Here is a 72089-nt window from a genome sequence, read left to right on the forward strand (position 1 = left end):
AATCTTAATTCTAACCAATATAGAAATGATCTATTAGATTACATTAGTCTTGATACAGCCTCTGCCACCACATCAGATCAATTGCTCTGGGCTCCGGAGGCATCTTCCTTGGGGGGCTCAACCCGGGGTAGCGGTCATGTCCGGTTAGAGGTTCTGTTGGCTCTCAGGTGACTGTTTCCTCGCGGCTGCGTGCAGCGGGGCTAGGGGAGGGTCTGTGCTGACGGACGTGGGTTACTGACCTGGTAGCCTGGCTGCCCCTGGGTGGGTCCGGGATGGGCGTGAGGTTCTGGGGGCGCTCCGTCTCTGGGCTGGGGCCCAGGCCGGGCCTCGGGGGCTTGGGTCCTGGTTGGTGTGTTGCCGGGGTTGTGAGCGGGTGGGTGCATGGGGGCCCAGCCCTGGAGCAGTGTGCCGCCGGTGCATCGAGCCACCTGGGGGGCTCTTCAACTGGTGGGGGAGATTGTCACATCTTGCAGGAGCTTTCCTCTCCTCGGGAGCTCTCTCTGCAGGAGGGGGAGATACAGGAGAGGTGGAGGAAGATCTCAGCCTGGGTGTTTATTGTCTTATGTAGTCTGGAAGATGAGTGGATGGTGGGGTGGGTGCAGTTTTCTCTGTGGTGGGGTTGGGTGGACTGTCCCGGGCTCTGTGGGGCCGGGAGGCGCTGCTGCACTGGGCCCCGGTCTGGATGGGCCTGGGCCCCCTTTCCCTGGCGGGTCGCGGAGTATGGGGGTGCCTACTGGGGTCAGCGGGGGAGCTGGCCCCAGGGAGGGGTCACTTGCCGCTCCCTTCCTTCCCTCCCCATCTCCAGCTGCCTCCCTCTTCCCGCTCCACCACAACCACCCACACATGCAGGACCTTGGAGTAGGGGTATGTCACCAGGGTGCAGAGGAGGCTGCCCCCCCCCCCCCCCTCTCTGTCCCCTTCTGGCTGCCTCTGCCTCAATTTTATCCCACAACTTAGACATTCACATTACTCCCACTCTCATTACACATACATATAGGATCTTGGGGGTGGGCACGATACACGGAATCCAAAGTACCATCAGGGTGTACACCCCACCCCTGGCGTCGTTGCCCACCTCTCAAGGTTAAATACACGTAGACATTGTGGGCTAGCAGGAGGGACCATGCGCTTACCTGCTGCTCTCTGGCAGGTAGCTCCATGCCCTTCTGGGTTTTAAATGCACCTTAGAACACACATGCATCAACACTACAATGAGCGGGTGGAGGGAGGTTTGGAGTCTTCTCTCACCCCCATTCTCTGCGACCTGCTGGAGCGGGGGGGCTAGGAGGAGGAGTTGGCCATCCGACTGCGGTCTGGAGTGTGGGGCCTCCCTGCTGCTGCGGAGTCGGGGCGGTCTGCCTCCCCCCACCGCAGGGAAAAGGGTAACACCACCTGGGTCTGGGTGCAGTTCCCCCTCCAGGGGCAAGGGTACCTAGACCCGGTTTGTAGAGTACGCTTGGGGAGTGTGATCGTGTGTACAGCGTCTCTTTATGTCTGTCTCCACGTTGGTTGAGTGTGGAGTAAGTGCATATGAGAGCATGAGGGTGGGAATGGATGTTTGTATATGTGTGTGCCTGTATTTCTGTGTCTATATGTCAGGTTGGGTGTCAGGCGCCACCTCTCTGGGGACATCTTAGGCCCTCCAAGGTTTGGAGGCCTATCTCCCCCTACCACCACTTCCCCTGCCAGTGGCGGACTCCCTCAGACATCGGTGCGTTGGTGGTTCTTTGTGTCCGGGGATGGGCGTCCAGGTACACACCGGCTCACTCCTTGGCGGCCGCTTATCGGGGCCTGGAGCCTGGGGCTTGCTCGGGCCACTTCGGAGGTGGGGTGCCCCCGGCCTCTTGGCCTGGGGCTCGGTCACTCAGGCACGGCTGGCTGCCGGCGGAGCTCACGGGCGCGTCACTGCAACTCCCCCTGGCTTCTGCTCCGCGGCTGCTGAGTGAGCCCTCATCTGGGACTCTCCTCAGCTCTTTCTGGGACAGTGGCGCGGCTCCCCCTCTGTTGGTCTTCCTTGGTCTCTTGTGTTCTGGGGGCCTCTGGATGTCTGGAGTTTTGATCTCCTCCATACCTGCTTCATGCACTGGAGGATGGGGCTGTGGCCCCCCCACACCCTCTAGCAGATCATTACATGAAGGAACCTTTTAAAAAAACTGTCCATGCTCACAGGTGTACACACGGGTGATCACACCCACAAACTACACCCTTTTTGGCTCCTACCTCAAAGCACACTGTGTTCTGTTGATCTTATGTGCTGCACAATAATGTTTAATATTTAGTATTTACTGTCATATTCCCATATATCATTGTGATGTTGTTTATTCTATTACTCTTGTTCTCTTCTGCTTGTTTTCTTTTTTCTTTCTCAACTGGTGATCCAGGTGATTGATATATGCATTTTTTTTCTGCTCATTCTGTTGGTTTTTGTTTTTTGTCCTTCTCCCCCGTCCCTCTTCTCAGCTGTTTCTCTTTCCCTCTTTCTTTCTCCCCTTCTTTCCCCCAGTCAAGTCTGTCCCGTATTCAGTAAGTGAAAATAAAATAAACAATAAAAGGTGAATCAAATGGACCATTACGGCAAGGCTGGGATGGTCAATTTGGTAAAGTAAATCCGTTGGGCATCTTTCTTTGCCTTTAGACAACAATTCTGATGGCAAAAGAGCCAAATGGGACAGGCAAAAAAAAAAAAAAAAAAAGAGAGTGGGCGTCACAGGCCAAGCTTCAGCCCCTTGCTCTCCCGCTGCTCTGCTCCTCGCACGCCCGCCAGCCATTTTACTCACCGGACCTTCAACCTCGCCACCGCACAGTGGCTCCGCCTCCCACCTCGGCTCAATGGAGGCTCCCGCGCCAGAGGCTCGGCTGTGTACCCCGCCCGCTTCCTCTTCCCGGGGAAAGCGGCGCTTACGCCGCCATAATATGGACCATTTTGAGCAACTCCCGGTGGTGAGTTCTAGTGACTGTTTTTCGCAGTTGTTTTGAGCGACTGATTCCTCGCTCAAAACAAATAACGGACTCATCTCCCATTCATGGGGAGTTGACGATGTAGACTGGAAAGAATTTTTCTGCTCTGCTCCCCCAAAGACTGTAAATAGTGGTGGCAGAAAGACCAGAACAAGCCCTGATAAACCCGCCAGTATCACACACCCAGTCACTATTTCCACACCCATCACTCAGCCGTTTCCTGCCAGCATGGTGGCCCAGATTCGGCCTTCCTCTTCCACCATTTCACCTTCTCAGGTGAAGACAGCTAAGGCTCAGCCTGTCCCTAGAACACCACCTCAGATGGCTAGGGCCCAGCCAGCAACCACTCCTGTTCCAGCTCCCAAGACGAGGGAAGCTGTGACCCAGTCTACCTCCACACCCGCTCCCATTTCTCGGGTGGGGGTGACTGGTGTCCAGCCACCTCCCGTGCCTGTCCCAGCACCCAGGCTGAGGGCAGCCAGAACCCAGCCAGACCTCCCTAGAGGCGCGGAAGAGCTAGCCTCTCGGCCTGTCAGTCCACCACTTTATCCACCTCCTGATCCAGCTTTTCACGCCCTCGCACTATCCCTTGTTAGGCTAGCTGACCTGTCCCCTGCTCAGGCACCAGCCTTACTAGCCCAGGCGGTAGGTTTATGTCCTTCACTAGCTCAGTCTGTAGCTCAGCCATTAGCCACACCAACCGCAGCTCCGTCGTCAGCCTCACCTACCTCAGTTCATCCCTTAGCATCTCTACTCCAGTCAGTTCCCTCGCCTGCTGTTCAGCTTCCACTCCAGTCAGTTCCCTCGCCTGCTGTTCAGCTTCCACTCCAGTCAGTTCCCTCACCTGCTGTTCAGCCTCCACTCCAGTCAGTTCTCTCACCTGCTGTTCAGTCTCCTCCTGCCCTCCAGTCCCCTGTAGTTCAGTCTCCTCCTGCCCTCCAGTCTCCTGTCCGCCAGTCAGTCCAGTCGTCCCCTGTAGCCCAGTGTCCTGTTCCCCAGTTGCCCCCTGTCCAGTCAGTCCAGTCGCCCCTTGTCCAGTCGCCCCCTGTCCAGTCAGTCCAGTCGCCTCCCGTCCGGTCGCTTCCCGTCTGGTCAGTCCAGTCGCCTCCCATCCGGCCGCCTGTAGCTCAGTCACCCGTTCTCCCACCGTCTGTAGCTCAGTCACCCGTTCTCCCACCGTCTGTAGTCCAGTCTTCTGTAGTTCGGTCACTCATCCACCATCCTGTTCAGTTCCTGGAGCTGCAGCCACAGCATCCAGAGCCAGCTGTGAACTCTCCCGCTCCTCAGCCAGGGGTTTCTGCACCCACTGGCCCGGCCGCTCCTCAGCCAGGGGTTTCCGCACCCGCTGGCCCGGCCGCTCCTCAGCCAGGGGTTTCCGCACCCGCTGGTCCGGCCGCACCTCAGCCAGAGGCTTCCGCGCCTGCTGGCTCTACAGCTGTTGCTCTGTCTCCACCGGCTCCCACGCCGCCTCCTGCAGCTGCTCCTCAGTCTCCGCCGGCTCCCACGCCACCTCCCATGCCGCCACCCACGCTGCCTCCTGCAGCTGCTCCTCAGTCTCCGCCGGCTCCCATGCCGCCTCCCATGCCGCCTCCTGCAGCTGCTCCTCAGTCTCCGCCGGCTCCCACGCCGCCTCCCACGCCGCCTCCTGCAGCTGCTCTTCAGTCACCGCCGGCTCCCACGCCGCCTCCTGCAGCTGCTCCTCAGTCACCGCTGGCTCCCACGCCGCTTCCTGCAGCTGCTCCTCAGCCACCTTCTCCTCGTCGTGGTTGACCACCGGACCGGCTCAGTGGCCGCCGCCGTCTTCCTCGCGGCCGTCCACCGGACCGGCTCAGTGGCCGCCGCCGTCTTCCTCGCGGCCGCCCACCGGACCGGCTCAGTGGCCGCCGCCGTCTTCCTCGCGGCCGCCCACCGGATCGACTGCCGGCCACTTGGCCACCCACCCGAACTGTTTGGGCTCAGCCACTGGCCGCGTGGCCGCCCACCTGAACTGTCTCTGTTTGAACTCCGTCCCTCCGTCCTGGGCACCCTCCGCCCACCCTGGTCTGGTTTTCCTTTCTTTTAGCCGTCAGGTGCCGGCCTTTGAAGGGGGGGGTACTGTCAGGGTTCCTGGGTCGTTGACCCAGTGTTTTCAGTTTTGTTCATGTTCAGTTTATTTTGCCACTTCCATGTTCTCACTTCCTGCTTTTCCTGTGTCAGCTTGTCTCGTGTCATTAGCCAGATTATGTTCAGTTGTGTACTCACCGATCTCTCATTATCATCCTCATCAGTCTGTGTATTTAAGCCCTCTGTTTATAGTCGTTCACTGTCGTGTCAATGATGTTGATGTCGTTTCTCCGTATGTATGTTCAGTTCAGTCAGTCAGCCAGCCATCCATCCAGTCTTTCAGCCAGTCAGTCCTTCATTCCTGCCATGTTCATCCACGATTCATAATAAACCATCTTCAGTTCTTCACTATCCACGAGTCCTGCGTTTGGGTCACTTCCTCGGCTCCACACACGACACTCCTGACAGGTTGAGATTCACGAGTTTGGAGCGGAATTAAAAACATGACATTCATTTAAGGTTATCGTGTGTTTTGTGAGCAAATGCTTTTGCATATTCGTAATGTTCCCTCCCTTAAATGAAATCTCTACTTTGCAAGTATTGCAAGTTGCCCTATTGTCATCTGTTCTCGTAAAGTATAATCACACTTTTGAGCGTTTGAGCCGCTTAGGCGCCATGTTTCCTGCCAGGTAAATGACGCTCCGCAACGTGGTGACGTCATTCGGGGCGACTGGAATCGATAAGGGAATTGTTTGCAAAAATGGCAAACAATTCCAAGGAACTGAAACAGTGGGAACCGGTTCTCAACAAGAACCGGTTTTCGATACCCATCCCTACTCTCGGAACATCAGCTTCTTTTCTATGGGAAGCAGGGAAAGCTGTGATGAGAGGTAAAATAATTGATTTCTCATCACATAAAAAGAAAGAAGAAAACAAAAATATTCAGGAACTAGAAAAAACCATCAAATCCTTAGAAGAAGCCTACGTGTGCGACCAAAATCAAGAAATAATGAACAAAATATGCAAAACAAAACTAGAATTAAATGAAATTATTAATAAAAAAAAACACTATTCCTAGTATAAAGACATCGCTTGCAGAATTTTGAACACAGTAACAAATCAGGTCGATTTCTAGCTAACCAGTTAAAAATAAAGAAAGAAAAAAAACTATATGTGCTGTTAAAGATTTCTCTGGAAACACAATATATGGCCCTGGAAGAATAAATAACATTTTTAGGGATTTCTATGAAACTCTATATTCCCCACAAATAAACCCATCTAAAATGAAATTGAACAGTTTCTTGACAATGTAACTCTTCCAAAATTACTAGACAGTCAAGCAATGGCACTGGATTCGCCACTGACGCCAGGTGAACTCCAGGAAGCCCTGATAAGTATGCCCAATAATAAGGCTCCAGGTCCAGACGGCTACCCTGCAGAATTCTAGTAGATTACTTAATTTAATAGACTACTCATACAGTAAAAACATTGAAACCACAATATTATCTCTAGATGCAGAAAAAGCATTTAACTGGAAATTTTTATTTGCAACTTTACACAAATTTGGTTTTGAAAACTCTTTCATAAACTGGCTAAGAATATTATATAATTCCCCAACAGCTTGTGTCAGAACAAATGACCAGACATCCTCCAGCTTCTGTCTTCTGAGGGGCACCAAACAGGGATGCCCACTCTCCCCTTTCACTTTTTATCGAACCACTAGCTGCAGCATTTAGACAGGCTACAACAATTAAGGGCATAAAATGTAAGAACGTAGAACATAAAATCAGTCTCTATGCGGATTATCCCATATGGAAAAGAAATAGTAAAAACTTATATGTGATTACTCATGAAAGTGGCCACTTTCTCATTACTTTCATACATTGTTTTAGTAAGTATCCAAAACATACAAGTTTCATTATATAATTTTTCAAGGGATCTTATATCTGTTTTCACTCTTATATGCTTTTCATACAAGTTTCACACAAGACAGATACAAACTTTATAAGATTTATATATATCTTTTCCATATGGGCACACTGTCAAGGCAATACACCAGACAATTACATCCACGCTCTTTTGTTCTGTCCACCAGTGCAGAAGTTTTGGCGTGGGATATGTGAAGACTTATCAAAGTGTCTGAAATGTAAAATTCCAACCTCCCCTTTAGTGTGCTTGTTGAGCAAATTGGATGATGTCACTACAGAAACGAATACAGTCCACATGGTTTTTACTGCCCTATGCATTGCCAAGAAAACGGTCCTCATGAACTGGAAAAATAAAAATAATCTTAATTCTAGCCAATAGAGAAGGGTGATATGACCAAAAATATTTATCACGATATACATTTGAAAATTTGCGATAACGATATAACTGGCGATATAATTGACACTAGACAAAATACTTTACAACTCCACAACTTTATTAGTGCAAAAAACCCCATCAATGTATTTTCACTCAAACAAGCAGCTGTTTTTTATGTGCATTAAAGTTATACAAAAATGTAACAGTCCAAATTCCTTGCTGACAGTTGAACCAAAAGGCATTTCCAGTGGAAATTGGCCGACATATCCTCAGCATAACCATGTATAATATCCACAAAACTTAAAAAGAGGTTATACACACACAATATGGTAATATTATGTTGAAGCGCAGTACATATCACTCCGCGAGGCTCCTGCCTACGATAGCTCTGACAATCCATCAAGCGGTGCGGGTTCGTAGCTTAGCAAAGTCATACTAAAACATTTGACAGATTTTTGAGCGCCATGTACGACATAAAATCGTTTCGAGGTCAGTAAACACAACCAGAATTCATACATAAGGCACACGGGATTATAAGGGGCACTGTCGATTTTCAGTGAAATCAAAGCATTGATTTTAAGTGTGCCGTATTTTCCAAACAACACGGTAATAACGACGGCCCGCTAGCATGCTCTTAAAAAAATAGTGCGTTGTTGTGTATCTGATGGACGAAAGCTAAACCAGTTCCACACTGGGCATGTTAACGGCGTCCAGTGGACGGTCTGTGTATTCAACCCCACCTCTGGCGCCGGTGCCAATTTTAAATCCATGTAGACATTGAGGATTCTCGGGAGGGGCCGTGCTAACACGTGCTGCTCTCTGGCAGCAGCACCATGCTCTCCAGTGTTTTAAATGCACCTTAGAACAACACGCAGCAACACTACACATGAGCGAGAGGAGGGAGGTTTGGGGTCTTCACACACCCCTGTTCTCTGCTGGCCATCGGGGCGGGGGGGCTGGGAGGAGGTGTTGGCCGTCCGATTGGGATGCGGGGCCTCCCTGCTGCTGCGGAGCCTGGGGCGGTCTGCTTGCCTCGGGGGAAAGGGTAACATCTCCTGGGTCTAGGTGCTGTTTCCCCCTCCAGGGGTGAGGGTACCTGGAACTGGGGTATAGAGTTTGTTTGGGGAGTGTGATTGCGTGTACATTGTCCTTGTATGTCTATCCCTACGTTGGGTGAGTGCTGAGTATTTGTGTATGTGTGCATGAGGGTGGGAATGCAAGTTTGTCTCTGTGTGTGCCTTTTTGTCTGTGTCTATATGTCATGTCGGGTCTTACACTTCACCTCTCTGGGAACTCCCAGGCCCTCCAAAGGCCTATCTCCCCTCACCACACTCCATGCCGGTAACTGATGCCCTCAGGGGTCGGTGCGTTGGTGGTTCTTGGTGTCCGGGGCTGGCTCTTCCATGCCTGCTTCATGCCCTGGGGGACGGGGCTATGGCTCTCTAGATCCTCTAGCAGACTGTTACATGGAGAAACCTTTTGAATACAAGCGCGCTGATCCACACAGGTGTGCACACGGGTGTTCACTGTTCATAGAATAAACTACACCTTTATTGGCTGCTACTTCCAAGCACATTGTGCGCTGTCGGTCCTGCTTGCTGCACAACATCATTCAATATTTAGTATTTACTGCTGTTTACACTTAGCTAGATTAACGTGATGGTGTTGTGTTTAGTATGTTGCTCTGTTTTTTTTGTTTTTTTTGCTTGTTTTCTCTTCTTTTTCTCTCAACAGGTGATCCAGGAGATTTTTTTTCTCTTCTTTCTCTTTTTAAGTGTCTTCCTCACTGTCCCTCTTCCCTTCTGTTTTTCTTTTCCTTCATCTTTCTTTCTCCCTTTCCTTTCCCTCAGTCATGTCTGTCCCGTCTGTAACAACTGAAAATAAAATAAAATAAAATAAATAATAACAACAAAGGTCGATCAAATGGACCAATACGGCAAGGCAGTGATGAGCCATTTGGTCTTCAGACAACAATTCTGACGGCTAAAGAACCAAAAAAAAAGGCAAAAAAAAAAAGGAGTATCGGAGCAGCTGAGACGCATTTTTTCTAAACACGACATCTCTGTGGCTTTTAAACCCCAAAACATGCTGCGCTAAACATCAGTCCGCCCTGACACAAACAGAGTAACATAGTGTACGCTGTTAAGTGCCAGGAGGATTGCCAGGATTTATACATCGGGGCGAAGATGTATAAACAACCTCTGGCGAAGAGGATGGTACAACACAGAAGAGCTACCTCGTCAGACCAGGACTCTGCAGTCTATTTACCTACAGGCCAGTGGACACTCTTTCAATGATGAGGATATACACATCCTGTCATGAACCGAAGTTCCACGCACAAGTTGGACCCAGGAGCAGAACACACACACAGCGGTACGAGAGAACAAAAATAAACTTTATTATAACTGAGGGTGTCCCGGGAGGGTAGAAGGAAAAAACGCACGGAACCAGAAAAATCGAGGGACCGGGAGGTGAATCACGCAGGAACGCCGAGAGCGGGACTGTGGGAGGCTGAAACAGAAAAAGGAAAAAAGGATTATTGGGGTGCGGGGAAAACGGCAGTATACGAGGGGAAGTAGAGTACGCGTCTTACGATGATAGCGGGGCCGAGGGAACCGGAGGGAGGGGTGAGGGTCCGTGGGGAGAAGTTTCAGAAAGGTCGAGGCGGCTGGGGCTGATCGTGATCCAAATTCCGGACAGGCAGGTGGACAGGCTGGTGGCTCAAACACGCCGAGCTGTGATCGCTGAAGGACGACTACGGACTGGCGTGGAGCAGCAGGCTGGGCAGGATTAAATAGTCCACCTGGTGATCGCCTGGGATGGGATGCAGGTGTGGAGTTAGCAGCCGCGCCCACGGGAGTGGGCATCCCATCAGCACCTCGGACGCCGGGCCGCGGACCATGACACATCCTGGACAAGGAGGAACACTGGTTTCGCTGGTACTCATGGCCATCAATGGTCTCTGATCAATAAGGTTTGATCAGTGGCTGTTGATCAATGGTCATGAGAATTTGCAATGATCAAGGAACTGACCTCCCAGCCCATTGTTCCTTCACTGGGCTGGTTTCAGTCATTGTGCAAATGTACTGTTTATAAGATTGGGGAAAACACTGCAAACCTCTGTTGTTTAAGTGGAAGAGATGGATGCCTCAAAGTACAAGAACTGCTTCATGAATACGTGTCTGCAGGAACCCACTGGTTTTTTTAAGTTGGTCTGTCATCCAGATGGTTGAAGACAGCAAGTTATGAACGGAACCAGTGAGTTTGGTTGAGTGCTTCCTGCTAAGAGTTTACGAGTTTATAATCTAAGAAGAAAAATCCCATCAGACAACAATACCCTGCTGTCTGAACTTGGCACACATTATTTATTGGAAGCTGAAGCGCAAAGCTGCCCGTTATGTTCCATACTGATTTTGAAGTTATATCAATCTAGACTATTAAGGCTTAGATTCCCCAGTCGACACGGCTCTGACCATCTTGACTAGTGACCAAAAGTAAACCAAGGCTCACAGAGCCCCAGACTGTTGAGCGTCTCCATCCTGAGCACCTTTTAAAGCTCTTCTTTTATAGGAAGTGGTTCATAAATATTTAACATGTAGCTGGGTTTTATCCTTCCACTCCAGCTATTTTACATTTTTACTTTATCCTCAGATGTTTTATGATCTCTGTGTCTTTTATTTCTCCAAAGCAAGAAAACTGCTGTACAAATAAAGTTGATTACTTACTTTTTGAATTATCTGCCCTGCTCCTGTAACAGCCATAAAGACCGGTTGCAAGTCATTCTCTTCACCTTTCTCTTGAGGCTGGATTTGAACTTGCAGCTGTGGTTACAGTAGCCAATCTGAATTGGAGCCAAATTGTCATTATCTGTGATGTCTTCCGACCCCACCCTGCCCTTACCCCGGATCCTCACTGAGATGGCAGTGGAAAGCTCGATAATCTGACAATCTCTGGACATTACTCTTTCTGGCCAGAAGGCAGGTGACTTAATTTCCAGTAATGGGCGGTTATTGCTGCAGAGATCTTCTTCTTAAAATGGAGCAGGTAATGGCCCGTGGTGCTTTGGGTGCTCATCTAAGCTGCCTATTAGACCTTAATGTGATTTAAACTGTGGAGAGACAGTGAAAGAAGGTACAGTAGAAGAAAGAAGAGCTAAAGAGGAGAAGGGGCTGTTATGTGTTGGCTGCTTGTGTGTGTATTCAAACTTGTTTGAAATGTGTACAAGACTGAAACCATGAATGAATTTAAGTTGAACATGATCTGCTTTCAGAAATCCTGCTAGAAAGAAGGAATGATGCACAGTGTAGGAATGAAATGAAAGAGAAGAGGTAAGCAGAAATTCTTTATTGTGCATTAATCCTGTGGCAGAGACTGAGGAAAAATTACACCACAAAAAAAGGATATATTGTGCTATGTGGGTGAAACTCTGTTTAAATATTTAGTAGTGCCCCCTGCTTGAAAACAGTGCTAAGAACAGAATCTCCTAAAATTAGCAGAGGTTTTATGTCTTATTTATGTGTCATTTCCCCCTACTGCTATTCCTTGTTGGTGGTCGTATCGTAACAAATTGAATGAATGTTTGGGGGGTTAACCTTTCTTTGGAGTGGCACAAAGAAAGGTTAACCCCAGCTGCTCTACCTGCTGAGTTACAGCAGGTTGGCAGTTTGATCCCTGGCTGTGCCAGTCGGCATGCCAAACATCCTTGGGCAAGATACTAACGAATGTTAGAAAGCGTAGTAAAAAAAAAAGTATATGGGTGAATGAGGCATATTGGATATATATACATTGTGTCCACACAAAGAACATCTTAGCCTGCTCCTGTTCTCTGGTATTTTGGCTCTACAGCTTCGGCCTGTGCAGTGCATAGATATGATGTTGTGGTAAACATCTTGCATTTCATTTAGGTGCCAAATGTAAGAGCTCAGACTAGCCACACAGTTCTGAACAGAACTCAAGTGTAGCTGCAATAGCGCATCATAGTGTGCACATTGTTTTCAGGGACATTGCTTTCACTAACAATGATCGGGTAATGATACCAGCAGCACTACATAACTGACACCTTTTGCTATAATTTCAGTCTGGGAGATAAATATACACAGCAGACATGAAAATGTGATTATTATTATTGACAATTTTAGTGCATTTCTCAGTGTTAATGTAGGTTAAGCTTAGGTTTGCACACATTCTGCTCTTAGTTGTAAGCTGGACAGAATTATGCATTGAAAATTGATGTTACTTCTTAAAGGATTTGATCCTAATAGTTGTAATAGTAATAGTTTACAAGGAGTGCAGAATTATTAGGCAAATGAGTATTTTGTCCACATCATCCTCTTCATGCATGTTGTCTTACTCCAAGCTGTATAGGCTCGAAAGCCTACTACCAATTAAGCATATTAGGTGATGTGCATCGCTGTAATGAGAAGGGGTGTGGTCTAATGACATCAACACCCTATATCAGGTGTGCATAATTATTAGGCAACTTCCTTTCCTTTGGCAAAATGGGTCAAAAGAAGGACTTGACAGGCTCAGAAAAGTCAAAAATAGTGAGATATCTTGCAGAGGGATGCAGCAGTCTCAAAATTGCAAAGCTTCTAAAGCGTGAACATCGAACAATCAAGCGTTTCATTCAAAATAGTCAACAAGGTCGCAAGAAGCGTGTGGAAAAACCAAGGCGCAAAATAACTACCCATGAACTGAGAAAAGTCAAGCGTGCAGCTGCCAAGATGCCACTTGCCACCAGTTTGGCCATATTTCAGAGCTGCAACATCACTGGAGTGCCCAAAAGCACAAGGTGTGCAATACTCGGAGACATGGCCAAGGTAAGAAAGGCTGAAAGACGACCACCACTGAACAAGACACACAAGCTGAAACGTCAAGACTGGGCCAAGAAATATCTCAAGACTGGTTTTTCTAAGGTTTTATGGACTGATGAAATGAGAGTGAGTCTTGATGGGCCAGATGGATGGGCCCGTGGCTGGATTGGTAAAGGGCAGAGAGCTCCAGTCCGACTCAGACGCCAGCAAGGTGGAGGTGGAGTACTGGTTTGGGCTGGTATCATCAAAGATGAGCTTGTGGGGCCTTTTCGGGTTGAGGATGGAGTCAAGCTCAACTCCCAGTCCTACTGCCAGTTTCTGGAAGACACCTTCTTCAAGCAGTGGTACAGGAAGAAGTCTGCATCCTTCAAGAAAAACATGATTTTCATGCAGGACAATGCTCCATCACACGCGTCCAAGTACTCCACAGCATGGCTGCAAGAAAGGGTATAAAAGAAGAAAAACTAATGACATGGCCACCTTGTTCACCTGATCTGAACCCCATTGAGAACCTGTGGTCCATCATCAAATGTGAGATTTACAAGGAGGGAAAACAGTACACCTCTCTGAACAGTGTCTGGGAGGCTGTGGTTGCTGCTGCACGCAATGTTGATGGTGAACAGATCAAAACACTGACAGAATCCATGGATGGCAGGCTTTTGAGTGTCCTTGCAAAGAAAGGTGGCTATATTGGTCGCTGATTTGTTTTTGTTTTGTTTTTGAATGTCAGAAATGTATATTTGTGAATGTGGAGATGTTATATTGATTTCACTGGTAAAAATATATAATTGAAATGGGTATATATTTGTTTTTTGTTAAGTTGCCTAATAATTATGCACAGTAATAGTCACCTGCACACACAGATATCCCCCTAAAATAGCTAAAACTAAAAACAAACTAAAAACTACTTCCAAAAACATTCAGCTTTGATATTAATGAGTTTTTTGGGTTCATTGAGAACATGGTTGTTGTTCAATAATAAACTTATTCCTCAAAAATACAACTTGCCTAATAATTCTGCACTCCCTGTATGTGCAGCAGCGCTTTCACATTTAAGGCAGAAAAAACACGCATCTCAAAACCTCTACTGAAAGCGGTTTGAGCAGTCCTTGCTCCAGTTATACTCGCAGCTTAGAACCCACTGACAGAGTTAAATAAATGATACACAACTTGAACACATGTTCATAAATATAAAAAAATAAAATAGAATTCAATTCAATTTTAATTATATAGTGCCAAATCACAACAAAAGTCGTCTCAAGGCGCTTCATAGATACAGAGAAAAACCCAACAATCATATGACCGCCTATGAGCAAGCACTTTGGCGACAGTGGGAAGGAAAAACTCCCTTTTAACAGGAAGAAACCTCCGACAGAACCAGGCTCAGGGAGGGGCGGGGCTATCTGCTGCAACCGGTTGGTGTGAGAGAAGGAAGACAGGATAAAAGACATGCTGTGGAAGAGAGACAGAGGTTAATAACAGATATGATTGTAAGAATTGTAAGAAACAGATAAATAAGAGAAAAGACTAAAAGAAAAAAGACAAGTCTAACATGCATGTAAACCACACAAAGGTCAAACTGTAAAGTGTCTGTTACAAATCGTGCAAATGGGACTGGAGCCATCTGTGGCACCAGCTTGATCTTCACTTGCACCATCTGTGTGTGTTCTTGTCATTTTTTACGGTGTGAAAAGGTTTTTTATGATGTGAAGCTATTCGGATGTCCTGTCTGTATTTACACTCTCTATTCATTTATGAATAAATGAAGAAGCCTGTAAATATTTTAAATTATCATTATCATTAGTCAGCAGTTTATTTTAACAGTAAAGCCTCAAATACAGACAACAATAAATCCAAATACTTTTGAAAACTGTATAAGAAAATGAATGATTATGTGATGACTCTGGGCTGGTTAGCACTGCTGCCTGACAGCATAAAGATCGTGTGTCTGAATCCACCATCTGGTCTCTCTACGTAGAGTTTCCATGTTCTACTCATGTTTATGTGGATCATCTCTGGCTTCCTACTACAGTCCAAAGACATGCAATTAGTGGAGTTAGATTCATTGATCATTCTAATTTGGCCATAGGCATAAATGGCTGTCTGTGCCTCTATGTTGGCCCTGCGACAGACAGCTGGGAAGGCCTCCAGCCTCCATGCAACCATGAACGGGATAAGCGAAGAAGATGGGTGATGATAATAAAGCAAATCTTGGTGATTCTTTTGTTTGCAGAATTTTAGCAAAGCTTAGACAATGTAGACATAACAGGATTCTGCTAGAGAAGGAAACAGGACATGTAAGTGGTTTCCTTCTCTTCCCTCCTCCTTGCTCAGGATATCTACTCTCACTGACATTATACTAAAAACTGTGACAGTACATAATGTATATGACATCATTAAATGATTTAAAATGTTCAAATTTAAAAGCTGCCCTTTATGTTTGGGGTACCGTATTAATAAATAACATTATTGATAAATTGTATTCATCAATTTTCCTGTAACCATGCTCTCATCTTTGGCATCACCAGCACGCGTCACAGCAGAAAATTATTCCAGTCTTAACTCAAAGTCCATTTGCCAAGCCCGGCTGTCACAGCGATGGAGTGTCCCGGTAAAGGTGGAGGTAACCTTGAGTCACAGCTTGCAGCTTTTCCTCAGTGCTGCCAATAAGATTTAAGATATCATGTTGAAGAAGACACTGCTGATCGGCTCTTACCTGACATGTTTGGGTGAAAAGCAGTGTCCTTTCTTTCTCCCCTAATTATTCATTTCAGATGAAGTTACGTATTCTCAGACTATAAACATATTGTAATTTTTATTTCACCGTGCTAATCCGATGGCTGGATTTGCCCATCATCGTAAACATTATCACCGCTTAATAATTACGTTTCCAGTCACATTCGTCGTGGGAAGTTTTGTTCCTTTTTTGGCTCCTCTTTTCCAGCTGCGTCTCCTCCACCTGAACGTTCCCACTGTGTGGAAATGGATTTCTCTCACTTTTGGTGGAAGCAGCAGGTTATTTGCATTTCCAGCCATAGTGCTCATTTCACAAAATTTCATGGGACAGGGTCTGGGAATCAGCAGTGGGAGGCAGAAATCATCACAAAGCTCATTTCTTTAAGGATTCTCAAAGTGGGGAGTGAGTCGAGGAGCTGCTGAACTTTTTGCGAGCTGATTTTATTATGCTTGTAGTCAGCATGTTATTGCTTGAAAGGTCGAAGCATCTCAGCTGCATGTGTGCATGTTAATACACCAAATGAGCTCATTTATCCACATAAAAGAAAATACGAAGCCTGTGAGAGAGAAGAACCTTCTTTAAAAAAAATCAAGGTTCCAAGGTGGGTGCATTTCACCTTGAACAGGCAGTGCTGATCCAACCTTTTGAACCTCTCGTCTTCAGACAGACCGCCACGAGCGAGGGCGCTGCCAATCACCAGAACAAGCATCTGTGAATCTGCTCCGTCTGCCTTTTTTCTTCCCATCCTGCCAAAAAGCCCAATTGGGGGAATCAGGCAGTGATTAGTTTCCCTTGAGCCACATATGAAGGACGATCCACCAAGCTTGTCCTCATTAAGCCTCCATTAGCACAAGTGTAATGGATTTTTAATGAAGAGGGGGAGACACAAACACAACGATGAGCTTGACTTGACCCCGGCATCAGCGGGGAGCCGTGTCAATCAGCGCCCCCCGAATCCTCCTCCTCGTTTTCCTCTGTCACTGTCCTCAGGGACTTAAGTACACAACAATTCAAGCTTTCAAGTAATCCAACTCTTTTTTTTGTTTTTAACATGTCTTTGTATCTAATAAGTCACATTTAAAAAACTGCAAATTTATTTCCTGTTAATCTTAAAAGAAGAAAACACAGCCCCACTGACGCATGTCGTCTCTCGTGAGAAAGCCGTGTTTCTTCCATTTAATCCCTCATTAGCTGTTTTGTTTTCTCACTCTTCCCCAGTGAGTCAATTGTTTTCATGTGGATCAGACGACACTGATGAGAAGTCTTGAGGACCCAAACAGAAGCAATCATCCTCTTTTTACCAGGCGCGTGATTTCTCCTCCGACTGTGTTGACTCCCATTTCACAACTCCGACAAACACCATTGAGTTCCTTTTGTGATTCGTAGCGTTGAGTTAGGCCTTCGTGGAAAGCCATTAGAGCTGCAGCAATCAGACGATGGAGAGTTTACAGTTAAGCACAATCACACAAGTCCTGCAATGTCCTATTGCCACTTCAATTAAAATAAATAAATAAACTAATCTTCCTTCATCCCAATAAACCAAAGGAGAAAAAAAAAGGATGTTGGATGATGTGGCCTGTTTTCCTGCTCCAGAATAATGTTTGGGCCAATGAGATGCCTTCTTCATCCCTCCCACATTTTGCCAGTCTCTGTACTGGGAGTCCTACACCCTTTAGATCTCCTGGACTCTAAGTGTTACGGGAGTGATGAGTAAGAGAACCCAGACGCGGATCGCTCGTTAAGATTGAACAGTGTCTTTATTTACAGTGAAGCAAATCCAAAGTAATCCATAGTGCTAAGTCCCTTCCGTGCTCCCCTCGTGTGTCCATACAACTTTCGTAAACAGTGACGTCTCTCCTCTCGTATCTCCGTCTCACTCGTAGCCCGGCTTGGTGGAATACTCCAGCGCTGTCTGTCACTCAGCCACATCATTAAATAGTTCTGTCACAATGGTGGATGATTGGCAGCAGCTGGCGAGGAATCAGTTGCAGGTGGGACCACTCAGAGTGGCGGAACTTCCGGGTCGGACATCTCCCGTTGCTACGCAACCGCGTAACAACTACAATGGAGACAAAAACAGAGCGGGAGAACAAACACACACACAGGTCGCCGGTCGGGGCACCGTCGAACCTGACAGTACCCCCCCTCTAATGGGAGCCTCCCGGCGACCCAGCAAACTTATCAGGGTGCCTGCGGCGGAAGTCTCTCACCATGGCAGCATCGAGAACCGCGGACCGCGGCACCCAAGAACGCTCTTCCGGACCGTACCCCTCCCAGTCCGCCAAAAACTGAAAGCCCCTACCGCGGCGCCGGGCATCCAATATCCGCGATACGGAATACGCCGGCGAGCCGTCGATAATCCGGGCGGGTGGCGGGGGCCCGGAGGGCGGGCACAAAGGGCTGGTCCGGACAGGCCTCACCTGGGACACATGAAAGACATTGTGAATTCTCATGGAACGGGGAAGAGACAAATGTACAGTCACAGGATTCAACACGGCCAGGATGGGGAAGGGCCCGATAAAGCGTGGAGCCAGTTTCCTAGACTCGACCCTCAGAGGAACATATTTCGCAGACAGCCATACCTGTTGCCCGACCTGGTATGCAGGGGCCGGAGCACGGCGGCGATCCGCAAGTCTCTTGTTCTGCTCAGCGGTCCTCAAGAGGGCGGCCCGGGTGGCGCGCCATGCCCGCCGGCAGCGCCGCAGGTGGTGCTGGACTGAAGGAACCGACAATTCCCCCTCCGACACAGAGAGAAGCGGGGGCTGATACCCCAGGGAGGCCTCAAACGGGGAAACCCCAGTAGCTGCCGACGTGCTAGCATTATGGGCATATTCGACCCACGCCAGTTGATCGCTCCATGATGACTGGTTCGAAGAGACCACACAACGCAGCATCGCTTCGAGCTCTTGATTAGCCCGTTCCGCTTGCCCGTTGGTTTGAGGGTGGAAGCCGGACGACAAGCTGGCCTGGGCCCCCAGTTCCTTACAAAACTCCTTCCACACTCGCGACGTGAATTGGGGACCCCGATCGGACACGATATCTTGGGGAACCCCATGGAGACAGAACACCTGCTGCGTGAGAATCTTGGCAGTATCCAGGGCCGAAGGGAGTTTCGGCAGAGCAACGAAATGAACAGCCTTTGAGAAGCGATCGATCACGGTCAAGATGACTGTGTGACCCGAGGAGGAGGGAAGACCGGTAACAAAGTCCAGTGCAATATGAGACCACGGGCGGCTGGGCACAGGCAATGGACGAAGGAGGCCAGCAGGGGGTGAACAGGAGACCTTGTTTCGGGCACAAACGGGGCAAGCGGCCACATACTCCCGAGCGTCCTTCCCTAGAGTCGGCCACCAAAACAAACGTTGCAGAAAGGCGATAGTGCGGTTTTTACCCGGGTGGCAGGCAAACTTGGCCGTATGGACCCAGTGAAGGACCTTACTTCGGACCGCCGCGGGAACAAACATCCTCCCATCGGGCCCAGTGCCCGGATCAGGTTCCGACCGCTGGGCAGCCTTAATAACCCGCTCTATGTCCCAGGTCAGAGCCCTGCCACGAGGATGGCAGAATGGGTCTCTCCTTCTCGTCTGGGTCGAGATCCGGGGAAAATTGGCGCGATAAAGCATCTGCTTTAAGATTGCGGGAGCCAGGTCTGTAAGAGATGGTCAAGTTAAACCGAGTGAAAAACAGAGCCCACCTGGCCTGCCGGGCATTCAGTCTTTTGGCCGCTTGGAGGTAGGTCAAGTTCTTGTGGTCTGTCCAGATAACCACCGGATGCTCGCTGCCTTCGAGCCAATGTCGCCACTCTTCAAGCGCCAACTTAATGGCGAGGAGCTCCCGGTCTCCAACGTCGTAATTGCACTCCGCAGGAGATAAGCGACGTGAGAAAAAGGCACATGGGTGTAATGAGAAAAAGGCACATGGGTGTAATTTTGCATTCACTCGTTGGGATAGTATTGCCCCCACACCTGCGTCTGAAGCATCCACCTCCACAAAAAAAGGTTGACTGATGTCTGCCTGTACCAACACCGGAGCTGAGGAAAAGAGGTGCTTGAGTCTCACAAAAGCCCGTTCAGCGCCGGGAGACCACTGGAATGGCAGCTTAGGAGAGGTTAGGTTGGTGAGAGGCAAGGCGACCTGACTGAAATTGCGGATAAACCGTCGATAGAAGTTGGCAAATCCCAGAAACTTCTGCAGCTGCTTACGGTTCTTGGGTTCAGGCCATTCCACCACTGCCCTCACTTTGGCCGGATCTGCCCGCAGCCGTCCCTCCTCGATGATGAACCCCAAAAAGGAGACTGTCTGCACGTGAAACTCACACTTCTCTGCCTTTACAAACAGCCGGTTCTCCAACAGGCGCTGCAACACCATTCTCACGTGCTTGACATGGTCAGCTGGGTTCCGAGAAAACACAAGGATGTCGTCTAGATAAACGAAAACACAATGATTAATGAAGTCCTGTAAAACATCATTTATCATGGCTTGGAAGACCGCCGGAGCATTCGTGAGCCCGAAAGGCATCACCAAATATTCAAAGTGCCCACGATGCGTGTTGAACGCCGTCTTCCACTCATCCCCCTGGCGGATTCTCACCAGATGATAAGCACTGCGGAGGTCCAGTTTAGAAAAGATGGCAGCCCCCTGAAGGAGTTCAAAAGCAGAGGTGAGTAAAGGAAGCGGGTATTTGTTCTTAATGGTTATCTTGTTAAGACCTCGAAAGTCAATGCAGGGGCGGAGCGTTTTGTCTTTCTTCTCAACGAAGAAGAAACCTGCCGCGAGAGGAGAGGTGGACTGCCGAATTATCCCGGCCGCCAGCGAGTCGGTGATGTAGCCCTCCATTACCTCTCGCTCTGATTTCGAAATACTGTATAGACGGCTTGTGGGCAAGGGAGCGCCGGGTAGCAAGTCTATCCCACAATCGTACGGACGATGGGGGGGAAGAGACTGGGCCTTTTCTTTACTGAACACCTGGGCTAGGTCATGATATTCAGCTGGAACTGCAGTCAAATCGGGAGGAGCGTCAGGTGAAGATGGGCTAGTGGACGTCTGGCTAACTGTAGCAGAACGTAAACACTGTTCATGACACTTAGGACTCCACCCAGTTATCCTGCTGTTCTCCCAATCGATCTGCGGGTTATGGCGTTCGAGCCAGGGGTAGCCCAAAACTAGCGGAGTGTGAGGAGCCTTGAACAGAAACAGGCTGATTTGTTCAACATGGTTTCCGGAAAGAGAAAGAGTCAAATCAGTAGTGCGATGTGTTATACTGGCCAAGGGGGCACCATTCAGCGCCGCCACCTGGAGGACCTCAGGTAAGGGTTCAACAGGTATGCCCAACGTCTGGGCCAGGGCTTCGTCAATAAAACTTTGTTCGGCCCCCGAATCGATTAAAGCACTACATGGGTGAATACAGGACTGGAAAATCAATTTGGCAGGACAGCTGAGGTGGGGCAAGATGTTTGCGGTAACGCCCGTCAGTATGCCCACGGCTACTGACGAGCAGCGTCTTTTCCCGACTCTGGGCATTTATCAGAAAAGTGTCCTCTCTTTCCGCAAGTGAAACACTCACCCCCCTGAGGTCTTCTCCGTCGGACCACAGACCTAAAGCTGGCTCGACCGATCTGCATGGGCTGCTCCTCCTCCAACGGCTGTTCCTCCCACTCCCATCTCCACTCGAGAGAGGGCCCTGCCGAGGTTTTGCTGCCGCCCGCTGGTCGCCGTCCAAACTCACGCCTATGCTCATCCAACTGAATGCACACATTCACCAAAGCACTGAGCGACTTAGGCAGTTCTCTTGAGGCCAACTCACGTTTTAGATTTTCGTTCAGGCCGTTTATGAAAGCCCCTCGTAGTGCATTTTCTTGCCAGCCGGTCTCCTCGGCCAAAATCCAGAAGTCAATCGAGAAGTCCGCTACACTCCTCCATCCTTGTTTCAGGGAAAACATGCGATGTGCTGCGCTGTCGGCGCTGGAGCCTTTGTCAAAAACACAACGAAATTTGCACAAAAAATCTTCATAAGAGATAGCAGGTTGCATGCTTACCACGGCCTGGGCCCATTGTAAAGCGCGTCCAGTCATTGATTCCACCATTAACCCCACCTTGGCTCCATCTGAGAAATAAGACCGAGGCTGTTCTCTAAAAATGAACGAACATTGTGTTAAGAACCCGCGGCTCTTATCCAGATCCCCACTAAACTTCTCAGGGGCCGGCAGCGGGTGCTCGCGCTGCAGTGTGGGAGGGGAAGGAGGCAGAGGAGTAGCCGCGGCTGTGCTGAGAGACGGCCCGGGCGACGGAGCATTAGCTGCAGCCCCAGGGGGAGTTAGCAAAATCCCTTTTAATTCAGCAACCAGCTGCCGTAACACAGTTTGTTCTTCAACAACATGTTTCATCATTTTTTCATGGCGTTCCAACATCTCACCTTGAATCGAGAGTTCTCGCAGAACCGGAGCGGCGTCCGCTGGGTCCATGTAAGTGGCTGGAGTATTCTGTTACGGGAGTGATGAGTAAGAGAACCCAGACGCGGATCGCTCGTTAAGATTGAACAGTGTCTTTATTTACAGTGAAGCAAATCCAAAGTAATCCATAGTGCTAAGTCCCTTCCGTGCTCCCCTCGTGTGTCCATACAACTTTCGTAAACAGTGACGTCTCTCCTCTCGTATCTCCGTCTCACTCGTAGCCCAGCTTGGTGGAATACTCCAGCGCTGTCTGTCACTCAGCCACATCATTAAATAGTTCTGTCACAATGGTGGATGATTGGCAGCAGCTGGCGAGGAATCAGTTGCAGGTGGGACCACTCAGAGTGGCGGAACTTCCGGGTCGGACATCTCCCGTTGCTACGCAACCGCGTAACAACTACAACGGAGACAAAAACAGAGCGGGAGAACAAACACACACACAGGTCGCCGGTCGGGGCACCGTCGAACCTGACACTAAGAGGATAAATAAATGTGCAAAAATTCAGCACTGTTCTGCAGCATCCACATGTTCTAACTTGTGAACGATGCAGTGAATGACAGTCGGGTTAAGCATGATGTTTTCACACAGTGGTGTAGCTGCTCCTCTTTATCAACCCCTCACAGCAGCTGCACCATTACTTGAAAAGCAGCAAACCGTGCCTGTAATTTCTTGACAGATGCACTTCACAGCAAGAGTTTCTAATTGCAAACAGCAGCCAGTGCATGGCTGCAGCTTCACACCTTTATTCTGATGTCAGCTATCAGGTAAGTAGTTCTCACACATAGGTATATTTGTATATATATATATATATATATATATATATATATATATATATATATATAGTACTCTGGATCCAGTTTATTCAGCTTTTATTTACTTAAATTAATGTTTATTTATTTAACAGTAGTTTTCACCCCCTCACCACTCAGTGTCATCTCTGTTGGCATAGGTTTGCAACAACACTGTTGTTGTTTTCACTGTAGCTTCTCGAGATGCAGCGCTAAAAGTCAGAGAGGTTGATCTGGTGAAAGAAAAGTTCAGTTTATATAAAGAGTAATCCCTCTCCACCCACTCACAACCCAAATATAAAATTTCTTAGATAAAAGTCTTAGATTAAAGTGCATGGCTCTTTTTTTAGTTCAGAGGTCAGAAGAAGCATAAAATTCCCATTTTGCTTATTTTCTATCATGTTATTCACTGCGAGAGAAAAGCTCAGGCTTAAGGTTTTTCCTTTGGCTCTGTATGATGCCAAAGTTCTACATGGTCCTCTCAGGCTCACACCTTATACTGTGAGCACAGAAGACCAATTCACCTGCTGTTCGTACCTTTCATTTAAAAGGAAAAATGAGCAGACTCTTATATTAAAGGGAAGCATTAAAGGAAGCTAAAACAGCTTGTTTCACACAGAGGATGAACTGGACGGAGAGGTTGCATCCAGGTGCAGTATAAGCTAAATAAAGATTATTTTGAATTGTGCATCATGCTAATTTACTTGAGTAAAGTCCATGAATAAAATATGTAGCTAGGAATGGAAGCAGAGCAGTCCATTAGGCCAGTAGGACATTATTAAATGAACATCTAACCTTTTTTTTTTTTTCGCTTTTTGCTCCATCATCAGCCTCCGAAATTAAACATTTTCTCCAGTTATTGGCTGAACTGAACAGACACTAACAGAATTTCATTTAAAGACTTTCAACTTAATTGCTTGCTCCACAGGGTCTGTTGTAATCAGTGTTGGGTAAGTTACTTTAAATTAGTAACTTAGTTACATTACTAGTTAGTCCTATCAAAAGTAACTCAGTTACTTCAAGTTACTCGTTACTTTCAAAGTAACTAGTTACTAGGGAAAGTAACTTTGGTTTTACCCAGAATTCTCTTATTAATGTGTTGCTTCCCTAACTGGATACCCAGCAAGGATGCCAGTCTTCTAGCTTGCTTACATGTTAGCACTAGCCTGCCACAAGTACACTGTGCCACCTAATGGCCTGAACCTAAAATGGTTAAAATGGCAGTGTAGTAGTGCGAGTGCAAGTTAATGATGAAATGAATTAAACTAAATTAGAAATTAACAAAGTTTGTTTTATGTGTCACTTTTTTATCTGTGTGTTTTAATCTATTTCTATTGTTTCAACCCTCTACAAATGCAAACTCATCCTTCTGGGGTTGTTACAGCAGTGTATAATCATTGTACGTAGTATCACTAGGAAGAAGCAGTGGATCACAAAACACAACATACAGTGTGTTGAAACTTTTGAAAGATATTTATTTTTGCCATTTAAATGGACAGAAAGTATGCTTTTAGTAGTGCCAACATTAAACCGTACCTCAGACAATTTAGGACCTGTAGGTATCAAAGTAGGTATCAAAGTGCAAAAACATGTAGTGCAAAAAATGATTTAACATAAATACGGTGAGGTTTGTCCATTCTTTGTAAAGTTAACTGAACTTAACTTTGTAAACTTAACTGCTGAATTGCACCAACTGGAGACCTCATGTTCAGTAAATAAAAGTATTTTCAGAGAAAGAGAAGAGAAATAAAATTAATTACAAGTATGTAGTATGTTCAGCCCCACAAACAGAAATAAAATAAATAATAACTATTTTCAGCTTCATAAACAGTCAAACCAAAAGAATATTGCCTCCATACAGGCCATGTAGATAAATAAAATATAATGGTATTTTAAGTGCTTCAGAAGCCCAAGTTTCACTTGGAAATAACCCTACTTTACCTTGTAGAGCACCACTGAAGGCAACACATCATCATCATATGAGCACTACTCAACTCTGGTTCCATCAAACCAACGATTGTACCTCAAGAGGAGAAGCTTCTCAAACTTATGATCAGACAACTTGTTCCTCTTTGGAGTGAGAATCAGGTTTCCCAGGCTGAAAAGCCTTTCAACTGGGGCACTTGAAGGAGTAGCTGCATTAAGTTTAAGAGAGAGTTTCTTTATCATTGGGAAATGATTCAGAGAGTCTAACCCTGTTGCTCCTGATTTGAGGTACTCGGCTACCTCACCTTCAGCAGTGGCATATATGTCCTCATTCTCTTCAAAGGAGAAGAACTCATCCTCTTTGCTAGAACCCGCGTGCTGTGTTGTGTTGGTGGCTCTGGTACCTGGTTGTAGCTGATCTTGCTCAGGGAGAAGTTTTCGACACTCTACCAGCAGACGTGCCTTTGCGAGGTCCTTCCGCGCCTGGTCATGTAGCCAACAAAGCTTAAATTTTGGTAGTGTCACAGCAGCCAGCAAAGCATCTTCACTTCCAAGGACATGTGCAAACCTTGTTTTGACTGCCTGTAATAACGACACAGTAAAAGTGCAAAAAACATTTTTGCATGAGAAAGTATGCATTGTTTCAACATTAAATTAATTAAATATTAACAGCATGTTGTAGTTTTATATAGAATGTATTTTAATTTGTAAATAGTGTGTATTTTACTACGTTGTATTTATTTTATTTATTTATTGGGGTTAAGTATCTGTAACTGTAACAGCATTCACTTGCATGTGAACAGCACAGCACAATATAAAAAGCAATTGAGTAAAACATTTCATTAAAGATAAACACAAATGAAAATATCATCTCTTACCTGGACAACTGTATCTGGTAGCCCAACAAGAATTTGCAGACCATTTTTTATAGCCAGAGTCTTGGTCATCAGCGATTCCAGTGTGGGTAGGAGTGTGCCATAAAAACAATGGTCTTCTCCTTGAAGAATGTCCAGTGCCACAGTAAGTGGTTTCATGACTGCACAGTACTTTCTGATACACTGGTGCTCCCTCTCATTGAAACATTTCAACTGTAATGTGGATGAGATTGTGTTCAGCTCCACCACAGGTATCTTTGAAATTCTCCCCAGAGCATAATAGAACGAGTTCCACCTTGTTGTGGAAGGTACTAGTAGCTTCTTTGCAATAATGTCTTCCACAATCTCAGCAGCCACTGTGGAACGACTGGCCTTGTTCCACAGCCCTGCACATTTTGTGGTGGCACTTCTGTAGATGGTTTTTGTTGCAGCTTCAGACAATAGCCACTTCTCCACATCAGTGCAAGAGATAAGATTCATTGTGTGCGATGCACATCTCTGATGTGGCGATAAAGAAATTGCATCATCAGCATCACCAGCACCATTCTGCAGCACATTCCCAATTGAAACAAAAGTCACCTCATCCTCCTCAGATTCAGAGTCATCTGACTCAGGTGGTGGCTGGTACACTTTAAAAGCCTTGACAAAATTGGAGCCATTATCCGTTACAGTTGATGTGATTTTAAACGATAGGCCATGAGATGAGTTAATGTTGTCCAGCTCAGATGCAATACTGTCATACGTATGTCGACCCATAAATCGCCTGCATGCCAGCGCTGCTTTCTCACATTTCATGTTTTGTGCATTTATCCAATGCGCGGTCACACCAAGAAAACTTTTATTATGCACAGTCCAAATGTCTGCTGTTGTGGAGATGTATTCTACCATGTCAAGTGTATTTTTGAGCTCTGACTCCATGTTGGCATATTCTTGGTCTAGGAAACTGGAAAATGTCTTTCTGGATGGTGCCTTCCCAGCTCTCCCTCGCACAGGTATATGACTAATCAGTTGTCTGAAAGCATGGGACTCAACCGTTGAGATGGGTTTCATGTCTTCCACAACATACCTGGCAATCAGCCTGTGTAGCTGGGGCTGGGTAATGGACTGTGCAGCAGGCTGTCCGAAATCAAGCTTTCGTTGTTTTGCTGGAATAGCGTCAACGGAGCTAGAGTCACCGACGTTGCCTTCGGGTTCTTTTTCAACTAAGTTGGTAGATGCATGCTGTTTCTGAAGATGTTTCATCAGATTAGAATTGCTAGTCTTTGATGTCGAAAGAGTTTTAGAACCTCCACAGAGAGTACAGTTCACGACAATATTCCTGTCTTTTACCACCAGAAAGGAGAAATAATGTGAATATTTCCAGGAGAGAAAACCCATGCCCGGACCATCTTCGACTGCCGCCATGATTGTAGCTTACGTCACAGTGACACGTGCCCTTTTTACGCCCAACACGGAAACTGCAGTCGTGGTGCTTTCCTTTGTACTCGGGACTCAGAAATTCGGGACTGCAGATGAGCTGCATATGTGTTTAGTAGTAATTTGTTTTTGTAGAGGGCTAGCAAAACAAACGTTTTCGAGGGCATCGCCATATATATACTTAATAACGCGTTAGTCCCAACACTGGTTGTAATTAATGCTCTGGCTGTGTAATGCAAGTATGATCAACAATGGTCAGCATACTAAAGATGCAGAGATATCAGGGGAGTTGGTGTACTTTTCTTTGTTTAAGGTATCTGTATTTCATCATCAATCACTGGGACACATCAGACACCAGCAGTGCACGGAGCTAATAAAGGAGAAAAAAAATCATAATTACTTCAAGAGGAACCAAATTATCAAAGGCCCAGACCAACCTTTGGTCTCTAAACGAATAGCAAATTGACGAAAGTGCAAGGTCAATCAATTGGGATCATTTGCTTTGGTATCAATGCAGACAACACAATGGCTCAGCCAACACACTTTTACATCAGTGAAGAAAAGGTTTGCAGATTAAAAACTCAGAACTTTGTACAAAAAAGATTTTATCTTGATTAAAGTGAAAGAAAAACATGATGTGCAAAGCAAATACAAAGACAATAATTATGTTCTCAAAAAAGGTGGAAAAAGAAATAAAAAGAAAAAAAGGTATTTAAAAAAAAAGCACAATTTACAAGTCAGTTCTTTCCCAGCTGTCTGCTGATAGATGAGACAAAGGCATGGATATAATAGGATGTCTGCACAGATCCATTACACATCAGCATCTAAATGTCTTATAATTGCCATAATTGCCAGTCCGCAGTTAAGCCTGAGATTGAAACGGGACCATTAAAGCACACATGCATTCTGCTTTTTGATCATGAGAGAAGCTCTGTGTCACATTATAGCTGAATGGTCATTCGCAACATTTGGTTTGGGCTAAACTGTATAAGTGTGCGAGTCAACTTGGGCACATTGGGAATCGTGGCTTTTGCATCAAAGTTGGGTGTCATCTAAGACACTGGTATTATTTCCCTTCTTTATGTGCATTCCCAGCTCTATGGGAATCCCCCCCACGTCTACTGCACCTTAAGGTACCTATGTGTACCTATGTGTACCTTTTCCAAGACTTTCCAAGGTTCACGTACCAGTGCATTTCAAAATATTTGAAAACTGTGAAAAAGTTCATTTTTTCATAATTTAATTAAAAGAAAGGTAAACTGACATGTATTCAATATTCATTATGTGTAAAGTGGAACATTTTAAGCCTTTTATGCTTTAATTTTGACAATGGCTCATCAGAATCAGAAACCCAGAATCTCAAATATTTCATTTTGAGTTTGAATAAATTACTATTTATGTGATGGCCCTCCAGTCCAACTCGCTCCCCCCTCTCTCTCTATCCATCTGTGTTGTTTGTGCACAAACCACAGCCTGTATTTTAGAGGAGGGTCTTCCTCCAGCTGCTGTGCATCTGAGCTGATTACCTCACCTGTTGCTAAGCCGATGATCAGCTGTCCCCCTACTTAAGCTGGATGAAGCCGTCTGTTTGATGCTGGATTGTTAGCAATGAAGAGTCAGTGGAATTTTTCTCCCTTTTCTGTGAGCGAGAGCAGCTTACCTTCTGCTCACTTCTGTGCAGGATATCTGGACTTGTGGTTTGAGTAAACCTGAGAGTGAGTAATCTGATGAGGAGGATTAATGATCTGTTTAAGTGGGGCCTCTTCATGACTGAGAGGTTTTGGATCACGCTGCTTGGAGCTTCTGTTAATCATTGACACAGATGTTATATTGTAAATAAATGTACTGAATCAGAGTTTGAGTCTATTAGAAAAACCACAAACATGAAAATTTAGACTACATATATACTGTATCTCTAATTCAGGCCTGAATCATTGGGAAGACTACTGACTTGTCAGATTTCCATATGATGACCATCCATGCTCGACAAGGAAGCTACACCACAGAAGGTCACTGCTCAGAGAGCCACACGCGATATGGAAGCATATTAATGGGAAATTGACAGGAAGAGGAATTGTGGTAGCAGATGGTGCACGGACAACAGGCATGAAGGATTATCAAGAATTGTAGAATAGACTCTGTGACGACTTGGGTGCCATGTAATATGCTTGCAGTGGTGGCTCTTAGTCCACTGTGTTTTATCAAGTTCAAAGTCAACACATCTGTCAACCAAGGGATTTTAGAGCATCTCTCGCATCCATCTGCTGCCAAGCTTTATTGAGAAGCTCATTTCCTTTTCCAGCAGGACTCAGCACTTAGCCACAGTGCCAAGACTTCGATCAAATTGTTTGGTGACGGTGTTGTACTGTGAAGGTCTGGCCAGGAGGCGTCCCTGAAAGAAATCCCATAATTTATGTGCAGGCCACTATCAAAGCAAACCTGGGCTTCAATAACACCCCAGCAGAGCTAATCTCCTCCATGTTATGCTGCATTGATACAGTTGTTCATGAAAAAGGATCCCAAGGTTTCTTAAATATTTAAATTAACATACTTTTAAAAAGTTAGGCAGTTCTATATTGTGACTCCTTATTTGATTAATCTTAGGCAAGATTCTAATGATGAAAGGTACCTGAACTCTCATTGAGTGAGCTGTAAGCCATAATCATCAAAACAGGGGGATGCTTGAAATACTTCATCTTAAGTGTAATGACATCATGTTCTCAGCCAGTAAATTGTTCATATTTACCTTTTTTTTAAAAATTGTAATCTTCTGTTGCCTTCTTAGTAACTGTACAAGAGTATCCTCCCACACAGATTTCAACACAGGTGGAGGATAGAAAAGGCTTTGAGTGATCAGTAAGATTTGTCATGTGACAATGTGAAAGGAGAATGATTGAGGAACCGAAATGCAGACTTGTACGCAAAATAAACTCTCAGTCACGACGTAGGACAGAGGGAGACGCAGACATAAATACACACAAGGGCAAATGAGGGAACAAACCACATGAGGGAACTGTGGCTAAGAGGATACACCTGGGAAGCGCAGCTGGAAACGATCTAGAAGGAGAGACAGGACAAGCAAAACTGAACATGATGCACACCAGACAGGAGACTATAAAAGTAAAGACAAAACACTCTGGGCCAATGACCCAGGGACCCTGACAAGATTAGCAAAGAGCTATAAAAAAGATCATTTTGTTTCTTTTACCATTTTAATCTGCATGTTTAACTAGACAGATTCATCCATACAGGCCCACTTCATGCTTTAAACTTTACAGATAGGTTTGAGTGTTTTTTCCCTTGTTTTTTTCTTATTTTGTCTGTTGTGCCACCTAAGTCACATTTCTGCAAATATCGGAATGAGTGACCTTGAGCTAACACTTGATGCAGTCCTAAATGACTAGCACTTTATAAATGTGAATTGTCATATTTACAGATAGCAACTTCTTAGAGTCCAGGCCAAAGTCGTTGTAGTGGAATCTTTTGAAGTGGAAGGACATAAGCCAGTAACTCCTTTACAAGATGAAAGGTTTTAGATAAATTGAGCAGGTTCAGAGACTAGACTGAACAAACGACGACAAAAAAAAGCCAAAGAGAAAGGCAGAGGGACTGAAAAGCCGAGATCAAAAAGAGAGAGCAGAGAGCCTGTAATGCAGATGCACTTTCCAATAATTGTATCATTTTGACCTACTGGGTAGCTGCACATGTCATGAAACCTTTGTAGATATAATGTTCTGATAAGAACAAAACAGACACAGCCAACTATGAATTGGTGCAACAGCTGTCTGCTCTGAAGATATTTCCCTGAGGATTTTGCGAAGGTTGTAAACACTGGCTATCAGCTTAGGTAAGCAGATAATCACTGACTGAAAGCTGCTTATGAAATCTGAGAGAAATCATATATATATATATATATATATATATATATATATATATAATGAAATGCACAATCAAAGTCTGAATATATAGAATGTATGAACCTCATGTTTAGAGATGAGTTTTTTTTAATTCTCTGCCTTTACAAAATGGCATCAGCTGAACTATTTCAGTACTATAGTTTTATAGAGCTTGACAACTGTTTTGCGACAGCTGTTCAAACTGCAAATAGTAGAAATAATTTGGAATTTATACTACGTCACCTTTTCATTACTGCAACATTTCTAGTGCTCATGAATAATGTTCAACAAAACGTGTCTGGGAGAAGATTACGCACGCTTCTTGAGGGAATTTATCAATCACTGATGGAGATGTCAACTGAGCTAACACTTCGAGCAGAAGCTCGATTTCAGATTTCAACGGTGGCGAGTGCGAGAACGTTTAAGAATAGTTGATCCAGTGGGAAGAGCTGAGAGGACGGAGAGCAATTCAGCGGAGGGTCTACAATGTCACTGTCTCAAATCAAGTGTGGTATGCCTTTTTTCACTTTTTAAATTTGATTAATGTTAATTATTACTTCCTGCATGGCAGTAATATAATATTTTGTTTGTGTTTTAATAAACAATGTTGTATGTCTGGGTTGAAATATTGTTTATCTCCAGAAATAGGTTACATGACAGAAGTACAATGTCAAAGTCATAGACCTTTATTTTAATGTACATCTAGTGTCATCATAATAATATATTTCTTCTTATTCCAGGCATATCCAGTCGTTAAGTCTGACGTCACTAGCCGTGTCTGGGCCTAAACTCCGCTGCAGGTCCATATATCAAATGATCACTATGGCATTACTGAGAGTTAAAACACTGTCTTAAGTCTTTCATCTTTAATAAAATGATCAGCGTTCTGCTCTACCAGGTGTAACAACTGAGTTTAACATCCAGGCATCCATGAAAACGGAATTTATGACATTTAACGGAGTTAAAAGTTAGCAGGAAGTTAGCTCGCTAGCTTCTATCTAAATACAATATAGCATGTCCTGACTGCGGAGTTTTGGAAACAAATTAGAACGTACAGCTCTGTTATCACTTCCAACATAAATGAAGACAGAAAACTAAACAGCAGTGACGTTTGTAGGGTTGCTGAAGTTTGGCTAGCTGGTATATAATGATGTGCTATGTGACCGCTAGCGACACAGCTATGTTAGCATAATATAAACAAGCTAACTTTTTTTCCACTCGATAAAAGTTAACGTGAGTGTTCTCGGTGGTCAGGAACAAATGTAATCGCATGGCAGGATGCTGTAATAGGACCAAACTTCAGCCAGGAGAACAACTGAGATAATCCATCCACAATACGAGGTTAGTTATTCATATACTGCTGCATGGGCTGGGCTGTAATTACATCCTAAGGTTTTAAAAACTGTGCTTAAATAAATGAGTAGTGGTAATAAAAGCCGAGGGAGGTCAACAGTGATCACTGACTGTTTTAGGAGCTTTTTGAGATCAAATAGAAGAAAATACATAACATTAAACATGTTAACAACACAAAAGCCATATTAAACGCAGACTACTTTAGGCCCGGAAGTAGGATTCGTCACGTCATCACTGAACAACCGGATAGTCACTGCATTACCTACATGAGATGCTGCACATATAGCAGAGCATCAACTGCTATGCAACTTTTCCAGAGTTCCATTGATCTTTTTGGCCTCCCACAACATGTCAGGAGTGATGCTGGCAGTGAGAATATTGATATTGCATGGTTTATGATTGAACATCAAGTTCCAAACAGAGGAAGCTTTATGGTTGGATGAAGTGTGCAAAATCAAAGAATTGAAAGATTTTGGGTTGAACTAAACAGAGTTGTGTCAGCATACTTCAAAGACCTTTTCCTCTTTATGGGAAATGTTGGGATTTTAGATAGCACTGACCCATGTCATATTACGGCTCTTCATCATGTATATCTTCCAAGAATGAACAGATCTGTGGATGAATTTGTAAATCAGTGGAACCATCACAGCTTAAGGACAATGGAAAATAACTCCCTGCTGCAGCTGTGGACTGTTGGAATGTTGCAGCTTCCTCAGCATCACAGACCGCTCAGTCAAGTGCACTTCAGACATCGTTCTTACCATCACCAGCAGTTGACGGCTGTGAGGCAGATCGACCCCTTGAGTGACGATGGAAATCACAGATTAGAAGTTTTTTTGACAGCATGCCACATGCTTCAGTTAAGTTATTAGTAAATTTGTTTGTGTTAATTAAAAAATGTATTTGAGTGCCAGACACTAAAAATTGTGAAATATCATGATACTGAAAGGCTATTATTTAGGTAAAGGTAAGGTAAGGTAAAAAGACTGGTTTTATCTTCATATTCACTTGTGCCATTGAAATCATAAAAGTAGACAAATAAAGTGTTTAGACTACACTTTTCTTTCATGACAAACCATAATTGGCATAGTACAAAATGTTACAGTATATGTTACATATGATTGTATGATGTACTAATTTATCTGTTAATAAACAGGAATTATGATTCGTTCATTAAATAAAATATGTTATACATTTTAAACTCTTTAGACTCTTTTTTTAAAAACACAAAGTGCATAAAAAGTAGGAACACAGAACACTTTACTTGTGTATTTCCAGCACCCAGACGAAGGAAATAATATTCTGTAGTAATGGGGCTAGGCTTAAAAACAAAGGAAAGGGAAAAAAAAACCCAAATAATCTACAATGAGCCTGTGTTATCAAGTAGTATAGTAAAATATGCAAACAAAATCCTTAAAACACTCCCTGCAAACCAGGTTATGTTTATTATTATTATTATTATTATTATTATTATTATTATTATTATTATTATTATTATTGTTGTTGTTGTTGTTATATGTTATACGTTGATAACATATAATAATTTGATAAGATTGTAATGTCATATAGTGTGATATAATGTTCATATTTCAACCTGTAACATAACCAGGTTTGACCAAACCAATGTCTGTCACGTTTATAGACAACTTTGCTGGCAGTGTTGGAGATACTGTCTTTCCACCTTTCAGTATGTAGGGTTAATGTAATACTTTTCAAAACTTTACCAAAACCTAACAGAAACATTTTTTTAAACCTGTGAGTTAAGCTAAAAATTAAATGATATTAATACGAATTTCTGTGTAAAGCATAAATGTTCAAATGGGACACTGAAATGAAGCTTTGCTCCTCTCATTTGAAAATTCACATTGTGTGGAATAGTTGAACACAGGAAGCATTTGAGAAAACTGAATTCTATATAATAATGAGATTGTGGCATATCATTTTGCTCACTGCAAGGGTGCTAAATAATCTAATGTTACTATGGGTCATATCAGAGACAAAACATGACATATATTTCTGTCTAAAGTTCTAGAGAAGATTGTTCACTCCCAACTCCAAACTTATTTGGATGCAAATAATATAGGGGAAAAATTTCAGTCTGGGTTTAAGCCACGCCATAGCACGGAAACTGCATTACTGAGAGTCTTTAATGACCTTCTCTCAATTGCTGACTCAGGTGGTCTTAGTTTTGCTTGATTTGTCCTCTGCTTTTGATTTGGTGGACCATAATGTTCTTTAATGAGGTTTGAGCGTCTGTCAGTGCCCTTAGCTGGTTTAAATCCTATCTATCAGAAAGGTCCCTTTCTGTCCCCCATTGCCCCTGTCACCTCTGGTGTCCCCCAGGGGTCTGTGCTGGGTCCTTTGCTGTTCTCTTTATCCTTGTTACCCTTGGGCCGAATCTTTCATAAATACAATATTTCCTTTCATTTTTACGCGGATGACATTCAAATCTATTTTGAACTGGCTGAGGATGTCACATCGTCGTTGCAACACTTCTTTGATTATATGAGTGAAGTTAAAAACTGGCTACTGAGCAATTCCCTCATTTTAAATGATAAGAAGACAGAAATTGTAATCTTTGATACTCCCATCCTGCGGGCTGAACTAATTGATATATTTGGGCCCTTTGCTGACTCCCTTTCTGATACTGCAAGGAACTTGGGTGTTGTCTTGGACAGTTCCTTCAAGCTGGACAAACATGTGTCCTCTGTAGTTAAATCTGGTTTCCTACATAGCCCTACATACCACGTAAGGACCTGGAAAAACATATCCATGTCTTTGTTATATCAAGATTAGATTACTGTAATTCCCTTCATACTGGTCTCCATTCTGCCCTTGTTCACAAACTGCAGCTCGTTCAAAACGCTGCTGCGCATCTCTTAACTCAGTGGTCCCCAACCCCCGGGCCTCGGACCAGTACCGGTCCGTGAGTCGTTTGGTACCGGGCCGCGAGAGTTGAGGCTCAGGTGTGAAATGTATAGTTTTCAGGGTTTTTATCGGTTTTCAGCGTTATTTTGTTATCGTTTACTCGGTTTTCCTGGGTCTTTTCACGTGTGTTATGAATAAATTTTCTTTTTTTCGTTACCGGTACTAGTTTTATTTTGTTGTATTTATCTGCGACACCTTAAAAGCTGGTCCGTGAAAATATTGTCGGGCATAAACCGGTCCGTGGTGCAAAAAAGGTTGGGGACCGCTGTCTTAACTAGAACTGGTAGGTTTGAGTCTATTACTCCAGTTCTCACCAACCTGCACTGGCTCCCCATTAAACATTGGATTGTTTTTAAAATTTTATTGCTCACTTTTAAAATCGTAAATAACACAGCACCCAGCTATCTTAAGGATCCCCTCAGCTTTTATACCCCTAGGAGAGCACTTACATCAGCAGGCCAAATGCTCCTGGTGCGACCTAGATCCTGCCTTAAGACCAGAGGTGACCGCGCATTCGCCTCTGTTGCACCCTACCTCTGGAATAATCTTCCTCAAGCTATCTGCGCGTCTGATTCAATTCAATCTTTTAAATGTCGATTAAAAACTTATTTATTTAGCCTTGCCTTCCCTGCCTCCTAGACCATGCATTTTTAACTGTACTATAACTTATCTTTTTTGCTTTTATTAATGTTTTTATGTTTTAACCTTTAGCCTTTCGACTCGTACTATGCCTGGTATTATTGGTTAGTTATGTCTCCCACCTGTTAGTATATTCTATTTGTACTTATATTATTTTATTATTTTATTTACTTGTATTTATTATTGCTCTTATTTGGTTTCTGTGAAGCACTTTGGCATAGACCTTGTTTTTAAATGTGCTATATAAATAAAATTGTATTGTATTGTATATAAGCAGGAAAAAAAATTAACTACAATCAAAAAACAAAAAATGCCTCACATGTATAAACTGAAACAAAATTATTCCATCCATTCTCTTCTGCTTATCTTTATCTGGGTTGCTGGGGGGCTGGCGCCTATTCAGCTACCGCGGGACGAGAGGCAGAGTACACCCTGTACAGACTGCTGTCCAGGGTGTACTCTGATGCGGGGTTAACAACATTAACAAAAAAACAAGAAAATAAAAAATGCATATGCAAAATAGAAAAAAGAAACACCCAAATCCTCATCATGTCAACAATCCTTGAGAAAACACATCATGCTCTTCCAAATCCTGGTGAATTCCTTATTGCAAAATCCGTGTCTGATTTGAAAGTAGTGTACACTGCATGAACTGGTATAGGAAGGATATTTTCACAAGTATTGGCCACTGGCTGGTATGCTGTCACATCCAGTGCAGAAAACAAGAATATTCATTCATTTCATTCATTCATTTTTTTGTTCATTTTCAGGCACAACAAATACCTATATTGAACATAAAATGCACAAAACAAAAAACAAAAATTGCCTGAAAAAGGAGTGGGACGAAGAAAACTTATTAAATCCCACCCCTATACTCACTCATCAACAAAAAAAACAATAAACTTCCCGCAGCTACGCCCATCATTGCATACAGACCCATCAACAGCCCCGGACACATACAAGCATCTTGTCACGATCCTGGGTCTTATGACCCAGTGTTTTGAGTTTTAGTTCATTTTGATGTTTATAGTATGTTTAAGCTCATTAGGTCTCCTATGTTCATTTGCTTACCGTATTTTCACGACCATAAGGCGCACTTAAAAGTCTTAGATTTTCTTCAAAAAGTACGGCGCGCCCTATAGCGCAGTGCGCCCTGTGTGTTGTAATGAGGACGTAGTAGAGAACACGATGAGAACGCTAAAGGGTGAAGTGTGGCCGAGTTGGAGGAAAGACTCAAGCGGTGGATCATCGAGCAAAGAACGAGCGGGAGAAGCGTTTCGACGGTCACCATTCGGCTAAAAGCAGTTTCACTTTCACTTTTTATGAAACGGTGCCATTTTTCCATCAGGACCGGGACTACGGTAGCGCAGCAACTTCCAGCGGATTATAAGGAAAAGCTGGCCATCTTCCGCTCCTACTGCAGCAAACACATCGGCGACAAAAACATCCAGCCCAGCCACATCACAAACATGGACGAGGTCCCGCTCACTTTTGACATCCCGGTGAGTCACACTGTGGAGAAGCTGGGGACCAGCACGGTAGCGATACGCACAACGGGGTATGAAAAGTCTTCTTTTACTGTTGTGCTTGGCTGCCATGCTAATGGACAGAAACTGCCGCCTATGGTGATTTTTAAGCGAAAGACTTTGCCTAAAGAGAAGTTTCCAGCAGGAATCATCATTAAGGCAAATGAAAAGGGCTGGATGGATGAGGAAATGATGAAAGAGTGGCTGAGGGAGGTGTATGTAAGGAGACCAGGTGGTTTTTTCCACGCATCACCATCGCTCTTAATCTGTGACTCTATGCGTGCCCATCTCACAGCCGATGTGAAAAAACTAGTGAAACAAATGAACTGTGAGCTTGCTGTCATTCCGGGAGGCCTGACAAAGGAACTCCAACCGCTGGGCATCGGTGTGAACCGCCCGTTCAAAGTAAGGCTGCGAGCGGCCTGGGAGCGATGGATGACCGATGGAGACCAGTTTCACCAAGAGTGGAAGGCAGCGCCGGGCGAGTTACGCCACAATTTGCCAATGGATTGTAGATGCTTGGGCTAACATGTCTGCTGGCACTGTTGTTCGAGCTTTCGCAAAAGCCGGCATCATTTCCGAGGAGCCGCACGGCACGGAAAGTGACTCTGACAGTGAAGAAAGTGAACCTGGAATGTTTGATGGAGATTTAGCGCAGCTGTTCAATTCAGACACAGAGGATGAGGACTTCGATGGGTTTGATTGATGATAAAAATGTGAGTACCAAACTTTGTTTTGCTCCTGCTTTATTTTTAAATATGCACACTTGTATGCTTGTGTGTTGTTGATGATGACGATTACTGGTAATAAAAATGTGAGTAAGGTACCGAACTCAGGTTTGCTCCCGCTTTATTTTTAAATACGCATACGGTACTTGTATGCGCCCTATGATCCAGTGCGCCTTATGTGTGTGTTAAATACAGTAATGGCACACATAACTGAGACTGCGCCTTTTAGTACAGTGCGTCTTATGGTCGTGAAAATACGGTATTAGTTCCCCCTTGTGTTTCCAACCCATGTTAAGTCTCCCCTGCTCTTCATGTGTTTCATGTCTGTGTCTTACGTTGTCAAGTTCTGGTTGTCATGTCTGCGTCTCATTATGTTTCCTATTTTATTTTGAAGAGATCTTGTGTTTTTATATTATGGTTTATGTTTTGAGTCCTTTGTTGTACTGTTTCTTGTTTCCCTAGGTCTGTTATGGTTATCATAGGTTTAGTTCTTTGGCTTTGTCATATGGCTTCCCTGTGTTCCATGTTATGTCCACTGTGACGTTTTTGTACCATATTTCAGGTTCCTATGTTCTGTCTCCCCAGTTGCTGTTAAGTTTGCATGTTTAGAAGTCAGTCAGTGTGTTTCCTGTTTTACTTTGAAGGTCCATGTCTCATGTGAGTGTTTCTAGTTTTGCTTCCCTTGTCTCGTCCAGCCTGATATCTCCCAGCTGTGCTCTCCTTCTGTGTCTCATTCCCTCATTATCCCTCTGTGTATTTAAGCCCTGTGTTTCTCTTTGTCAGTGTCGTAGTCTCCCTCATGCTGTGTGTGATTCTCCCCGTGTCTCCTGGTATGCTTTATGATTAGCTTTCCCAGTTTAGTTTTGTATTGCCTGTGTTCTATTTTTCCAGCAATTAAAGCTGTGCTTTTGAGTTCGCTTGAGGATTTGCGGGCCGACTCGTCTCCTCCCTCTTCCAGGAGAAAGCGGCATTCACGCCGCCATCGCTCCACAGCAGCTGAGCAGACCATTTTTGTGAGTAAAAGTGACTGTTTGCCACATTCTGACTCCAAACCTTCTGCCATTTCATCCACGGTTAGTCATGCTGCTCCTATGAACACTTTAGTTTTTCAACCAGCTCCTCCGAACCTTCATGATTCCAATCCTGTGTCCGAGACTCTACGTGACGCTCTTCCAGTATCTCAGGCAGTTATTTTTTTCTGTGCCTCAGCTGGGAGGTGTAAATAGTAACAGAGTGCCTCCTACCTTAGTTAAACTGGCTAAAAGACTTGGACTTGATGCCACTGAGCTAATGGATCAAGTTGAATTTTGTGTTCCACAGCCAGCCATGTTCAAACACACTCACCATGTTTTAGAGTCAGACCAAGTTCAACTTGCACCTCAAGTGACTGTTTTGGGTGTGGCTTCACCCCTGGACTGTGCTGCTCACCAGTCAGCTTATTCTGAAACTGCCTTTGCAAACCCACCTACTCGTGTGACCACTCCTGAACTCCGCTCTCCATCACCTGTCGCGGCTCCCAGGGTGAGGCCAGCCAGGACACAGCCTACCTCCGCACCCGTACCTACTCCTCGGGTGGGAGCGGCTCGTGTCCGGCGGGTGCCTGCACCCATTCCTGTGTCTGCTGAAGGCTCAGGCGAGCCTATCCAGCCCCTGTCCTTGTGTTCTATAGGCTCGGAGTTAGGTCAACAACAACTACCACAATCACTACAACCTCTCATTTTTTCCATAGCTCAGTCTGTTGCTCAGTTATTAACTCAGCCATGTGGTTAGGCTTCAGTTTTGTCTCCAGGTCAGGCTTCAGTTTTGTCACCCATACCCCTTTCTTTAGCCCAATCATCTGCACAACCAACCGCTCAACAGTCTGCTCAGCACTCTGCGGCTCTCACGCCACCGCCTGTTCCAGCTGGAGGGCCCGAGGAGCCCGTCCAGCCTCATGCCACGTCAGCTGGGGGTTCAGGAGAACCGCACCAGCCTCATGCCACGTCAACTGGAGGGCCCGAGGGGCCCGTCCGGCCTCATGCCACGTCAGTTGGAGGGCCCGAGGGGCCCGTCCGGCCTCATGTCTCCGCTGGAGGGTCCGAGGGGCCCGTTCAGCCACCAGCTGCTCCACCAGCAGCCTCATCCATGCCAGCTGCGGCCTCCGTGTCTCCGCCCACGCAGTCGCCTGGTCCAGCTTCGGCTTCATCAGCGTCGCCTGGTCCAGCTTCATCCGAGTCTTCATCCTCGTCTGGTCCGACCTCGGCCACTGCTTCTGCCACGCCTGGTCTGGCCTTGGCACCTCGGGATCGCTGGCCACTTTCCGGGCCACCGGCTGGACGTCACCGCCGTTGAGGTCGGCCCCCTGAACTGTTTCTACACCGTTGCCGTCCACACGGTTGGCCCCCGGAACTGTTTGACCATGAACTCCTGTGCCGTCAGCCTCCGGGCCGGCCCCCTGATCAAGTGAACTATGGATTTCTGGACCTGGCGGCCCCCTGAGGAGTTGTGAACTGTTCCCTGTGCTCCTGTGCTTTTGATGGTCATTTTGTTTTTGTGGCCTTTTTCCAGCAATTAAAGCTGTGCTTTTGAGTTCAAGTTCTGTCCCCGTGAGTTTGCGTTTGGGTCCTCTCCTGCCTGCCACACAGCCGAAACATGACACATCAAAACGGCAGCTCGCAAACAACAATTAGAGCCTTCATAACTGAATACTAGGGGTGCAACGATATTCGTATCGATATTGAACCGTTCGATACAGTGCTTTCGGTTCGGTACGCATATGTATCGAACAATACAACATTTGTAATTTATTTTATCAATTTTCCTTCTGACGATGCTGTCTGTGTTGAGCGCTCAGTGAATCTGTGTTCGACTACTCCGCCTAGGCTGCACAGTCGAGCGCAGATCCACTGAGCGCTCAACACAGACAGCATAGTCAGAAGGAAGAGCGCAGGGCAAGCTAGCGAGACAGAAGTTAAGCTCTACTTGCAACAGGCAAATTGAACCTCATTCAGATCTGGCGTTTGGAATTATTTTGGTTTTCATGTGACGTATGACCCTGAAGTTAAGCGAGTCATGGACTAAAGTAAAACAGTATGTTGGATGTGCCATGCAATGCTCAATTACATTGGTGTGAACTAGTGTGTTAGCGCAGTTAGCTCGTTAACGTGTTGGCCGTCTAGCCCCATGCACAGGGCTTTCGGCGGTAGCTCGTTAACGGAGATTTGCCGTGTTGTGGCGTTAAGGTCATTTCAACGAGATTAACCTGAAAGCACTAGTGGGAACACAACGAATATGACTGCACATTTACGCCGACATCATCCTAGTGCAAAGACAAGTGGAAGCAGACAAAAAAAAGCAAGCATTCTACTAACTTTAGCCGAGTCATTTAGACAGCTGTTAGCACATGATTCTCCTTATGCTGCTGAGAATATAGCCCAGAAGAAGCGGATAGTATAGCTTTTATTTTGGAAAGAGCCATTTCTCTGTAATAAACTCTCTTTTCCAAAGATGAGTGATTCCTCAATCAGATACAGGGCTTGCAATATCGCTAGCCCGACGTCCCGGAGCTAGCGATTTTTTTTTTCAGTCGGGCTACCAAAATCTATCTCTTCCCTGCCCGTCGGGCTATTGTAGGAAAAATATATGTCAATGCTTTTGCATTCTTTCAGAAATGTAGCTGGGTAATTATGTCATTGGCATCGGTGAGCCACTGTCAATATGTGACATATTGAAGTCGCGTTTGAATTTGCGCTTGTTTTTTTGCTTTCACTTTGCAATCGTGCGAACTGTGTATAGAGAGCGACAGCACTGATCTGTGAGTGATAATTTGTGCACCAATTCCTCTGACATCGTCTTATTAATCGTTAGCTTACTATGCAAACATGACAAGTGAAATCTCCCGCAGCAAGCTTAAACATGTGAGAGGTTGATCGCGCAGAGAATCGCTGAGCTTATGTGAGTGAGTGTGTAAAAGCATTTCAGTTCTGCTGAGCCAAATAAGACAGGTCGGGGTGAAGAAGTGACAGCCAAAGAAAAGCTTACCACAAAACGGAAACGTTATGACAAATCAGACTATAAGGCAAAAAGAAAGTGCAGCTTTATGGTTTCATGGACAAAAGAATTTCTGTGGCTGCAATATGATGAGCTAAATAACCAGGGCTGCACATAAGTAGTCCGCAGGTGCGCATTCGCTGTCAAAATAAAAAACACGCACAAGGGTTAGGGTTAAATTTAAAAACTGTACTTTTGAGTTAAAATATATATTTAATATTTTAATAAATGACAAATTAAAAATGCATGAACATTTTATTTTGTATCGAAAAAATATCGAACCGTGATACCAAAGTATCGAACCGAACCGAGAATTTTGTGTATCGTTGCACCCCTACTGAATACAGAATATATAAATTATAAATTGCATTACCACAGGTAACAGGCAGTAATAACTACAAGTAACAAACACACATATACACATATGGAGGGCCATATATAGATAGATAGATGGATAGCAAGAGATTTATTTTTATCCAGTGTATCAGTAATTTCTTCTACAATTATCGCTATTGAAGTGGTTCTTTGCGTTCTGAAACCATAATGACCAACATTTATTATCTGATGTTTTTCAAGGAATTTTTCTAATCTTGAATTAAAAAGTGGCACGGTGGTTAGCACTGTTGCCGCACAGCAAGAAGGTCCTGAGTTCAATTCCAACATCAGGCCGGGGTCTTTCTGTGTGGAGTTTGCATGTTCTCCCCGTGTTTGTGTGGGTTCCCTCCGGGTACTCCGGCTTCCTCCCACCGTCCAAAGACATGCAGCTTGTGGGGATAGGTTAATTGGATAATCCAAATTGTCACTAGGTGTGAATGTGCGAATGAATGTGAGTGCGACTGGTTGTCTGTCCCTGTGTGTTGGCCCTGCGACAGACTGGCGACCTGTCCAGGGTGTACCCCGCCTCTCGCCCTATGACAGCTGGGATAGGCTCCAGCGCCCCCCGCGACCCTGAAAAGGATAAGCGAATGGATGGATGGATGGAATTAAAAAGTTTTTCTAGAATTTTTGAGAATTGAGGCAGTAGAGAAATAGGCCTATAATTGGTAAAACTGTGTTTGTCATTACTTTTATATAGTGGTATTACTTTCGCTTTTTTTTTTTTTTTTTTTTTGTTTTTTTTTTTTTTGATAAGGTTTCCGAAAGAGGCGCAGGCCAGGGTTTTCCTTTAAGCGAAGGACAGTGCGTTTATTTACAGTGAACACATACACCAAGTGGCTATATACAACGTGCAGGGGAAATGGGTCCGGGTCGCCAGGGTCCGTGGGAAACAGGGTTGGGAGAAGGGTGTTCCACACTTTCTGTACAAAAACGTTCCCCCTCAATCACTCCTCTCCGCATCGGGTTCCAAAAACGATCTACACACAAAACGTCGGGTTAGCAGGATAATTATAAGAAATTCTCAAAGTACAGGTTAGCAGAAACACAAGTCTAACTGACACTGATAGCTCAACGATCCAGCGAAGACTAGTGCAGACTCGCCATCTAAGTAGTGCAGTAATCAGCTGGGATCAGCGGCCGGTGTGGTGATGAGCAGGTGTGTGGGCCAGCAGCGGGAGCCCGCAGTGAGCATCGCCGTGGCGAGAGAGAGAGTGAGAGAGAGAGCAAACAAACCACAAACATATTGCCCAATAGAGGATTGACCAGCGGGGCACGGGGACCATGATACTTTTTGAAAACAACGGGACTGAAATGATAAATTACAGATATATGTTAAGGGACTAGCAATATTCAGAATAACCTGTTTAACTACAGACATATTTATGTTTTGATAATCCATTGAAGACTTACTTTTACATTTTAATGTGATATTTATTAGTTCTTGCTCATTTGTAGCTGAGAGGAACAGTGAAAAGGGATTTGATTTTATATTACTGATATTTTCATTTTTATGACACGGGATGTCCGCTGCTAGTTCAGGGCCAACATTTATGAAGAATTTATTGAACCCATCGACAATATTACTCATGTTGTGATTTTCACCATTTGCATCAGTAAAATATTCAGGATATGATGTTCCAGAAGATCCTTGTTTAATTAAGTTGTTTAACACATGCCAAGTTCCTTTTATATTTTTATTTCCATATAATCTTCTATAATAAAGTTGTTTGCTCGTTCTTATAATAGCAGTCAATTTATTTCTATATGCTTTATATCTTTGTTCCACTTTTGTTTTTACTTTGATAAACTGTTTATACAGATTGTTTTTCTTTTTGCAAGCATTAATAATTCCTTTTGTGAGCCAAGGACTTTTTATCTTTTCTTTGTCATGTGTTCGTTTACAGGACAATGTTTATTGTACCACATAGTAAAAATATCTAGAAAATTATCATAAGCCTTGTCCTCATCTGACTCTTCACACACCGAACTCCAATCTTGTTGTGCTAAATCGAAATTGAAGGCATGAATTGCTTCTTCATTTATTGTTTGCTTTGCTATCATGATCTTGGTATCTATATATTTTTTTTTTTTTTAAATCACAGTCACACAAAGTAAAAACTGGTAAGTGGTCAGTTATATCACAGACAAGCAGGCCACTATTAATTTGGAAATCCATGACATTAGTAAAAATATTGTCAATAATAGTGGCGCTATGGGATGTTATTCTGCTTGGCTTTGTTATTGTTGGATATAGTGATAAGCTGTACATCGTGTCAGTAAAGTCATCAATGGCTTTTACCTTGTTGGATTTAGCAAATCAATATTAAAATCACCACAGATAAATAGTAATTTTTTGGTTCACCGAAGCGAACGTTTTTTTCTATCCATTCATTAAAAGTGTCAATACTTGAACTGGGTGTCCGATATATGCAACTTATTATAACATTTCTCTTTTTTTTTTTTTTTTCATTCATAATCTCAATAGTCAAACATTCCAAAATTCCATCAATAGCCATAGACATAGTTGTTACAACATTATATTTTATAGAGTTATGAACATATATAGCAACCCCACCGCCCGCCTTATTTAATCTATTCATGTATTTTAAATCATATCCATTCAAACATAAATCAATTTCTTTATCGACATTGAACCAAGTTTCAGTGATGGCTATAACACTAAAGGGGCGAAAAAATTGTTGCAAATAGTCCTTAATGAAATCAAAATTAGAGTACATACTTCTGCTGTTAATTTCTTTTTCATATTGTTCCTGAGTGAAATAATTACAATTTTTAACAAAAATAGAGAGAAAGTTACTTTCAGAATCTATTTCTGGATCTATTATATTATGCTCCTTATATTCACAATCTAGATCAATTACTTTCTGTTGAAGAATTAATTTCAACGTGTCCATGTCATTTCCTGGTGTAATTGATACATTGGTGTCAGTTATACTTGTCCAGATCCTCCATGTTCCTCACTATCAGTACTTTTGCCTCTTCTGGTGTCCCGTTTAGCTTAATGAAAATCTTACAGTTTGTTACCCATGTATGTTGTATTTTACCGTTCTTCTTCAGTTGCCTTGCCTTTCTCGCGATGTCTGCGTTTTTTCGTGTCAGATGCTCATTAATGAAAACGTTCGTGCCTTTCGTTTGCGTCCTCGTTTCAGCAGTGCGACCTTGTTCTTCCGATTGACAAATCTCATTACGACGGCCGGCGGTCTGTCACTCCTCCTGGGCAGTGAGTGACATGCTTCTATGTGCTCCAGGTCCATCTCTATTCCCTTGCTTTGGAGGAAGGACGCCACCTGTTGCTCCACCGAGCGGGTCTCCTCGTCGCTGGGCTCCCCGATGTTCCCGGCCACCGCGCGCTCGATTTTAATACGGCTGATGACCACGTCGTTCGTACGGGTGTACTGCTCCAGCTCATCCACCCGCCGCTCGAGATCCATGATCCGTCTGTCCTTCTCGGCATTTTGGAGGCGTAGCTGTTTTACCTCCTCCAGAAGCCTCTTTGTGGCCTCTCTGACTGACAGGTGACACAAGTGGTTGTAGCTTCAGCTAAACTGGACCTCTGTGCTATGTTTGTGCTGTTGGAGCTTTTGGAGCATTTTTAATCTCCCTCAACGCTTCCAAAGAGACATCATTTTCAACTATAAGATAGAAAAATACAAGATGAAAATGAGATTCTGACTAAGACTACTGGTGTACAAATACATTAAATTACCAAAAGATTAAAGCAAAAGTGAAACATGTATATTTTTAAAATTAAGCTTTAATTTGAAAGGCACACCTGAAGCTAATTCAATTCAATTCAATTCAATTCAATTTTATTTATATAGCGCCAAATCACAACAAAAGTCGCCTCAAGGCGCTTCATAGATACAGAGAAAAACCCAACAATCATATGACCCCCTATGAGCAAGCACTTTGGCGACAGTGGGAAGGAAAAACTCCCTTTTAACAGGAAGAAACCTCCGGCAGAACCAGGCTCAGGGAGGGGCGGCCATCTGCGGCGACCGGTTGGGGTGAGAGAAGGAAGACAGGATAAAGACATGCTGTGGAAGAGAGACAGAGGTTAATAACAGATATGATTCAATGCAGAGAGGTCTATTAATACATAGTGAGTGAGAAAGGTGACTGGAAAGGAAAAACTCAATGCATCATGGGAATCCCCCAGCAGCCTACATCTATTGCAGCATAACAAAGGGAGGATTCAGGGTCACCTGGTCCAGCCCTAACTATATGCTTTAGAAAAAAGGAAAGTTTTAAGCCTAATCTTAAAAGTAGAGATAGTGTCTGTCTCCCGAATCCAAACTGGAAGCTGGTTCCACAGAAGAGGGGCCTGAAAACTGAAGGCTCTCCCTCCCATTCTACTTTTAAATACTCTAGGAACAACAAGTAGGCCTGCAGAGCGAGAGCGGAGCGCTCTAATAGGGTGATATGGTACTACAAGGTCATTAAGATAAGATGGGGCCTGATTATTTAAGACCTTGTATGTGAGGAGCAGGATTTTGAATTCAATTCTGGATTTAACAGGAAGCCAATGAAGGGAAGCCAAAACAGGAGAAATATGCTCTCTCTTTCTAGTCCCTGTCAGGACTCTTGCTGCAGCATTTTGGATTAGCTGAAGGCTTTTCAGCGAGTTTTTTGGACATCCTGATAATAATGAATTACAGTAGTCCAGCCTGGAAGTAATAAATGCATGAACTAGTTTTTCAGCGTCACTCTGAGACAGGATATTTCTAATTTTAGAGATGTTGCGCAAATGGAAGAAAGCAGTCTTACATATTTGTTTAATATGTGCGTTGAAGGACATGTCCTGGTCAAAAATGACTCCAAGGTTCCTCACCGCGTTACTGGAGGCCAAGGTAATGCCATCCAGAGTAAGAATCTGATTAGATACCATATTTCTAAGATTTTCAGGGCCAAGTACAATAACCTCAGTTTTATCTGAATTAAGAAGCAGAAAGTTAGCGGCCATCCAGGTCTTTATGTCTTTAAGACATTCCTGCAGTTTAACTAATTGGTGTGTGTTATCTGGCTTCATGGACAGATAGAGCTGGGTGTCATCTGCATAGCAGTGAAAATGTATGCTATGTCTTCTAATGATACTGCCTAAGGGAAGCATGTATAATGTAAACAGAATTGGTCCTAGCACTGAACCCTGTGGAACTCCATAATTAACCTCAGTGTGTGAAGAGGACTCTCCATTTACATGCACGAATTGGAGTCTATTAGATAGATATGATACAAACCACTGCAGCGCAGTACCTGTAATACCTACAGCATGTTCTAATCGCTCTAATAGGATATTATGATCAACAGTATCGAACGCTGCACTGAGGTCTAGCAGGACAAGCACAGAGATGAGTCCACTGTCAGAGGCCATAAGAAGATCATTTGTAACCTTCACTAAAGCTGTTTCTGTGCTGTGCTGAGCTCTGAAACCTGACTGAAACTCTTCAAATAAACCATTCCTCTGCAGATGATCTGTTAGCTGTTTGACAACTACTCTTTCAAGGATTTTTGATATGAAAGGAAGGTTGGAGATTGGCCTATAATTAGCTAAGACTCCTGGGTCTAGAGATGGCTTTTTGAGTAAAGGTTTAACTACAGCCAGCTTGAAGGCCTGTGGTACATAGCCGATTATTAGAGATAGGTTGATCATATTTAAGATCGAAGAATTAATTAATGGCAGGACTTCTTTGAGCAGTTTTGTAGGAATGGGGTCTAAAAGACACGTTGATGGTTTGGAGGAAGTAATTATTGAAGTTAACTCAGAAAGATCAATTGGAGAAAAAGAGTCTAACTTAATATCAATGGTACTAAGAGTAGCTGTAGATAATATTACATCTGTGGGATGATTATTGGTAATTTTTTCTCTAATGATAAAAATTTTATTTGTGAAGAAGTTCATGAAGTCATTACTAGTTAACGTTAAAGGGATGGTTGGCTCAAAAGAGCTCTGACTTTTTGTCAGCCTGGCTACAGTGCTGAAGAGAAACCTGGGGTTGTTCTTATTTTCTTCAATCAGTGATGAATAGTAAGATGTTCTGGCTTTGCGGAGGGCTTTCTTATAAAGCAGCAAACTATTTCTCCAGGCTGAATGATGATCCTCTAGATTTGTGACACGCCATTTCCTCTCCAGATTACGAGTCATCTGCTTTAGGGTACGTGTTTCAGAATTATACCACGGAGTCAGGTACTTCTGATTTGAGGCCTTAGTTTTCACAGGAGCTACAGTATCCAGAGTCGTACGTAGTGAGGAGGTGAAATTATTAACAAGATAATCGACCTCTGTTGGGGTAGCGTTCAGATAGCTGCTTTGCTCTGTGTTGGTACAGGGCATTGGAGATGATAACAGTGGGTGGATTATATTCTTAAACTTAGTTACAGTGCTTTCAGAAAGACATCTACTTTGATAAAGTCTACTCTTCACCGCTGTGTAATCAATTATTGTAAAAGTAAATGTTATCAGGAAATGATCAGACAGGAGAGGGTTTTCAGGAAACACTGTTAAATGTTCAGGTTCGATGCCATATGTTAAAACATATAGTCTATACAGTGAAACCATCCATCCATTCATCCATTCACTTCCGCTTATCCTTTTTTCAGGGTCGCGGGGGGGCGCTTGAGCCTATCCCAGCTGTCATAGGGCGAGAGGCGGGGTACACCCTGGACAGGTCGCCAGTCTGTCGCAGGGCCAACACACAGGGACAGACAACCATTCGCACTCACATTCACTCGCAAATTCACACCTAGTGGCAATTTGGATTATCCAATTAACCTATCCCCATAAGCTGCAGTGAAACCATAATGTCAAAAAAGAATTTAGTGGAGACCACAAAATATTTAGCGTACATGGATGCAGAAATAGCCTATTATTTGTACTCAGTACACAGGATTGGTAATAATTTATTTATTTAGTTATCCTCCTATTTATCCTGTTATTTATTTATCTTGTTAATACTAGAGATAGCACGATACCACTTTTTTATGTCCGATACCGATATCATAAATTTGGATATCTGCCGATACCGATATGAATCCGATATAAGATAAGATAAGATAAGATAAGATAACCTTTATTAGTCCCACACGTGGGAAATTTGTTTTGTCACAGCAGGAAGTGGACAGTGCAAAAGTTATGAGGCAAGAATTAGAATACAATAAGAATAAATACAGTACACAACTGTACAGAATAAAATAAAATACTATATACAGTAGAATAAAATAAAATAAATATACAATAAGATAAAAATAGAATACAAATACAAATACTATATACAACTGAGTAAAAATACAACGATGACAGAAAGGATTATTGCACTTAGTATTATTGCATATGTATGGATGTGTGTGCTTGATCAGTTAAAGTCTTTATTATGGAGTCTGACAGCAGTGGGGAGGAAAGACCTGCGAAATCTCTCCGTCCCATAGTGTTTTTTAATCAACAAAACTGTTTTTTTAAATATCTTGCTGCATTTTGTATAAGTTCATACTCAAGTTTAAAACAACAACTACACTAAAGCTATTCTGTTATACCTGTATGCAAAAAACAAATATTTCATAGTTCAGCAATACTGATCAATCTAATAAACTTAAACCTACACCATCCTCCCTATTCTGGTATTTTAAAGAGTACTTAGCTTAAATATTAAGCAACCTAACTAATAGGGTTCCAACTCCCAGGAACAACAAAAATAAATAAAAAATGGGGAACCACCCCTCACGCTCCACCTCATGATGCTTAATCGACGTAATCAACCTTAATTTGATGCAGTGTGAAAAAAAAAAGGACATAAATCAATTATTTTTCAAGAAATATTAAATAGATTCAACATCTTTCTTCAACAAAATTGCAGACTGCACAGATGGTACCTTCCCAAAGGAAAATGTACTATAGCTTACTAGGGTATATCAGACTTAACAGTTACTATATACAGTAATGGACTTCTATACATTTTACATCAGATTAAAACTTGGGTGTAAGATTCAGATAATTATTTATTAAAAGCTAGACATTCAATTGTTGCTTGTCTTGTGTTTCTATGGTGCATTGATAGTCATGTGCTTTTGTGCTGAGGTGTTTTGTTTTTTGTTTTTTTTTCTGTTATCAAACTGTTCTCCCACTAGGAGCTAAGTCTGAGTGGAGTTTTTTTTCTCCTCCTCTTACCTCATGTAGTGTATTTTCGTTGTTTTTTTCCTATCAGCCTACCTTCTGACATGTCTGCCCAATGTGATGTTTGTGTAAAGTTGGTCAGAAGGTTCCTTTGTAAGTGCGCATGCACCATTAGCGTGCTGCCTGCTGTAACCCTAATTTCCCTCGGGATGAATAAAGTATTCTGATTCTGATTTTAAATGAGAATAAGAAAGAAAAGTATGTCTTTGTGCCCCTTTTCCCTGTTAATGCCCTATCGGCCCCCCTGGCTAAACTTTGCTAGATCCGCCCCTGCACAGTTACCAGCCGTCAGTTGCGTAGAAAAGGATCCTGGTGTAGAAAGTAAGATTAAATAAATTCTAACAACAGCTTATCAAGCTTAAACGTGTTGCTGTTGTTCAGCCGCCGGTTTCCTCTTTCTGGTGCAAAGTGGGCCAAAAACAAAGAAGAGAGACAGAGTCGCGACAGAAAAGCCGATCAGCTGATCATTAAGCAGTTTCATGATTGAAGTAGCAGCAAGAAGAGGCAGTCGCTTGTTAAGCTTAACGCAGGAATGCTTTACAAACATTCAGAGATGGACTTACACACTTGCTTTACTTCTCTCGGGATAACTTTGTCGGAGATGAAATGCCGGGTTGCTAGCGAAGCTCCACATGCTATCCAGACCACAGGTCCCGCATGCCACAGCCGCTCTATCACATGATGCATACTGCTCCGACGTGCTAACGTTCTGAGGTGAGTTACGGCGTGTTGCAAGTTTTGTGAGGTGCTTTCGTGATATTTAATGGATCGGATTACATTTTTTATTTTTCCGATCCAGTAATTTAGGTCAGTATCAGACCGATACCGATACGTAATATCGGATCGGTCCATCTCTAGTTAATACACTGAAGTCAAACTGACATCACATTTGAAAATGAGAGAGCATGTATAAAAATGGCCAGAATTTCTAAATATGCAGTACTGTTTCAAACCTTTCAATCAAAGCAGAGATGGTAGTACAAAAATTCTATCATTGCCAAAAAAATGTGTTTAGTTAACTGTATGAGATACTAAACTCGTACATGTAATCACAAACCAATTGATGTATAATGTATTGATGTAAAATAAATCAAATGGCAACAATTAATTAAATCATAAGCACCTTTAGAGTTGCACGTAAGAACTTTAGCATTGGGTGGACCTTCAAAGATGCCAAGCTTGTCCTTGACTTCACGGAGGCAAAGTCGAAGAACTCCCGAGTAGGTCCTCCACTGTCAACAGCACCCTCAGATATTCCATAGTCAGCAGTAAACTTCACAAATATTTTTTTCTCTGGTGAAAAATTGGATCTGCCCATGTGCCCGTGGCTCTGGATGCTCCATCCCACACATTTCGCCTTATGATGTTGAAGTGTGTAGTGCTGTCATTATTTACTCAATAAGTAACAATCTGCTCCAAGATTCTCTCTAAGCTCTGGACGTCACTGACACACACACACACACACACACACACACACACACACACACACAGTAAAGAAATATGCTAGTCTCAATGGCAATAACCCACCAACAGAATAATGATGTACCATCCTTAAGACTGTAATTGATATTTATCATAAAAGAGATACAAATCAAGAATATTTGTGATAATGGAAAAAAGATAAGTTTAAATTTTTATCTTGTCATAAATACACTAGTATTTATAAATAGTATAAATACAAGTAGAACATGAAAAAAACAAGATCCAACACTGACAACCAACCTCCATTCAAAAAAAGTGAACATAAACCAAAACATATAGCAAATAAAATATAATTAATTTGATAGCCTTGGTAATCTTCAAAGGACAACAGAAATTGCAGGTTGTAGTTTGCTTATTCAAACTAATTCAAAACTAGACAGCCGGTGACTCCTTTTCTGCAACAAATATCAAATAATGGTTAATATGTTGACCTTTCAACATGACAAGTAAAAGTTTTTGTTGTACTGACCTTTCACTTGCACTTGAGTCTAAAGACGTTGAAATGGCTTCTTGGAGGTCGGGGTCATCTGACAGGTATTCTTCCTCAAACAGGCCAAGATATGTACTGCAAAGCCAGAATGTTTTGTAAATTATTTATTGGCCTCAGCATTATTAAAGTTTTGTGGGATCATCTTGACAGAGAACAGAACAAAAAGCCTGGAAAACTTTTCCTGAACCATGCTTAAAGAAATTCAATAAAAAGAAGACATCACCATCAGGAAAGCTTGCTTAAGAGAGTTCAAGCTGTGTTGAAGCCTAAAGTAGCTCATATCACATTTTGAATTTTAAGCTCATTAAAATTCTACAAGTTTTGTTCTACCCTAATGTACTGTGCTTCCATGTCTGTTTGTAGACATCATTTTGTAGACTGCAGTAAATCAATGCACTTATTTCCTTTTTTTCCCAGCAAAATACAAAGAAAGGAGGGGTGGCTCATGACTTTTGCACAATATAGCTCAAAAGATTAAAAGATACAAACATGTACAAAACACATACCTGTAGGCTGGGTTGGTCCTTTGGACACACTGGAGGTGTTACTAGAGAAGACACGTGTGTCACCAGTAACACTGGCAGAAGAACCCACTGATAAGCCAGGTGTGCTGTCTGGCAGATGTTCCACTGGAGTAAGGCTTATCCTCATCAGTAGCAATGACAGAAGGATTGGTGGACATTTTGAGGGTGTCAGCAGAGATGGAAGATTCAACAGTACAAACATCTTGGGTAGCAACACACCAGATGACCTCATCATCAACAGACATGGACTGTGTGTTAACAATGGGAATGGCTGAGGTAACTTCTTTAAAAATTTCAACTGTGACAACACAAAGAACAGTAGTTTAACCTTTGAAGGTCTCCATTCAAAGTCTGTTTGGAAGTGAGTGATGGCTCAACTAGTTTGGTGTGGCATGCCAGCAAAATCTGTAGCCTAGGGAAGAAGAAAACAGTGTATATGAAAGTTTTGTTAAGGCTAACAGACTACAATACAATACAGTACATTAAAAGGTTTCATTTTTGTTAACTCTAAAAGATATCAATCCAGTCATCTGATCAGTGCTTCCAGATCATTTTTGGAAATACCCAAAGTTGACCTTTAATAATCTAAGTAACAAAAACAAATCTTTTTATGAAAAAGGATCTAAAGCTTACCTGCATCCTTCCACAACTGGCTGGAAGGCAGTCCTTATTGGCTGCATTACTTTGAGTCCCAGTCACAGCTAAACTCCAGTGCATATTTTATATGTCCATTTTCAAAAAGCCAAGCGTTTTTGTTACGCCTTGGCACATGTGCAGTAAGATGGTCTGGCAAGAGAATCGCTTCTTTGGTGAAAGACTGAGCCACAGAATGTGACCTGCTTAGCTGTGCTGGAAACCTAATAGAGGATAAAGGCAAAGTAAACATTTCTGCATGTAATATACTCACACTTCTCTGATCAATGAAGTACATTTAATTTAAAAAAAAAAAACAAAAACACCATGCTGTACACATGTCCAATTTGCATTAATAAACACCCTCTAGCCTCATGGTACCTAGTATAGGCTGTTGGAATCCTGAATTGGCTAAGTGGAAGAGAATGGATGGATTAATTGATGGATACATGATGGAAGATAGTGGGATGGGTGGGTGAAGAAACTTAACAACTTAACCACATAAAAAAAATCTCTTAAATTATACATTTTGTTGCTTTAAAAAAAGTTTCATTAAATTATATATTGCCAAAAAATGTATTGTAACAACTGAATGATGTGCTTTGCTTTTACAAAATGTTTGCAGATTAAGCTTACGGGGTGTGAAATCGCATGTTTCCACAATTAAACAAATTAACTGTTGTGCACAGTTTAGTCTCCACATCGACATGCTGTCAGTCTATTGAACAGTTTTTTTGTTTTGTTTTTTGTAATATTTTTGTTTACTTAGCTTCGTTGAGCAAATGAAACCTATGGGCAATTACTAACCTTCCACTAGTAATTTCAATGCATTTAGTTCTGTTCTTACCTCTTCTGCCTTGGGCCCTTTCGAGTAAAAGGTCTAAGATTGTAGATGGGACCCGTTGTGGGGGACTCCTGTAATGTGGAAGGCGTGTTCTCCATAAGGTTAGCTGGATAACCAGGTGCTATCTGACCAGTGAGGTTCACTGCATTTGGTCTTCCACGATAAAACAGTGAATAAATTTCTTCATCAGTAGTACGATGCGGTATACTAGTACTAATATTAGGTTGGCCAGAACATGCATTTGCCAGGGTGTTAATTAGCTCCTCATTACTTAGAATTTGAACCGCAAGATTCCGTGTGGACTGGCTCATACTGGCACTCCTTGCAGCTACAAACAAGGAAAGCACTAGATGGCACAAGTACCCCCGTGACGTCAAGTGTCATTCCATATATTCAGAAGATCATCCCATATATTCAGAAGATCATCCCATATATTCAAGTTTCATCCCATATATTCAAGTTTCATTTTATTCATGTTTCATTCCATATATTCAAGTTTCATTCTTTGTATTCAAGTTTCATTGCATATATTCTAGTTTCATTATATGTATTCAAGTTTCATTGCATATATTCTAGTTTCATTCTATGCATTCAAGTTTCATTCTATGCATTCAAGTTTCATTCTATGCATTCAAGTTTCATTTTATGCATTCAAGTTTCATTCCATATTTTCTAGTTTCATTTTATATATTCAGAAGTTCATTCTATGTATTCAAGTTTCATTCCATATATTCATGTATTCAGACAATCATTCTATATATTCAGGATTTGATTGCAAAATATATATAATATTTACTGGGCATGCAAATGAAATGAATTTATGGTAAACAGTTCTTTTTTTTTTCTTTTTTTTTTTTGTACTTTGGTTCATTTAGATGGCTACTTTTAAGTTAGCAGTATAATGATAGCGATGGCTGCTTTGATTGGCAGGTATGCTGAGTCAGTAATCACATTCTGAATACAAGTCTGTGAAGGGTTTATTGCATGCACCCAGCATAAAGAACACCATTGCACTGTGTATGTTGCTTTTTTTTCTTCTCTCTACCTACAACCAAGCACCTAGTGGTGAGAAACAGCTTTTTTTCAGCTGAGTCAGTCAAACCTTTCATCTCTTTTTCTGACTTTTTGAGAGAGTTTTACATGCATTTGTGACCACTCGCCTTGATTATTGTTGGTATTGATCAGGCCTCACTATCCCGCTTACAAATGGTCGAGAATGCTGCTCGCCTGCAGACAGGGACATGCATGAGCACATACTTCTCTCAGATTAACTGACCAGTCGCTCTTAGCTGTCCCCACATGGAGACTGAAACACTGGGGGGACCGAGCTTTTGCTGTTGTGGCCCCCGAATTATGGTATAAGTTGTCCATATTAGGCTGACCCTTACACTTGAGATTTTTAAATCACTTTTAAAAACACACCTTTTCTTCAAGGCAGTTTAGGTGTAGCACCAGTCAGCTTCTAATCCGTATTAGTCAGTTTTTTGTCACTTTTAATCTTCTTTATTTTGTTAATTTTATTGTCTGTTTTATTCATGTTTTAGTATTTATTTTTAACTTTTATCATCATTCTTTGGGAAGTACTTTGGTCAACCATGTTGTTTTCAAAGTGCTCTATAAATTAAGTTGGATTGGACTTAAAGTAAGCAAATACTAGAAGGACAGCCTCAGAATTAATGTGGCTCTGTGTGGTTGTGCAGTTTCTTCCTGGTACCAAGTAAAACCATATAAATAGTCCTACAACTTACATATGAGTCTCCTGAATTATCCTTTTGGCATTAAGGTAACCAAATCTCATCAAATTTTGCGTAGCAATGTGATCATTGGAATGTTTTTGTTTGTTCTTTTTTATTACAGTTTTTTCTGATTGCTTAAGCACGTTTTTTGTAACTATTGGCTATTTTTGCAAAACTCTACACACAAATAAGAAAACCTGTCACCCAATTATCAAAACATTGTAGTTCTCTTGCAAAAGCAAACACAGCTAGATTAACCCTTTAAAACCGGTCGGAGCGGGCACGCTCTGTTTTGCGTAACAATTTTTAAATCCCGGAAGAACTGCAACCACATAAGCTAGCGCAATAATTTTGTTTGCATATGAAACTGGAGAAGTTGTACTTACATCTTATCCACTCAGCTTGTCCTAGGTCACAGTTTCCTTCCACATATAGCTTTGCAAAAACTGCATAAAAAACGCTTGCAGGAACAAAAACATAATATTCCAGCAACAGGCTTTGCCGATCTGATCAGCTGTTCGTAACACTTCCTATGTTGGAATAGATGTCAGCGCGAACTTTCGCATGTCCGCCATTACCTGCCCGAAACCGGAAGTGACGTCATTTTCGCGGAAATGTAGTTTTTTACCATCAGGGTCTCACGAGCCTATACTGGTGTTTTTAAAAGTTATGTTTGACTTTATGACTTTCTGTGTTGTTTCTGGGATGCTTAGAACTAAAATTGCACTGCTGGAAATAGTTTATTTTGATGCATATACTGCTTTTTTTGCAAATTTGCACTATAATATTTATTTTCGTTTTTCCTGCAGTATATGAAAATTGGTGTATTTTAAAAATAAAACTATAAAGACACTCAAAATAAATTTCCTGTGGTGGCAAACTATTTTGTGCAACTTTTTTGCATTTACAGTTTTGAGGGATAAGCCTCTTAAATTTCTCTAACTAGACATATATGTTAAAAAAACAAAAACGATTTTCAATTTTTTTGTAGTTTATTGCACTTTCTTGCAATTTATGTAATTTCTATGCACTTAATGCATACATATTATTAAAATTTGGACTATAATGGTTGTATTGATGTATAGCAACTTGAAATGCTCCCAAAAATGGCACCACACCATGTAAAAATATAATATAAGTTCTGGTGGACTTGGTTCTATGGTAGGTCTTAAAGGGTTAACTCTTCACACCTTCGTAAAAATGGTGTTTTCGTATCAAACAGTATACACAAGCCATCATCTACTAAGCACACAATGCGCCAACTGCACACTGATGGTATGAATACCAAACACATCTGGCTTTTGCTTTCTCTGTCTATAGATGTCAATTTGAGGTCACACTTTTGTCATAGTATCATGTAAACATACAAGGATCCAAACTTCAAGTATTGGTGTTTATTCACACTCATCAAAACTAAGACAAAGTCAGAACACAAAATAGGAATTTCACAAAAAAAAGGAAAAAAAAGACAATCAGCCTACATCATGTCGTCTTTCTGGGTCCGGCCACAAAATTTCGTCCACATCGCATGCGATATCCTTCAGTCCAAGGGGAAAATATCTCCTTGAATGCCGTATCCAGGCCTGACATGATGCCTGGTCAATATCTCCACATGCCTCCTCCATTGCCTGTAAAAGGGCTACCTGTTGATGAGGATGACGGTCGTACACTTTCCAGCGCCAGGCAGAGAACTCCTCGATGGGATTTAAGAATGGAGAGTATGGAGGGAGGTTTAGTGCCATGAAGGATGGCTGGTCTGTAAACCAGTTGCGGACCAAAGCAGCCCCATGGAAACTAACATTGTCCCATATGATGACATATCGGGTCTGCTCTGGTCTCTGAACAGTGAGCATGTCATGCAAGGTGTCCAAGAATGCAATAATGTGTGCAGTGTTGTATGGGCCTATGGTTGCATGATGGTGAACAACACCATTTTGGCTTATAGCTGCACACATGGTTATGTTACCACCACGTTGTCCTGGGACATTGATGATGGCACGGTGTCCAATAATGTTCCTGCCACGTCTCCTGGTTTTACTGAGGTTACAACCGGCCTCATCTACAAAAAGTAGCTCATGTCCCATTGCATCTGCTTCTAGTTCCATCACTCTCTGGACAAGACAAAAAAAAATGCAACACATCGGGCCCATGCACAGTACTACAGTATGCACTTCCAAATTCAGAACCAATGACACTAGTTTACCTGCACATAGTCATATGCTTTACACGTTCTGTGTTTCTCTCGAAAGGAACTCTGTAAATTTGCTTCATTCTTATTCTGTGGCGCGCAAGTACACGACTTAGTGCAGAAATGCTTGCACTGCGCATATTTTGAAAGATGGTGTCATTATCAATTATGCGCTGCTGTATTTCGCGCAGTCTTATTGCATTATTGGCAATCACCATGTTCACTATATGGGTCTCTTGCTCTGAAGTGAACATTCTGCCTCTGCCCCCAACATCTGGACGTCTAGCAATTCTGTAAAGTAACAATTTCTGTATTTTTGCATGTATGGTACTGTTGTGTTTCTCATTAGAGTATGGCAGTGCTACGAAGTCCTTACCGATTCTCATTTCGAAATGTCCTAATGATACTTGCCACAGTGTAGCGGCTCAGTTTAGGCTGAACCCGTTGGCCAGCTTCCCTCAGGGTCATCCCATGGTTGATGACATGGTCCACTATTGTAGCTCTGATGTCATCAGTTATTCTGTTTCTTACTTTTCTTACCCTTCCTCTTTCTCCTCCTTGTCCTCTTCTTGCTCCTCCTTGTCCTCTTCCTCTAACTTCCTCTAACCCTCTTGCTTCTTCACCTCCACGTCCTCTTCCTCCAACTTCTTCACCTCCACATCCTCTCCCTCGGCCTCCTCTGATTCTCACTCTTCTCACTCTTACTGCTCCTTCCATTGTACTCCACATAGACAGCTTACCTGTGGCCTGTTTATAGTGCTTAGGCTGATTGCAAAGTGGACTAATTATCTAAAACAGTTTTCACATGTGACAGTGTGCCAGACAGTTGGCAAAATAGTGTTAATGATAGCCATATGTAGCACTTACGTGGAGTTACATAAAGTACCAATGGATAATTACTAAGGTACTAAGTAATTTGGGCTAGTATCAGAAGACTGAGAACGACTCTTAGAGCTCTGGCACACGAATGGCAGAGAAACCAGACAAACACAGTTGTGTGGCTTTTAAAAATACTTTAGTGATGTTAAGCCTTGTAAAATAAATTTGTAAACAACACAGTATCACAACAGAATGTCAAGTATATAAATTTCCCCCAAAGTAGCAAAAAAAATAGAGTTAAATAAAATTTGTGCACACAAGTAAAAGAATTAGTCTTTAAGTCCAAATGGTACCGGTGGGGCCCGTGACAAACAGGTGTATTCCAATAGAATTCGTCCGACAAGGAGTGTGTGGGTGATTGTCTGTCCTACCGTACTACTTGTACAGTAGAGGATTGTAGTCCATCAATGTGCAAATGAGTGTGCGTGTATATGTATATCGTCTCCTAGGATCTTGGGTTGGCTCGCCATCCAGTGAACACTGGAACACTCTGGGTTCTGGAATTGCTGACCTGGTCTTTGGATTCGTCCCATATAAAAACCTGACCTATAAACAATGGCCAAATATATGTCACGTACCCTTTAAGGATGACTCTCACAAATTAACCTAAGGTAGTGTCACAGTGCAGTAACTACTATTCAGATCAGCTATCATCAATTCAATCATCATCAACTCAGTCATGTTGTACAACATTAAAATATCAAGTTTCAAAGGCCAAAGTATCAATATCCAAAATTTCACAGTATCAAGGTTCAATACTTATTTGTAACCTGCAGTAACATTAAAGATTATCTACAAGGTTGCAAACATTCAGGAATTATAGTCACCATATGATTCACTTTCATTGTAAACATTAATTACATCCATCAAAATAACTCACTGTACATATATATCTAATCACAAATAAATAAGCATATTACCCCTTTTAAGAAATGGAATAATATGCAAATGCTTATCAGAAATTGAACAAAGTGCAAATAATCAATTTCAATAACACGTAAACACAAGGACTCAGTCCACAAATAGGAGTATTAAAATAGACGTGCTTAATTCCGCTTGTACCATAGGCCTACTAGTACAAGTGGAAATACACTAAAAATTACCTCCAAGTGTTCAATACTGAGTATTGTAAAACAACTGATTGACATCAAAATTTAAACAGGAAGCAGGATAAAGTCTGCTTACAATTATCTCTCAAAGTTATTTTTAGCTGCTTTAACAATTTACAGCTTTTCACATGTTAATGACTTAGTTAATGATCTAACTAGCATAACAACAGTGCGTTTCAGAGACATCGAACAACTGTACCCACACTCCACACATCACGTGTCTGATTAGCCACATTTAGCTTACCGCCGTCGAGTGGATGCTCAGCATTTACGTGGAGCCACAGCTCAGTAAACCTTCCGGTTTCGCTCTGCCCTTGACAACAACAAGTGCAAATACATAATTTGTGAAAAATATCAGTTTAGATGGTATTTCTTTTAACTCGTTAGAGGTTAATTTCTCCAGCTTACCGATAACAAAAGTTTTAGTCCGTCTGCTCTGTTCGGCTGTAGAAGCAAGAGACTGAAAACTTGGGAGCTGGTACTAAGGAGGGACAAGAGCTGCCTAGAGCTTCACCGATTGGCTGACATGCGAGGAGTGGAATAAAACAATAGGCTCTCATCAGAGCTCATCAACCCTCTGAGAAAACTTAACCCTTGTTTGACCAGAGCATATCATATATAATCTGCGTCCCTTCTATGTTTAAATAAATATTTTGATCTCATTTCACTTTCATTAACAGGGACAGTAAGAACAGGACAATGAACATTAAATGTTTTAATTTTTCTTCTCTTTTTGTTTGAGATGATTTTAGGAACTGGGTTACACATACATGTGTATAATTTTGCTAGGAGTGTGTTGGAAATTTGGTAATTGAGTGTAAGCAGTGAGTTGTGTTTAAAGTTCTGCAAAAAGAGTGTTGTGCAGTGAATTGTGCCTACAGTTTTGCAAAGTGTGTGCTACAAAATTGCAAACTGAGTGCAAAGCAGTGTTTGTGCTTTTAGTTTTTGCAAACTCAGTGAGTGGTTTTGCTTTAAGTATTAATAATTTTAGGAATTGTGCTATAAGAATCACAGTTAGGGTTAAAGCCATCAGAAAAAACTGTAATAGCATGGTGTCTGTAAAGTTGGTGCTGTTTTCCTAAATGGCATGGATTTTCAACAATTGCTGGACTTACCCATTACAATGCTAAATTTAATGGCACAAAACTAAATTAAAACAGAAGTACACCTTGAAACATGAAACTCAAATGCTAAGCATAAAGAAACCAGATTTGGAGGAACACAGAATTACTACAGTATAAAGACATAGATAGCAAAACATGGAAAGACTGGGGAGATGACAATCAAGACAGAACCCTAAAACAATAATATCACTAAACTGAAAGTCATCATAAAACCAACAAAGTTAATCAGAAATCAAAAACTACACAGTCCTGTCTCCATTCCTCAGATTTCCAGTACAACAGTGAAACATGCCACCTGAAGCTCTCTGCAGTGGTTGGGTGTATTGAGGGTGAGCAGGAGTTGGAGCCAATGAGAACTTCATGGAGTGGTCCAGAAGAAATCACCTTCTTCTGAATGCCAGCAAGACAAAATAGATGGTGTGGAAAAAACTGTGACTAGGCCCATCAACATCATGGGCGAAGAAACAGTGGACGGGCACCTGGGCGTTTACCTGAATGACAGACTGGACTGGAGGACCAACACAGATGCTAACCCTAACCTCCCAGCACAGGATGAGCAGAATGTACTTTCTAAGGAAGCTCAGGTCCTTTAATGTATTCAACAAAATGTCAGAGATCTTCTACCAGTCTGCGGTAGTGCCATCTGTTTTGCTGTTGTCTGCTGGGGGATCAGTATCAGTGCCAGAGATGCCGGTTAATGCAATTTGAATTTCTTTCTAAAAACTTCATTTTTACTTTCCTATGTTTTTATCATGGTTGTTGCTGTTTTGTAGACTGTTCTTTTTACTCATGCTGCTGTAACAAACAATTTCCTTGTGGAATCAATAAAGTATCAATCTTCTATCCAATGATTATATAAGAACACAAAACCTTTGGGTCATGACGTAATGGCATGTCAACTAACAATCTCTTGCTCTATTTATGTTGTTGTAATGACAAAGTAACAATGTTATCTTGATCAGGAATGTTTATACACTCCAACATAATATAATCTATTTTCGTATAAATGTCTTTGGTTGATCCTTACAGATGATGTAAATAGGGCTGCTCGATTATGGCAAAAATGATAATCACGATTATTTTCACTGAAATTGAGATCACGATTATTTGACGATATTTATTTAACCCTTTAAGACCTACTATAGAACCAAGTCCACCAGAGCTTATATTATTTTTTTACATGTTGTAGTGCCATTTGTGGGAGCATTTCAAGTTGCTATACATCAATACAACTGTTATAGCCCATATTTTAATAATATGTATGCATTAAGTCCATAGTAATTACATAAATTGCAAAAAGTGCAATAAACTACAAAAAAAATTGAAAATTGCTTTTGTTTTGTTTACATATATTTCTACTTGGAGAAATTTAAGAGGTTTATCCCTCAAAACTTTAAATACAATAAAGTTGCAAAAAATAGTTTCCCGCCACAGGAAATTTATTTTGAGTGTCTTCATAGTTTTATTTTGGAGATACACCAATTTTTATATACTGCAGGAAAAACAAAAAACAATCCTATGATGCAAATTTGCAAAGAAAACAGCAGGTGCATCATTTCACTGTGGGAAGTGTTACGAACAGCTGATAGGAACGGCAAAGCGTGTTTCTGGAATACTATGTTTTTGTTCCTGCAAGCGCTTTTTATGCAATTTTTGCAAAGCTATATGTGGAACGAAACCGTGACCGAGGACAAGCTGATGGCATAAGATGTAAGTACAACTCCTCCGGTTTCATATGCAAAACAAATTATTGTGCTAGCTTACACGGTTCAGGTTCTACAGTGATTTAAAAATAGTTACGCAAAACGGAGCGTGCTGCTCTGACCGGCTTTAAAGGGTTAACAATGACTTTAAAAAAATAATATAAAATAGTGTGCAACACCACTGAAGTTTTTTTTTTTAAACTCTCTTTTCAACCAACGGCAGTCACTCTCCAAATAACTTCTGCTTAGCTTTCCGAGCTTCCCTCGGGTCCTCTTAATCAGCGGTCTCCAACCTTTTTTGCGCCACGGACCGGTTTATGCCCGACAATATTTTCACGGACCAGCCTTTAAGGTGTCGCGGATAAATGAGGGAGGGGCTAATAATCGGCTCAGTCATTTTTAATGATCGTTGAAAGCCCAGATCGTAATCGTGATTAAAATTCGATTAATTGAGCAGCCCTAGATGTAAATATCAGCATAAGTGAGACTTGCAGGGCCAGCAGACACACAAACCCAGAGCAGCAGTGGATCTTTGGGGGCCAACCCTTGATATGAAACAAACCAGGTAGCAAGAGGAGGTCTCCGTGACACCAGCTCTCTGCCTTGAGCGAGAGTCTACTAAGATGCGAGTGTATATGTGTAGGTGTGTATGTGAAAGTAGCAACTGGAATAAAGTTGTCAAGGTCAGTCGCCCTGCGAGTTTGTCACTGTTACTCGGCTCCTCGTTACGCCACAGGCGTCATTAGCCGCCTGATTGGCCTTGAGTTCAGCACCCTGATGAATGTGTTTTGTCGCAAGAAGTCATTATAGCTTGCGGTGGTGATGGCTGACCTGCACACACAGATGTGCACAAAGACACATACACAGAGCTACCAAAGATTTTAATATCCCATTTTAATATAGGAAGCATATAAATATAATTGACCAAGATGACATTAACTAGAAGCATCAGTCTGGCCAGCATTGGATGCAAATTAGAAATCACTGTCTAATGAAGTCTAGATAGAGACACTGAACAGCTTGAGTGCACACATACTATTTTCCCTTGCACATACACTTACATTACACACACACACAAAGCCTTCAGGGGCTACAGTGACATCAGAGTCTGAAACTCAAACTTAGGTGGATGCAGGCAGCGGGTAAACGACACAACTAAAAGCACAGTGAATGGAGGTCAGGGTGGTAGTTGCAACATGTCAGAGTGGACTCCTCAGAGAATGGTAAGTGTCTTTGCTGTGCAAATCTTCACGTTTCACTCCTTACAGAGAAAGATTTTAAAATCTATCTATCTATATAAAAATTCCACTCATTGTACCCAGAGCTGAGCAGGATAAAGAACTAGTCAAATAATTAGACATACCACTGCCAATATAAGAATGAGGCTCCCCACAACCTGGCAGCAGTACATAGTCAGCACAAACACAGGATTTTTTAATTTATTTATGTTTTGCATGGCAGGGTTACTGAAGGTTTTGGTTATGAATCACATAAGAAAAATATGCAATATTGCATCTCACCAGATTTCTTTTGGAATCACATTCATTTCTGCTGTTTTACACAAGTATTCACACAGCCATAAAACTATGCATGAGAAATATATAAAATAGAAATGAGACTTTCGATTACTCTTTATAAATAATAATAAAGTTCCTTTTAACAAAAACAATAATGAAGCATTGAACTAGGCAAGCTAGGATGATTAGGAGCTCTTCCTATCACCAACGTGTGCTTATATGAGAAACTGTGTTTAAAACTGGACGTAGCTTCTGGGATTAAATGTGAATATGCCTTAAACCTTCATCCTTTGTAATAGACAAGAGTGGAAGTTGAAGGAAAAATGGCCCCATAACTCTGTGAGTTTAGCAACTGATGAAATGACGGTCTCAACTGCTTGTTGAAAGTCATATTAAATGTATGATGTTTATTTTGTAAATTATGGCACCCACTGGGATGAGTAGGTGACCATAAACTGCATGTCTGAGAGCGCCTAGGTTTGAGTCTAACACGCGGCCATTTGCTGCATGTTTTTCCTGTCATTCTTCACTGTACCCTTTCAAATAAAGCTGTAAAAAGGCCAGAAATTTTAAAATTATGGCACCAACATCAAAAGGACAATAAAGCAGGGTATCCTCTACCATGTGACTAACAGGTTGCTAGCCAATGAGCATGAAGGATCCCTTGAATTCTAATCTCTCATGATGATCCGTTGATGTGTACAACCACTTTTTAATGACTTATGTGTCGGCACATAAATAGGCAACGACTTCTTCTTCTCCGACACCTTATTCTTTCTTAATGCAAAAGTGAACAAAAGAGTACTGTGAAGCAGATGTGCCTGGAAAATTATTGCTTAAGATAACTTTTAAATAAAAAGAAGATCTGTCTCCTTGCAAGCAAAGGATAAAGAAATGAGTGTAACCATTAACCCATCTGGAGCCCTGGGACATAAAATGTGACGTGCACCCCCCTAGAGGCTTAACTGCATGTCACGTCAACGCAGCCCACAACTACTGTGATTGGTCTGTTCCAGAGGTGGTAATTAACAAAGTACAACTACTTAATTACTGTACTTAAACAGAATTTTAAGGTATCTGTACTTTACTCTACTTACATTTTCCGAACAGGGTCATTACTTAAGGTTCATCAATAGTTTATACTCGGCAGTAAGGAGGGCCGTGTGTGCATAAGTTGTGCCTGTGGTCCTCAGCATCTAGCTAGCACTAGAGAAGAGGATGAAACATGAAGGGAATGAGATTTTTTTAAGTGTCAAGTCATTTCAAACGCAGCCCAACTCAACACACAAACTGTTTGTGTGCAGTTTGTCACACAATGTGTTGCAAGCTAAAAGTCCAGGTGCTATTAGCGATTACTAACTTTATTGTGTTATTGAAATTTTACATGAAAACACTGGATAGTTTTGTGTAGGATAAACCAGTTAGCTGCAGTACTGTGGTGAGTTCACAGTAAAGCTGTGCTGGGACACAGTGGCTGTGATGCACATGTTAGGTTACAACAAGTGTAGCAGAGTTTCATTTGCATTTAAGCTGATAATGCACAGACTCATTCAGTGAATTTCAACTTTATACCAACTGTAAACGGTCTAAATAAAGACCGTATAAACTGTGTAGGGGATGGACATTAGCCAACACAGCTGTGAAACATCTACTGACGTCTCGATGAATTAAGTTGTGTAAAGAGCTGCAGGTCAGCTGATCACATCCTGCACACTAAGAAAATCTACTGAAGCTCACATTAGAAATGAAGGTTGAGTTGTGATTCTTTTCCCCTCACTGAGCCACTACAACCAATATTAGTGTTCTCTCACCTGCTGAATCCCACTGTAACCCCGACTGTTTATTTCACTGTTTAGTTGTGGAGTCAAAGTCACCCTCTACAACGTAGGCAACAGAATTATTTTTTATTATCTTTCACTGTAACAAATTCAAGCTGAGTACATACAGAATTGGAATATAGATTCAAATAATATTATTATTCTCATGTACTGATATTATTTTATTATTATATTAATATAGCACAATGTTCAGTTACTGTTGTACCAAAATGGTTGGTAGAATTGTTTACAATTGGCTACTTTTTACTATCTTACATTTCAGACTTAAGTAAGTTAAGTACATTTCAGACATTTACTTGAAAGAAGTTGTTTCAGTACTTTAACTTTTACTGGAGTATTTTTAAACCAGGTATCTGTACTTCTACTTAAGTAAAGAAAATCTGTACTTTTGCCACCTCTGGTCTGTTCAGTGCTGCTCCTTCTGTCAATTTCTGGCTACTTTTTTGCTGCATATCATGAAATAATCAGAGAGAATAACATACATTCATGTCAGTATTAGGAATAATAATCAATATAAGGGCTCACAGATGTCAGCAAATTCCTGGAGGGGGATTGCTGAATAGACACAAGGGAATGCAGAAAAAGTGGAAAAGCTTGTTGTGATAAATTCTGGCAATTTATTTATCATTGTAGGGTCACACAATAAAAAGTGTGTTGAGGTTACTGTTGTTGTGATTGGCCACTATAGAAATAAAACTGAACTGAACATCAGTGTCATGACTGCATGCAACCACACAATTGAAGTACTTGGGTAATATAAAGCTTCTGTGATCATAATTTAACCAGCTCAAAACTTTGAGCTTCTCTGTAATGCGTGACAGCAGTGAGCTATCCGGTTGTTCAGTGATGACGTGACGAATCCTACTTCCGGGCCTAAAGTAGTCTGCGTTTAATATGGCTTTTGTGTTGTTAACATGTTTAATGTTATGTATTTTCTTCTATTTAATCTCAAAAAGCTCCTAAAACAGTCAGTGATCCCTGTTGACCTCCCTCAGCTTTTATTACCACTAATCATTTATTTAAGCTCAGTTTTTAAAACCTTAGGATGTAACTACAGCCCAGCCCATGCAGCAGTATATGAATGACTAACCTCGTATTGTGGATGGATTATCTCAGTTGTTCTCCTGGCTGAAGTTTGGTCCTTTTACAGCATCCTGCCATGCGATTACATTTGTTCCTGACCACCGAGAACACTCACGTTAACTTTTATCGAGTGGGAAAAAAGTTAGCTTGTTTATATTATGCTAACATAGCTGTGTCGCTAGCGGTCACGTAGCACATCATTATATACCAGCTAGCCAAACTTCAGTAACCCTACAAACGTCACTGCTGTTTAGTTTTCTGTCTTCATTTATGCTGGAAGTGATAACAGAGCTGTACGTTTTAATTTGTTTCCAAAACCCCGCAGTCAGGACATGCTATATTGTATTTAGATAGAAGCTAGCGAGCTAACTTCCTGCTAACTTCTAACTCCGTTAAATGCCATAAATTCCGTTTTCATGGATGCCTGGATGTTAAACTCAGTTGTTACACCTGGTAGAGCAGAACGCTGATCATTTTATTAAAGATGAAAGACTTTAGACAGTTTTTCAACTCTCAGTAATGCCATAGTGATCGTTTGATATATGGACCTGCAGCGGAGTTTAGACCCAGACACGGCTAGTGACGTCAGACTGAACAACCGGATAGTCCGAGTGGTGGCATAGAATCTGTTTTGCATTGTTTGTCATTTTATATGGGGATATGCTATATTAATTATATTTCTGTTCTTTCAAGTTACCTGGCTGTCCTTCCTGGTTTGGGTGAAAGAGAAGGCTGAGGGTGAAGCTGGATTAAATACGGAAGCCAATAAAATGGACTGAACCATCTACTGTGATCATGTGGGGGGTCAGCTGTTATCTCTGTAATTTTCACCTTTGGTGTACAGTGGTCCCTCGCTATAAAGCGGTTCACTTTTCACAGATTTGTGCCATTTTACATGCTGTATTTTTTTAAACAGCTCATTGTGCTCTGCGTCCTGATTGGCTGTAGACCATTTTTAATCAATCTCGTTCTCGTCCCCTTTCTCCTGTACGTTACAGAACGCATTCAGCTTGTCAAATTTACATAAATCTTCGATCGCTAGCAGTGTGACTCTGAAGTGCAGTACTGTATGTTTGTAAGTTTTCTCCCCAACAAACAAAACAATGTCAATGAAACGTTTTTCACCATAATAGGCAGCTGCTGTTGGTTTCATTCTATAACACTGGACTTAGGTTTGAACTTTGAGAGTTTAAACAAGAGAGAAAAGTGTGAAAATGTTCATGTCTGTCTGAGAAAAGTGTATAAAGTGTGTAGTGAGGGGTTTTACAGCTTTAAAACATCTATAATAATTGTAAAAAATTAAGTTGGCTTCTTTCACCTATCGCTGGGTTTTTTTGGAACGTAACTCCTGCGATAAATGAGGGACCACTGTATACAATGGTTTATTCATTTGCTATATAACTGGAGCTGTTTCTCATTTGGGCAGGTGAGTTTGTTGAGTAGAGTTTTGTTAACCTCTTTTATGGACCCACTTGGTTCTTAAAATAGTTTGTTTTTGTCATTTTGAATTTTTGTAATAATTTTGGCCTTTTTGGGGTATAGTAAAACCGTTTTTTTTTTAAGATTACATCAGTGCCTGTATGTCCTTGGCTCCTTGGTCCCTGGTAATCACCCACTTGTAGGTTACGTCATGGGCTCTGCAAAGAATCACTGCAGAAACATCAGGCCTTGGACCTCACATGGTAAATGGGTATACAGCCTGTCTGTGTATTCAAGTTTGCTTACCTTTGGAACAATTGATTTCTTCATATCCACCAGGTCAGTAATGAACCCCTAAAAGGTGAGGCTTGGTTGCATTTTAGTCACATGCTAAACAAAAGTAGTCACAGAAAGTCAAAGTTAGCTTTAAAAATCAACTCACCTCCAGGTATTCTGTTCCAGCCTGGTTATCAGATACAGATGAAAACTCCATAAGGAGTAGCCTAACCCTGACAAACCTATTAGGAGATTAAATGCTCTTTGTTGGATTCAGCTGTAAATAAAGTCATCAGTGACTGAGAATTTTCAGGTTCATGCACACTCTTCTGAATGCTTGACAGGCTTCTTGCTCCTAGTTACAGTTGCTAACATTGTTCAGTCGTTTTTCTGTAGGTGCTTAACAAAGGTTTAGTTTAGTGGAATCAACCTGACAACGTTTTTTAGTGTAAGTATTCATGGATTTACCATAGATAAGTCTTGGAAGTAACATATGCATGCACCAACACACAACTTGAAAACATCTATGAACACATAAAAGCAAAGATGATGGTAATTTCTGCCATCTGCATATTCTCTCATTTATTTAACCTCATTTTGTATTGACAATAAATTGCTATTTCCAGACAAAGCCTGGAGGAGAGACGCTAACAAACATCGCAAGGTGTCAAACTGGCAGGGAAAGTGCTGCAAACAGTGGGGGTGGTGTTTAAGTGTTCATCAGTGTGTGGAGAATCCAGGCAGAAAGAACAAAGTTGTAAAAAGTGACGGATTACAACCAGAGGAGAGAAATGTCTTGAGGACAAAACAGCAAATCGGGACTTAGCAGATTTGAAGCACAGTTAATCTTTTTGGGGAGTATTCATTTTTTAAAAGGGAAAATGAGTAATGAATTGTTTTAAGAGTGTTCATCTCTCATCATCATCATTTTTCTTTCCTTTTTTAAAGATATGTCTGTTTAAGTTATAACTCAGTATGGGCCTAATATAAAGTGCACATTTTAGCAATAGAACATGAAAAATAACCACAATGTGTGCGATACATGACAAAACAACACAACATAAGGCAAATCAAATTAAATGTCATGCATCCCAAAAGGAAAGAACAGGACCGCCTATTCCCAGCGGTGGTGTTACCTGACCCACCTCTTCACTCATCAGTTCAATTCGTTCAAATCAGTGCAGCACATGTGTCCCAGCTGTGGCCCATAATTTAGCTTTCCAGCTTTCAGTTCTCATTTTTCCTGGCTATATTTTGGTTTCAGTGCTGTATTCTCCCAGTAAGACACTGGCAGTTGGGGAGCATGAAGACTTTTAAAACCAGTCACTGAATGCGTGACGACTTACTCTATCCTGCCTGGTCCAGTAAAGAAGTCAGGAGTAAAACAGTTTCTCTTGTAAGGAATATATTTCAAGCTGAAGAGCAAACATGTTCAATGACCTGATAGAAAACTCTCAGAGGTCAAACTTTTTGCTACCACACAGATAGATATTTCAAATAGCTAAAAAAAAATAGTTAAGCAGATGATTTAACAGAAAAACAATCTGTTAAGAAACTCAAAGAAAACCTGATCCTAACCCTAGACAAGTTTCTGAAAATCAGATGAAAAGCTGATTAAGGGTGATAACCAATTGATAATGGCAAACGTAGTAAAGGCAAGGTGGAACTTTTAATCTGTAGACTACTGGACTACGCCAAGTGCATGATCTACTGGTTTAGAGCACTAGGAAAGCAGTCTAAGCAGAAATGGCCAGCTCTCCTCCAACACCACCACCTCTTGTAATTCCAGGTGAAGAGTGAGGTTTTTCAAGCCAGCTGAGAGACACAACATCCCCGGCATGAGCCGGGTCTGCCACTGGGTCTCTTCTCATTAGAGAGTTCATGGCATGTTCAATAGCCATGGATAACAATAGGAATGTGGATGAAATAGTAAATGACTTCAGACTCATGCTCAGCATCCGATTGCTGTTGATGCTGCATCAAGCCATCTTGCAAACAGAATACTCTGCTCTTCCCCAATTATCTTCAAAACTCTGAGATGCTTTCAGAGTTGCAGAGAAGTCTAAGGGACTTCATTGGGGTAGACAAGATTTGACCCATGTTTCTGAAGGCCCAGAATCATGTGAGGTCTGCAACGTCACACTGAGGTTGGTAAGTAAGTAAGTAAGTAAGTAAGTAAACTTCATCTATTAAGCGCTTTTCACAGACAGACAATCACAAAGCGCTGTACACAAATATCAAAAAATATTAAAATAAACAATAAAATCAAATT

General features: G+C 42.4%; 2 pseudogenes; both read right to left on the reverse strand.

Moving 5' to 3' along the window:
- Window positions 1-45903: 45903 nt before the first annotated feature.
- LOC146719225 (uncharacterized) lies at window positions 45904-55256 on the reverse strand (annotated as a pseudogene).
- Window positions 55257-58153: 2897 nt separating this feature from the next.
- LOC146719226 (uncharacterized) lies at window positions 58154-59255 on the reverse strand (annotated as a pseudogene).
- Window positions 59256-72089: the final 12834 nt, after the last annotated feature.

The sequence above is a fragment of the Copadichromis virginalis genome, linkage group LG1, assembly GCF_057382275.1.
Source record: "Copadichromis virginalis isolate Kocher_CV1m ecotype Utaka linkage group LG1, C_Virginalis_male_GT1.1, whole genome shotgun sequence".
NCBI lineage: Eukaryota > Metazoa > Chordata > Actinopteri > Cichliformes > Cichlidae > Copadichromis > Copadichromis virginalis.